Source organism: Dendropsophus ebraccatus, chromosome 6 (genome assembly GCF_027789765.1).
Source record: "Dendropsophus ebraccatus isolate aDenEbr1 chromosome 6, aDenEbr1.pat, whole genome shotgun sequence".
NCBI lineage: Eukaryota > Metazoa > Chordata > Amphibia > Anura > Hylidae > Dendropsophus > Dendropsophus ebraccatus.
The window spans coordinates 26,191,398-26,263,486 of NC_091459.1; the positions used below are offsets into that span (position 1 = coordinate 26,191,398).

Consider the following 72,089-nt stretch of genomic DNA (forward strand, 5'->3'; position numbering starts at 1 on the left):
ACGAAATTATAATGGAGCCCTATGGAACCTCGGGTAAATCGTTTTACCAGAAAATCTAAGCAACATAAGGTCCAAAAAAAACGTCAGGAAAGTCAAAACACTGTATACACTACGGCCATTGTTCTCTGCGGCTGTCTATTTTGTGTGGCCGCTATTCAGAGAACAGAGGCCGTACAAGATAGGCAGTACTCACAGTGTAAAGTACGGCTCCTGGCTGTACTTTACACTGTAGTCTATGGCAAATTGGAGCATGCGCAGACCAGAATGTGTCCGCATTCCAATTAAAATAAAGTGCTGTTCATCCGGCCAACACTGGTGATCTCAGACATCGGCCATTTGTTTGAGCTGGCTGGATCAAACATCGTCCGAAGTTCATAAATTGTGTGAACATGGCCCAGAAGTGTAATCAGTTGATCATTGTTATACCGCTTTAATCTTAGGAAAAAAAAAAAAAGAACTGTTTATATTAATTGGACCAGCATTATAACATGGAAAATTAGAAGACTACCTGTTAAACGTTTTATTTAAGTGCTAATATATTTACAGTGCAAATATTAACAAACTAATGTACAAAAACTTAGCTCACTTAAACACACAGCATAGCAAACAAGGTAAAGGAAGTTACCTCTATAACAAAGATACAGCAGTCCCTTAAAGGGGTACGATCTGAGCGGACTTGAAACGGATCCCGCCTCCTTCACGTCACGTCTCGGGCCTGCGTCAGACACCCGGAAGCGGCTGGGAACCGGGCACCGGAGCGCCGCGATGCAGGACCCATCGCTGGAACCGGGGAGGTGAGTGGACGTTTTTTCCCTCGGCCACCTCCTCCCCGGTCCCAGCAAAAAAGGGCCCCCCCCGCTGGAGTACCCCTTTAAGTTACAATGGCCTCAGGTTACAATATTCTCAACATACAATGTTCTTTCCTGAATTATCGTAACTTGAGACCAGACTCAGGGGCCATGTTTTTCTAACGCTGGATAACCCCTTTAACATACACTGGTCGTCCCTTTCTTGAAGCAATTAACATTGTAACTTAAATGACTGTATATTTTGGGTCGGTCAGTCCTAAGTATAATATTGATTACCTGGCACTCAATCTACAGAAGAAGATCCGATGTAATCAATATTATTATTACAGGTCAATCTGTATACTTATATATTTATTGTGCTGGTCTGTGTCAAGTGACTGGATAAAGATGGAAACCCACCCAAGGGACAAGGAGAAATGTAACTCAATTCAAGTTGTTGGTCACATCCACGCAGGCAAAGAGGACAGCTCCTTTTGCGGCTAAAATAAAGACCAGAAAATTATTTGTATGCATACATGTACCGCAATTTTTAATATGAAATGAAGACCTTGCATAGCATTATCATTTCCCATCAAATCCTAACCTTAGCATTAAAAGGGTACGTCAGTAAAAAAAAAAAAAAAAAAAAAAAAAAAAAACAACACACTTTCAAATCAATTGGTGCCAGGAAGTGCCAGAGATTTGTAATTTACTTTTTTTTTTTTAGAAATTAAACAGTCAGGAAGACAGTAGTCAAGCCATAACTTTTAAAAAATCTCAAATCTTCCAGTACTTATCAGCTGCTGTTTGTTTTTCAGTAAGTGGTGAGTTTCCAGTCTGACACAGTGCTCTCTGCTGCCACCTCTGTCCCTGACAAGAACTGTCCAGAGCAGGAGAGGTTTTCTGGTTCAATGTTTTTATTAGGGTTTGGTTTTTTTTAAGAACAAATTACTAAAGAGAAAATCTATAAGCACTGACTTTAGTGCCAACAGTAGGGATTTGCTACTGCTCTGGACAGTTCCTGACATGGACAGAGGTGGCAGCAGAAAGCACTGTGTCACACTGGAAAGAATACACCACTTCCTGTAGGACATACAGCAGCTGGTAAGTACTGGAAGACTTGAGATTTTTTTAATAGAAGTAAACTACAAATCTCTGGCACCAGCTGAATAAAAAGAAAAAAAAAAAAAGAATTTGACTATAATTACTGTAGGTAACTAAACTATGGTTGCTAAAGGTAACCATATAGATTTTACACTCCCGGTACGTTAATCAATAAAATGACTACATTTCATCCTGAGCAGCAGAACTAGGCTATATTCATTCTATGATTACGGTGTACAATCATTGTATACACCAGGAAATTATCTTTTGGCATGTGTCTGTACAGTTTTTTCTCCCTGTAATAAAAAGTGACTATGCTTTTAGAACAAATGCATCTTACATCTTACAATGGACAATATATACATAAAATACATTGCTTACATTTGTATATGTTGGGGCTATAATATAAGCTTGCTTTATACTTGTACCTTATTTTTTAATATGCTGCTAATGAAAAGTTTAAAAAAAAAAAAATGCCTCGAAAACTTAAAAGCAATTGTACTTGTTCTCTGCATACAATATTTGTGAACAAAAGGACATATTATATCAAAAGGTGTCACTTCAATGTGCTTTAGGGATTGAGTACAGTGACTTCTTAATACTGACTAGAATACTGGCTGTGTCCCATGACCTTTATTCCTTTCCCACTCCCCAAGAGATTATATACAAAAAAACTCTTGTTTTCAAAAGAAAGTAACAATTTGTAACAAAAAAGGTTCTATATATTGCTTTAAAAGGAGGAGTCCGGACTTTTTTTTAAATCCAGCAGCCAGCAGGGGCAGGTGGGTATTTGATAATGAGTAGCGGTGAGCGGTGGGACCGGCCTTGGGACCACCGCCAGCATCCTGCCCAGTCACTGACTGGCTGAGCACCTGGTCCATCACCCAGGTCGTGACTTTTGCAGCGTTGAGATCCCGGAGCCCAGCGGGGGTCCCGAAACCGGTCCCACCGCTCGCCGCAGACACGGAGAGAGGTTAGGGCCCTATTCCACCGGACGATTATCGTTCGCATAATCGTTAACGATTAACGATCCCAAACGACCACTATTGCGAAAGACCTGAAAACGTTCACTCATTTCCATGGAACGATAATAGTTACTTATGATCGTATTTGCGATCGTTTTTTTCTTTGCTATTTCTTCGCTATAGCGTTCGTATCTACTACGAACGACGTCTTATTCAATGCGAACGATTTGCGAACGAGCAACGATAAAAATAGGTCCAGGTCTTATAAAGCGATCAACGATTTCTCGTTCGGTCGTTAATCGTTAACTGCTATTCAAACGAACGATTATCGTTTAGATTTAACGATAATCTGAACTATAATCGTCCGGTGGAATAGGGCCCTAAGTTCCTACTCCAGATCAGGTTACTTTCTGCACCAGGACGTACAATAAGTGACCGGCTCCTGGTGCTCACTATTCACATAAAGAGTGACTGTGAGCCGCAGCTTAACTGTCAGCTGATAGCCGACCGTTTAGTGCAACTGGTCCTGGAACCCCAATAGGGATCCAGCACAGACGATCGCCGGCATCCGTGGATCGATAACGTGCAACTGCAGCATCTAGCAGGATTACAGATGGAGAAATCTCCCTCTCTCCTCCAGCAGTGCTGATGGTAGCAAGAGCAACTAGGGATTTCCTGGCTACAGAAGTCGATCAGTACTGCATAGTCAGCACCCAGGATTGACTTACTATTACACTCTATTGTTTACAGCACTTGGCACTTTTCATCTATACTGTTGGTTATTTATGTATTGTATTATTATGGTCATTTACTTATTATTTTGCCTTTTGTTGCATGTCATTGGTAGAGGAAGTTTTGTTTCTAGGGCCTATTCTCAGCCCCTCCTAGTGTTTACATGCTACCCCAATTATTGTGGGGATCTATGCTTTGGTACGGAGACTGCGGTGGTCTCATTTTATATGTTTTTAACTTTGTTGTGATGTTTGTGCATTAATGAAGATAAAAAGATTTGATTGTATTTTGGAGTGTGCATTCTCTCTTATAGCATAGTCGCTTTTCTTCTTGTGGTCACTGTGATTGTTGCTGTTTGCACCCCATCTTTATTACAATTAGCTGTGCCCACCACCACCCTTTTGCTACTATTCTAATGACAGTGTGAACATAGCCTTAACGTGTCACTGCCGTTCAAATTTTTCTTTGCAGAAATCAATAGTACAGGCGATTTTAAGAAACTTTGTAATTGTGTTTATTAGCCGAAAAATGCATTTTTATCATGAAAAAGCAGTTTGAAGCTCTCCCCCCTTGTCTTCATTGTTCCCTATGAAGAGGGGAGGGGTGGAGGGCACCAAAACAGAACAAATAGTTAATTTTAAAACTACATCACCAGGCTCTCTCCTCTGAAGTCAGCACTGACCTCTCTGACCTCTGAATAGCAGCTTTCACACAGGTCCCGCTGTGAAATCCTTTTTTCTCTGCTGGTGACTAATATCCCTCCTCCCCCCTCCCCAGGTTAAACAGGACTCGACTGATGTAAAAGAGTCAATATTTCCTGATAATAAGCAGTGAAGGGAAGAGAGGAGGGAGGGAAAGTCTTTTTGAATGCAGATAATGGCATATTTGTCTAATAAACCCAAATACAAAGTTTCTTAAAATCGCCTGGACTAATCATTTCTGAAAAAAATAAATAAATAAATAAAACAAGACAGTGACGCTTTAACATCACTAAGTTATCCAAATATGTTTATGACATCTTGTATATAATATAAGAAGTCATAAGAGCGGAAATAGAAAAATTCACTATACCTTTCCAAGCTCAGGGAATATCTCAAGCAGAACAATATCTAACAGAACATAAGACAGCTGAAACGACAGGACAGACTTTTTGTTAATGTAAAGTTAATAGGTAGAATAGATGAATTTCATCCAAATTACAGCAAGTTACCTAACACTTAAAGGGATTGTCCAGCGGAAAAAAATTTCTTTCAAATCAACTGGTGTCAGAAAGTTATATAGATTTGTAATATACTTCTATTTAAAAATCTCAACTCTTCCCATACTAATTAACTACGTCCTGCAGGAAGTGGTGTTTTACTCTGGCCGAGACAGGAACTGTCCAGAGCAGCATCAAATCCCCATAGAAAACAGCTCCTGCTCAGGACAGTTCCTGTCTCGGCCAGAGATGTCAGCAGAGAGCACTGTGTATGAATGTATTACAAATCTATATAACTTTCTGACACCAGTTGACTTGAAAAAAATTTTTTCCCGCTGGACAACCCCTTTAAGGCTATGTTCACACTACGAAAAAGTACGGCAACATCGGCCGAACTTTTGGAACGGTGGAACAATGCCTTAGTTTCAATGGGATTTCGGCCGGAGCGTATACACATCGTACACGCTCCGGCCGGGATCCCATACGGGGCCGCAAATAACTGACATGTCAGTTCACACAGTGAAGCGAGCAGCTCCGGCACTGTGCGCTATGGGAAGCTCTGATGCGGGCGCGCGCTGACGCGCCCACATCAGAGCTCTGCGGCCAGAAAGATCATCCGGCTGGTACTTAAGTACCGGCCGAGATGATCCGGCCAGAGACCGGCCGTTCCATGACCAACCGGGTCACGGAACGGCCGGTCTCTTACGTAGTGTGAACATAGCCTAAATATGGTGAACAGAAAAAATGGTTTTGTTCACAGCAATCAAAACCAAAAATGTTTAGGTCTGCAAGACCTTCTTCAGACACCAAATACAGAAGAGGTTAAAGGGGTTATCCAGTGCTACAAAAACATGGCCACTTTTCCCCTCTCTTATCTCCAGATTGGGTGGGGTTTGAAACTCAGTTCCATTGAAGTAAATGAAGCTTAATTGCAAACTGCACCTGACCTGGAGACAAAAGTGGGGCAAATGTGGCCATGTTTTTGTAGCGCTGGATAACCCCTTTAAAGGAGGTCGAAGAAGCAGACTGTCAGATAAAGCAGCACTCTTCTGACACGCTTCTTACAACTATGCAATCAGTGTCTGAAGAAGGTCTTGTAGCCCGAAACATCATGTTGACTGCTTTCAATAAAATCCACTTCATCTTTTCACCTCTATTTATTAAAGGGGTTATCCAGCACTACAAAAACATGGCCACTTTCTTTCAGAGACAGCACCACTCTTGTCTCCAGTTTGGGTGCAGGTTTTATAACCAAGTTACATTGAAGTGATTGGAGCTTAATTGCAAACCGCACCTGAATTGGAGACAAGAGTCTGGCTGTCTCTGGAAGAAAGTGGCCAGGTTTTTGGATAACCCCTGGATAACCCCTTTAAAAAAACAATTAAAAGGGGTTATCCAGCGCTACAATAACATGGCCACTTCCCCCCTACTGTTGTCTCCAGTTTGGGTGCAGGTTTTAAAACTCAGTTCCATTGAAGTAAATTGAGCTTAATTGCAAACTGCACCTGAACTGGAGACAACAGTAGGGGGAAAGTGGCCATGTTTTTGTAGCGCTGGATAACCCCTTTAAAGATAGAGGAAGAACACACAGAGATACTACCTTACATAGGGACCAGTCCTATTAATTTTATTAGACCCTTCTAATAGAGTGTTATGATCAAATTACAATTACCTGCTTATTGAGCACCGGCTGCTGCAGACCATCGAATAATAACCGTATTCCTTCATACTTCGCGTCATCCCCGATACATTTTCCTATTAAATCTAAAGAAACAGAATAAAGAATAAGATGTTGACAGGTGACAAAATACAATGACATTAACAACAAAAATTAAGCTTCAAATTTGTGACAGGTATAACCAGTTTACATCTACTCCTTCGGAGGGAGATTTATCAAACTGGTGTAAAGTGAAACTGGCTCAGTTGCCCCTAGGAACCAATCAGATTCCACCTTTCATTTTCCAAAGAGTCTGTGAGGAATGAAAGGTGGAATCTGATTGGTTGCTAGGAGCACCGTATAATCAATCAGCTTTAATACAGCGCTTCAGTAACTTTTTAGCCCTCTCTTCGGTTCCCGAACACCTCGGAGTTCGAACAATTCAGTTTTCGAACTAAATTTCAGCTGACAGTTAGGTGTTCACGAACAGTGAGAGGCAGGAGCGGGTGGCTATTTAAACTTGCCGCCGTGCTCCTGCTCCTCTCAGCTGCAGGGGACACCCTGTAAAGAAGCGGGGATTCCCCTCATTATGATGGGATTCCCCACTTCTTTACAGGGTGTCCCCGGCAGCTGAGAGGAGCAGGAGCGTGGCGGCAAGTTTAAATAGCCGCCCGCTCCTGCCTCTCACTGCGGGGAACACTCCTGCCTCGCACTGCTCAGTTCCCTCTGACCTGCTCTCCGCATCCCCCCGCCGGCCCGGAGCGCTTCCTTCTTCAGGACGCCGTACGTCTGTACTGTTCCGCCCGCGGCCCCGCTCATCAGCTCATTAGCTGCTTGCTCCCACTGCTCCCCGCCGCCTCTGAAGACTCTCCTTCACCCTTCAGAGGCGGCGGGGAGCAGTGGGAGCAAGCAGCTAAGGAGCTGATGAGCGGGGCCGCGGGCGGAACAGTACAGACGTACGGCGTCCTGAAGAAGGAAGCGCTCCGGGCCGGCGGGGGGATGCGGAGAGCAGGTCAGAGGGGACTGAGCAGTGCGAGGCAGGAGTGTTCCCCGCAGTGAGAGGCAGGAGAGGGCGGCTTCTTAAACTTGCCGCCGCGCTCCTGCTCCTCTCAGCTGCCGGGGACACCCTGTAAAGAAGTAGGAAATCCCATCATAATGAGGGGAATCCCTGCTTCTTTACAGGGTGTCCCCGGCAGCTGAGAAGAGAAGGAGCGCGGTGGCAAGTTTAAATAGCCGCCCGCTCCTGCCTCTCACTGCGGGGAACGTGGAGCGTTTTTACGCTCTGTGGGCTGGGTGCTCTGCACCTGACCCACGGAGTGTAAGAACCAATTAATCAGTTTAACATTGTCCCCTATGGGAACTGACAGCTCGGTTCTCGAACTGCTCGGTTCTGGAACAGCCTTTCAGAACCGATTATGTTCGAGAACCGAGGTACCACTGTATTTCCCATTTTTCCTTGATTGTACAAGATTTACTAATTAAATGGGTATTCCCAACATCAAAATCCATAGGACAGGGCACAACAAGCAGGAGTCATACTTTCGTAACCTCCACAGAACTCAAGATTGGAGGAAAATCGTTCGCCAAATGAATGGAGTGCAGCGCATGTGCATGGCCAGCACTCCAATAATTTTTTTATGGGCTTCTGAAAATAACTGAGCCCCACACATAAGGAATGGTATGCAGGGCCCTTTGATGTGAGGAATACCTTTTTAAGGAATAGCCTATTTGGGCCCTTAAAGGGATATACCCATCTCATCTAACATAGTAAAACTTGAAGGACTTTTCAAGTTAAATATGTTTGCAAATACCCTCATTTCGCAAGCTTGCCTCATATTTCATGATATGCTGCTCTTTAGCTTCCATTGTTGACAGCGTATTGTTCAGGTTACTGAGCACTGCTCTACTCTAAAAGCAGCTGTAAGATTTATAGATCTATATCTATATACACACACACACATACATACACATATATATATATATATATATATATATATATATATATATATATATACACATATATATATATATATATATATATATATATATATATAATATATATATATAAATTTGGTGTAAAAAAAAAAAGAAAAAAAAAAGCTGCAATTGTTACAGCACTGGTTACACCTCATGTCTGTAGTCAGGTAGGCATGACTAATACACCTAGTGTAGCTATACAAATCCCCAATATACACTTATTACGGGAAATGCTTATAGAGTGCTTTTTTTTTCTGCACTTCCTGGATAAACATGGTGATGTCACTTCCTGGACAACATGGTGATGTCACTTCCTGGATAACATGGTGATGTCACTTACCGGATAACATGGTGATGTCACTTCCTGGATAAAATGGTGATGTCACGACCAGAGCTGTGCGGGCTGTGGCTGCTGGACAGGATGATGGAAGGCGGACACTGAGCATCCCTCTGCCATCATCCTCTCCAGCAGCCACAGCCCGCACAGCTCTGGGAGTCGGGTCATGACATTACCATTTTATCCAGGAATTGACATCACCATCTTATCCAGGAAGTGACATCATCATGTTATCCGGGAAGTGACATCATCAGGTAATCCGGGAAGTGACAGCACCATGTTATGCAGGAAGTGAAGCCTTGATGCAGTAGTAAGTGCAGAAAAAAAGCACTTTATAAGCATTTCCTGTAATAAGTGTCTATTGGGGATTTGTATAACTTTTGGGGGGAAACACAAATAAATAAAAATTTTCAACGGACTTCTTCTTCATGCTAATGATCAACAAGTGCAAAGTGACACAAGTCTCTTAAAAGAGTAGAACCATTCTGCCAGCTCCACATACTTGTATTTAGCTATGACAGCCTATTGATGTGAAAGCGCTTTATGGTCTTGTCGTTGTACATTTTTAAACATAACATTTTAACTATTTTGTTGCTGCTGGGTATGGGAGGCTGTAGAGGCTGTTTTCATGGTAGATCACAGAACTGAGGGGTTGGGAGACAGGGTGCAATGCTCCAAAGTATAGAAAAATAATAAAGCAGAAGATAAAGATACCGTTAATACAAGTGTTAAGCTATGTCCTTAGTTGTTAATGGCAAGTGTTACAAACCTGGAATGTAAGTCATCATTTCTTCAAACGTCTGTTTTGCCCGTTTCTGCTTGGCCGCTGCAGATCGTGGTTCACTGGTTTCACAAAACACGGCATCTACAAAAGAAAAGAAGTCATATTCTATGGATGTAGATTATGATTAGGAATATTGAAATCCACTATAGAAGAAGTGCATAAAGAATTACAGAACACAGCTGTATACTGCACTCACAGACGAACCAAGAATGTACTGTTGGAATCAAGTTAAAGTTTGTATGTGTGAATTTAACAATGGTATATATAAGTAATACCAATATTAAATTGAGAGGATACATTTATTGGGGGAAAACTGTACAAGGAAAGGAGGCTCTAGTACGCAGATAGTTTTCGTTCTTAAAGAGGTATTCCAGAAAAAAATACATTTTTTTCACTATCCGCTGATCTCGGTGTCGGGCCCCGGCTTCTTTGTAATGAATATCTTTGCAATGAGAATATTTTCTGGACAACCTCCTAAAAAAACAACTTTTAAACTTGAAGCCCCATGCCCAACGGGAGTATCTGTGCCCTAATTTTGCACACCCTCTCTGTCCCTCCTCCCATTAGGAATGCTCCAGACAGATTGCCTCCTATTCCCCACCTGTGTCAGGCCGGCACATGGGCAGGATCGTTAAGGACTTGTGCAATGTTCAGCATGGAGAAAATGTTTCTGTGGCATTTCTAATAATGAAGAGGGTGGGGAGGAGGGTGGTGCTGAGTTAGGGCACAGATACTCCCGTTCTTAGGACAATAACTGTATCACCTGCCGAACGGACCCCAGGACAGATCTTGGATTGAAAGCAGCTATCCGAAGGTACAAGCAGTTTGGGGGGTCAGAGTGTGGGTACAGAGTCACTTTAAGGATCCTGTGCAGTGTTCAAACACAAGTGATGAATGCTCAGGGCATTACTAATGATGAGGAGGGTGGGGAGGAGGGGAGGAGGGACGGAGGGGTGGTACATGGTTAGGGCAGAGACACTCTAGGCTACGGCAGTTTGACACAGAGCGGAAAGTTTTAAAGCTGTTTTTTAGGACAATAACTGCATCACCTGCCGAAGGGACCCCCGGACAGATCTTGGATTAAAAGCAGCTATCCAAAGGTACAAGTGGTTTGGGGAGGGCAGATTGTGGGTGCAGATTCGCTTTAACCACTCAAAACATTTAACCCACATGCACATCTCAATGTGGGCTTCACAGTAAAGCCTGATGCTGGCTGTGTATTTTGTTTTTTTAAATGGTAGTAAGAGTTGAAAGCCAGTTTCTCACAAGCATAATATGGCACATTTATGTATCTCTATTATGGCTGCAAGTCCTGGCTCTGACTAATTTAACTGAAAGCATCATAGGGATTTATAATGCTATCAGTTTGGGATTAGACAAGCTGTCAGGATGGGGCCTTAGGCCAAAATACAGACTCTAGAAAGCACTCACATTCTTCTCATGTGAACCTGGCCTAACTTGTATAGCTAAATGTAGTGATCCACCTATATGGACCACTGCAGTTTGCTGACTGGTCAGAAGATGAGAGTAAGCCAACAGAATCTTAACCTTTTTATTAGCCCCTTAAACCCCAATGATAGTAACAGTTCCTCCACTACCTTAGAACATCAGAGTTTAATTCATATAATTATTTTTTTCCTGTTTGTAAAATTATAGTTTGAAAAATATACTATAAATGTGGTGCCCCCCTTAATCATACTGACCTGAAGAATAAAATGTAGGTGCCATTTATGCTACAGAGTGAGCTTTGCAAATGCAAACCACAAGAATTCAATAGTGAACTTATTTTTTAATTTCTAGATTATATGATACATTTAATGGTGCCAGACAAAAACTCACTCATCCTGCAAAAAACAAGTCCTCATATAGCGATGTTCAAAGAAAAAAAAAAAAAAAAAGTTATGGCTCTTAGAGGGCTGGGAGGAGAAAAAAACACTGCCACCAAAAATCACCATGGCAGAAAGGAGTTCAAGCTGTTCCTAAACCTGGCTAAATACATTTTTTTGGAGTAAATAATAAAATATTATAACAACTATAAAAGTATTACATTACACTGAGTTTTACAATGTAGTGTTTAAGATATCATATTTAAAAATGATTAGCAATTACATAAGGAGAAAAGAGATTTGAGGATACCTACCTCTAAGAAGGGTAATAAGTGAAACCAGTCTATGCTCTTGACTAAGTTGTTCAAGCTTACATTGCAGATAGTAGTCTGTGTAAGTCTCGAGGGTGTTTTTTAAAAGGATGCGACCACCCATTAAAAGATGATGTAACCAATCCGAGATGTGGAAAACAACACGTCCTGTTGGTAATATTAGTAAACATGAAAGATTAATAACCCAAACTAACATTTCAGGGACAGATGACACCAGACCAATGTTTATAATTACATTCATGCCAGTGATTATTATGGAATCACAACCTGTTAAAAAAAAAATTTTTTATTCAAGTATTGTATTGTCCCCCAAAAGTTATACAAATCCCCAATATACACTTATTACGGGAAATGATTATAAAGTGTTTTTTTTTCCCTGCACTTACTACTGCATCAAGCCCTCACTTTCTGGATAACATGGTGATGTCACTTCCTGGTTAACATGGTGATGTCACTTCCTGGATAACTTGGTGATGTCACTTCCTGGATAACTTGGTGATGTCACTTCCTGGATAACTTGGTGATGTCACGACCCGACTCCCAGAGCTGTGCGGGCTGTGGCTGCTGAAGAGGATGATGGCAGGGGGACTGAAGGACACTGAGCATCCCTCTGCCATCATTCTCTCCAGCAGCCACAGCCCGCACAGCTCTGGGAGTCGGGTCATGACATGACCATTTTATCCAGGAAGTGACCTCACCATGTTAACCAGGAAGTGACATCATCATGTTATCCAGGAAGTGAAGCCTTGATGCAGTAGTAAGTGCAGGAAAAAAAAGCACTTTATAAGCATTTCCCGTAATAAGTGTATATTGGGGATTTGTATAACTTTTGGGGGGCAATACAATACGTTAATAAAAAAAATTTTGCCAGACTTCTCCCTTAACCCTTAAAAGGACGGGGCCCAATTTCTTTTTTGCGTTTTCGTTTTTTCCTCCTTGTGTTTAAAAGGCCATAGCACTTGCATTTTTCCACCTAGAAACCCACATGAGCCCTTATTTTTTGCGTCACTAATTGTACTTTGCAATGACAGGCTAAATTTTTGCATTTGGTACACTACGAAACCATAAAAAAATTCAATGTGTGGTGAAATTGAAAAAAACGCATTTCTTTTATTTGGGGGAACTGTGTTTTTACGCCATTCACCCTGGGGTAAAACTGACTTGTTATGCATGTTCCTCAAGTCGATTAAAATGATATATAACATGTATAACTTATATTGTATCTGATGGCCTGTAAAAAATTCAAACCATTAACAAATATACGTTCCTTAAAATCGCTCCATTCCCAGGCTTATAACGCTTTTATTCTTGGGTCTATGGGGCTGTGTCAGGTATCATTTTTTGCGCCATGATGTGTTCTTTCTATCGGTACCTTGATTGCGCATATACGACTTTTTGATCGCTTTTTATTACATTTTTTCTGGATTTAATGCGACCAAAAATGCACAATTTTTTTGCACTGACGCCGTTTACCGGGCGAGATCAAGAATGTGATTAATAGTTCGGGCGATTACGCACGCGGCGATAGCAAACATGTTTATTTATTTATTTATTTGTTTACTTTATTTAAAACCTGGGAAAAGGGGGGTGATTCAGACTTTTATTAGGGGAGGGGGCTTTTTACTATAAACAACACGTTTTTTTTTTGTTTTTTTTTTACACATATACTAGAAGCCCCCCTGGGGTTAGGGTTATTTCCCCCCCTGGGGTTAGGGTTATTCCCCCTAGGGGACTTCTAGTATATATACACTTTGATCTCTCATTGATATCTTTGCTGTATAGTTATACAGCAAAGATCAATGAGATCGGCACTCGTTTGCTTTCGGCTGCTGCAGCCGGAAACAAACGAGTGCCGAGCCAGGGACGGCGCCATCTTGGATGAGTCCCCGGCCGGCATCAGACAGGGAGATCGCTCCTCCGGGACAACGTCCCGGAAGAGCGATCTCCCCCACTAGATCCCAGGGAAACGTTGCCTCCGGTAATCGGAGGCAGCTGTCAACTTTGACAGCTGCCTCCGATTAGCTAATTAGCGGGCACGGCGATCAGACCGCGCCCGCTAATAGCGGCGGTCCCGGGCTACACGCGGCACCCGGGACCGCGGCGCTTTAAACGGGGTCGCCGCGCGGCCCCGCTTTGAAGTGCTAATGAGGACATATGACTTACGGGTACGTCATATGTCCTTAAGAGGTTAAATGACCAAGGACATACCAGTACGCCCTAGAAGTCTGTCGTCCTGAGCTATGAAGCGCGCTCCGGAGCAGAGCACGCTTCATAGCAGGTGGGGGCTGGCTGCAGTGAGCATCCGGCACCTCACCGTTAATGACAGGCTGCAGCGTGTCATTAACTCCTTAAACGTTGCGGCGTTTAAGTGTAAGTGACAGGGGGAGTCACACTGCGGGGGTCCCGATCGTTAAAACGGACCACCGGAGGTCTCTCACCTGCCTCCATGCGGTCCGATCAGCGATCTGCTCACTGAGCCTGCACAGGCAGGCTCAATGAGCAGATCGCCTATCGCACTGATCAATGCTATGCCTATGGCATAGGAGTGATCAGTGTAAATAATCACACAACTGTAGGTAAAAGTCCCCCAAAGGGACTTCAAATGCGTAAAAAAAAAAAAAGTAAAAAACATTACACTACCCCAAAGCCCCTCCCCCAATAAAAGTTTAAATCACCCCCCTTTCGCATTATAAAAATAAAACAACATATAATATACCGTAGGGAAAAAAAGTGTGTGGATTAACGATTTTATATTACATTATATATAAAATAAAAATTAATAAAAAGTGATCAAAACGTCCCATCTTCAAAAATATGGTATTAATAAAAACTAGAGATCATGAAGGAAAAAATTACATATCATACAGCCCCGTAGGTAAAAAAAATAAAACCGTTATAAGCGTCACAATAGGCCCATTTTATTAATAATTATTTGCCAAAAAAAAAGGATTTCAATATAAAAACACATATATAACATTAGAGAATCTGTCCAAACCTGCATATGGTTGTGTTCGTACTGACCTATAGAATAATTGTATCATGTCGCTGTTACCATATAGTGCATTACGTAGACACAGGAACCCCCCAAACGTTACCATATTGCATTCTTTTTTACGATTTCACCTATTTATATCTTCATAAATAATATATTTGGGATTCCGTCATACATGTTATGGTAAAATGAAAGACGCCATTACACAGTACAACTATTCCTGTAACAAATAAGCCCTTACATGGCCCTGTAGATAGAAAACTGAAAGTGCTAGAGCTCTTAGAAGGGGAGGAGGGAAAAACGAAAGCGCAAAGATCAAAATTTGTGCGGTCCACTGGGTCATTTTGGGCCTGGTCCTCAAAGGGTTAAGCTGCATTTGCACATGCATGTGTCTGAATCTATGGCCCTATTTGCTCACCAATAGTCATCACATCTTAGTTTGTGTCTGTTATTGCAATTCAGCTCTATTCACTTCACTTTTTAGGCCTGGATGCAAATTTTTAAATATACACTACGTCAGGAGAACTGCACAATGTCCATGCTAGATATTGTTCAACAGATGTCCGATGTTACCGATGTCACAGCGACATTGCGTACGCAATGCTTTCTAGGTGGACCAGCCCCCACCCCCTCATCTCAGAAGGACCGTTCTGTGATATCCAAAAGGGAGGAAGTGGAGTGTCGGAGAGCAAGACAGGTAAGAGCTTTTCTGCTCTTCGGAAAACCACTTTAACATAAAAACTGGTTTTAAACAATAGGAAAATGCTCGCTCTAATGCTAGCATTATGCTCGCTCATCTGATGATCACTGGCTTTAATACATAAAGAGAAGTCTGCCTGATTTGGCAGATAAACTCTGTGTAAGAGATATCACCCCAGAGCATTATGTGGGGGAGATTTATCAAACATGGTGTAAAGTGAAACTGGCTCAGTTGCCCCTAGCAACCAATCAGATTCCACCTTTTATTCCTCACAGACTCTTTTGAAAATGAAAGATTGAATCTGATTGGTTGCTAGGGGCAACTGAGCCAGTTTCACTTTACACCATGTCTGATAAATCTCCCCCTGTGAGTGTTCAACCTGCTCACCACAGCTTTGCCATGGCTTCTATGCTGCAGCATTTTAGGCTGTGCGCAAAGACAGTGCAGGCTTCCCTCCTCTGTGTGTGCAAACACCATCGATGCTAGGCTTCACACTAGCTCTAGGAGCACTGAAAATGACAGATTTAGCTTGCTGAGCAGAAATCTGCGGAAAAATAAGGCCAAGATAAAAGTGCACACACACAGGACAGCTTATCCTGAAAATTCACCTATAACATGTACACTTTAAATGTATTGGCCACCATGCAGCTTCTATACATGGGTTACAATCACCACCATTTTTTTTTTATTATTATTACTTTTTTTAACTTATAAGTTATATTACAAAGTGATATAACTTTATAAAAGAATTGTAAAAAAAAAAGAAAAAAAGGGGGAAAAATAAATAAATAAATAAATCGCTGAAATACTTCAGTAAGTAAATTTGTTATCACAGTAATTTCACTTACAGATAGATATCACCTCAATGCACTGCGTAAAAACAAAACCTAAAGACTGCAAAATTTGTGGGGGAATTTTAAAATTTAACTCCAAAAATAAGGCTAAGTTCACACTAAGTTTTTTTCATCCCTTTTTTTTGCAAAAAAAACGGATGAAAAACGCACGGAAAAAAACAGATGCATGTGTGTGCATCCGTTTTTCCATTGAATTTCATTATTTAAAAAAAAAAAAAAAACGAATCAAAAAAAGATCAGTTTTTTCTTTAACATACACAATAGTCAACGACATGTTTGTGTCCATTAAAAAACGGATGGGTTTTAAACCTTTTTTTATCATGGAATTCAATGGAAATACGGATCCAAACGGATGCACGCACCCATCCGTTTTTTTTTGTAAAGAATGGATGAAAAAAAACTATTGCAAAAATGCTGAGTGAACCCAGCCTGATTTTATTTGCTTGACCAAACATTTTATGGTAAAATAAAAGGTGGTAATGCAAAAGGTGGTAATGCAAAGTGCAATTTGTCCTGGTATTGGAGTCTAAACAATATCATTCTCTTTACTTACCTACATACATAAGATAGTCATAGACACCTTCAACAGTCATAACCTCCACAAAACAGTTCCGGTTTTGTCTCCTCTCGATATTTTCCGAGCGGTTGGCATTGTTTTTGTACAAATCATTGAAAAGCTACAAACAAGTAATAGACATGGAATGAGTACGGTGACAACAAAACGCGTTAGCCTACACTTTATTCGTGCAAACCTTTTTGTCATTTTCTGACGTAGGACTAAGTATGGTTAGTTCAGGTCTGCTTGGTTTGGGTTTCGGAGATTCACAAGAGTTGATGAAGTTCATGATAAAGGGTTCTAGATGTTGCCCTTTCTGTAAAAAACAAGACAAAAAAAAAAAAAAAAAAACTGGTTACAACTTTAGAATGCCGGAGATAAAGCTCAGATGTCTACAAGATCATTATAACTATACCTCTTTAATCAATTTGCTTGGCACAGACTTTATCATTTTGCCTGAAAGTTGCAACAAAAAGACAGGAAACATTAAATGTTAAATAAATGTGTATATTATATATATATATATATATATATATATATATATATATATATATATATATATATCACATACATATATATGTGTTTTATAGTTACATGAACAAAAACGTGTATCCAAAGTGGCTCAATCCTAAATATCATCTTCCTTGCTGTTAAAGGGGAAACCCAGCTAAGACAGATTTAACCCTGTTCAATCCCCACCCACAATCTAAGCTTGTTTGTAATAGGTTTCTATTACATGAATTGGTCCATTTGTATGCAGCCTCAACTTGTCTTGCCATCCCCTCTCTTCTGAGATAGAGGTCACGTGATCTGTTTCTTCTGTTGGCAAACAAGCTGTAACACCTCATCTGTAACTCCGCCCACCACTGACATCACACAGTAATCACCTGGCCAAGGGTGGGGGAAACAACAGCCTTCCCTGAGTAGTATAGGGGAAAGGAGACACTGTTGTTTCATCTCTCTCTTCTTCTCTAATCTATTTATTTAGAGGGAGGGATGGATAGACAGATACTGTTTTTACTGTGCAAATCAGAAGCAGATCGAGCCAGTGGTGGACAGATGCTACATGACAGAGGTGGGTAACCGGTTTTGAGGTGCAATCCATGTTAGGAGGAGATGTGGTTTCCTGGCTGGGTGCCAAGATGTAAAACTGGGGTCATTTCTGAAAGTTTGAGGGTACAAACACACACAGCGTATAAGCAGCAGATACGCAGCAGATTTTATGCTGTGTTCAGTTACTTAGATCTAATCAGCTGCGTATCTGCTGCGTATTCGCTGCGTATCGCAGCAGTAAATACGCATCGTATATGCCGTGTGTGTTTGTACCCTGAATCTGGTGCTAGGAGCAGCACAGACAAGAGGGAAAGGTGTCAATCAGTGGGGGTCAGTGAGAGCACCTGTACGCTTTTTGTGCATTTTTTAGGGGAAATCGCTGGAATTCCTTTTTAACCTTAATGTTTTTTGGCAGCTCCCCATCAGAGACTATTCTATTGAGAGGAGAAACCTATAGAAGTTTGTGTGTTAATAAAAATCATATTCAATAATTTGTGATTAATGGTTTTAACTCCTTGAGAGTAGCTGTGCATATTTTTATGATGGTCTGACTGCAAGCACTGGAAAAGACTCTGATCCCAGCAGGTTGACCCCTTACAATCTACTTGGCCTGAACTGACTTGGTCACTAAGGGGTTACAGTAGTTTCCCCCAAGCATCTTTTAAACTGATGCCTAAGACAATGTTATATGTAAGGTAAGTGTGGAAAAGCGGCATCATACAGTGTGATCTGAGGATTATGACTATGACTATGTGCATCACATACCAAGGTTGACATCTGGAAGGATTTTGTCATGAAACTGGGTTTCCAAGCTGTTAGGTGACAAGAAATCAGCTAACAATTGGCTATTACTCAGCTCTGGATGCTGCAGCAGTTTCTATAACAAGAGAAAAACAAAATCAAATACATATAAAATGAATACTTCTTGTATCACTTAAAGAAGCATTCCGGAATTTTTTTTTATTTGTCCCCCTACTGCACGCTGGCGGGTATACTCACCAGCGACGATCAGTGTCCCGTAGTGCTGCTTCATTCCAGTCCTGCGCGTTCAGGTTACCGCTCTTCTGTCTCAATGTTTATTGGAGGCCGGAAGTCACGTTCTTCATGCATTCGACATGAAGACAGAAGAGAGTTTAGAAGAGCGGTGACATGAATGCATGAGGGTGTTGAACAACGCCACGGGACACTGATCATCAGCACAGCAGGGGGGCTGATAAAAAACAAAAAATCCGGAAAGCTTCTTTAAAGCAAGGATGGGGAACCTTTGGCCCACCAGCTGTTGCAAAATTACAATTCCCATCATGCATGGACAGCTAAAGCGAAGAACGGCCGGCGTCAGTGAAGTTTATCCTGGCCGATACTGGGTGTATACTATGGGGGACATTTATTAAGTCTGGCGTTTTTACGCCGGGCTTACAAATGTCCCCAAAGCTCCAGAGCTCAGAGGATTTATGTAGAGGCGCATTGCCTCTACATAGAGCCCGTCCGTGCGAATAAATTGAAACCTGCACCAGCTCAGAGCTGGCGTAGGAGGCGCAGATCCGCCCGATGCAAATAAAATATTCGCAAATAGACCATTTGAAAATATTTTTACGCCGATCGGGCCCATCTGCGCCTAAAAAAGGCATTTTAACCTTGTAATAAATGTCCCCCTATGTGTATACACTCAGTCTGGGATCCCATTCATTCAAATACAACGTATCTTTTGCATTAATCACGGCCGTTGTTGAAAACTGCAACAACGGGCATGATTTATGTAAAAGATACGTTGTGTGAACATAGCCTAAAAATGTATGGACTGTTTTGGCATACTTAAAGGGGTTGGCCACTTTATAGTAAAATTGGTCAGTGTACAGTATTAGTAACTGTACTCACTGTATATACTGACAGCAGCTCCCTGTGTACCTCATAGAGCTAATATCAGACTCCTCTCCTCCAGGCTGGGCTGCCCTGCTCTGTGGTGTTTTGGTCCATAAGATTGCTTACATGGAGGAGCATGTGACCAGGCCCCGCCCCCCAGTGTCCACCACTGAGCCTATATATGTCTATGGAGAACACAGTGGACAGGGCCTGGTCACATGCTCCTCCATGTCAGCCATTTTATGGACAGAAACAAAACAGAGCAGCACAGCACAGCCTGGAGGGTGTGTGTCTGATATTAGCTCTATGAGGTACAGAGGGAGCTGCTGTCAGTATATACATTGAGCACACTTACTAATACTGTACACTGACCTATTTTACTATAAAGTGGCCAACCCTTTTAACAATATGCACATCTATTGTCTTCCCTTATTTTTTCACACGTTCGTATTTCAGCAAAATTACAAAAATAGCTTAAAAAAGATAATCTATAAATATGGAACTAAAAGCCCAATAAACAGTAATCACATGGGCCATATTACACATTGTTGTTTGTTCTGTATTTTTTTGCCAACTATGTGAGACAACCCCTTTAGTAAACATCAAAAAATAAAATAAAAAGTTTCAAAATATTGGATTATTTTTTTTTCCTGTGTTGCAACATTTCAGTTAAATAAAATATACCTGTAAATATTCCTGAAATTCTTCTCTTTTGGATTTAAGAAATTCATAGTTTTTGGGCCCAATAATCCTTTTTGATGGAAGCTGGGTATCCGGAAAAGTACCTACATTTAACAACCACAAATATTTCTGTCTTTTAGTAAAAAGTATGATTATATAGTTATAAAGCAATCACATATCGCTAGGATACAACATAAGTAGCATACCCCTTTAAACCCATACATCTCCCTACATCCCAAAAGATAGATAGATAAATAGATGATAGATAGACAGATATATAGATATATAGATAGATAGATAGATGATAGACAGATAGATAGATAGATAGACATACAGACAGACAGAAAAAACTCTGTGCACTCCAAGGGTATGTTCACACTGAGTAAAACAAGCGGAAAGTTCCGCCGCGGAATCCCGCCTGTCTCAGTGTCCCATAGCCTGTCTATGGGAGAGCATGCGCTCCTCCGCAGCTGCCGCTCCACGCTCAAAGAGGTGACATGTCATGGATTCCACAGCAGAACTTTCTGCCTGTTTTACTCAGTGTGAACATACCCCAAGAGATGAAAAGAAAGCTCAAAATGCGATGTGTCGTTCTAAAATCAAGACCACTTTTAAGCAGTGTGGTCTTAATGTTAGCGTGCATTTTTGGTGTAATAAACACAGAGACGAAGATTTATCAAACATGGTGTAAAGTGAAACTGGCTCAGTTGCCCCTAGCAACCAATCAGATTCCACCTTTCATTTTCCAAAGAGTCTGTGAGGAATGAAAAGTGGAATCTGATTGGTTGCTAGGGGCAACTGAGCCAGTTTCACTTTACACCATGTTTGATAAATCTCCTCCAGAGTTTCCTTTTTTATTTCACCTGTTGGAGTGCCGCAGTGTTTTTCTTGGATATATCACAGCACTTGTGGTCGCAGGAGTGCTTATCGCTGGAACACACACACACCATTGATTTTTTTTTTGAATGCTGCAACAATTTTTATGCAGATAGATCTAAAAAGAGATACCTTCCTCAACGACTACAGAATGTTAGTACAGGCAGCAATGTACAGTATTACAAACATTTAACATCATTTACTTGTTTGTCCAAACGTATATAAATATTTCTACAAAACAGGATACCAGTGTATTAATGACAAATGTAATAAAACTCCTGTACTCACACTTAATTATGCAAAATATCACTTGACACTATAAGTTTGGATAGTTTGCAATGTTCAGAATATATTGTTCATGAATTGCCCATAGTTCTTTTATTGTCATGATTAAGTACAAACTATGTTTTTTATGTGCAGAAAAAAGTCAGATGTGTATATTTAAATATCTACCTTTTACTCTTTAAGCAAATGTTTTATCAGGTACATCGCTGCTGTTTTTCTTTTTTCTTTTTACTTTAATCAATCAGCACCTGTGCAGAGATGTCGGTGGTTCGGTCCTTGTTTTTGCAAGGCTGCTCAGTTCCCGTGCTCGGCGCCGGTCTTTTCTCAAGCACCTGCCCGACCCCGAGCACTGGGGGAATGCCGGTTGCCACCCAGTGTGGGGGTATACCCTCTTCTCTCCGACGCGGCTCCTAATGGAGATGAGTCACAGAGGGGAGGGGGTTTTGTTACACTGGGGAGCGGTGGGCAAGCCCCCAGTGCTACGGGCTGGGCCGTTGCTTGGGAAAAGACCGGCACCAAGCACAGGAACTGAGCAGCGTTTCAAAGAAAGGACCACACCACTGCTGATCAATTAAGGTAAAAAAAAAAAAAAAAAAAGCAGCAATGTACCTGATGGTGCATTTGTTTTAAAAACAACTGAAGCATACTACTACTACTACTATCAAACATAAAAGACCGTTCATTTTGTAAGGGAGCAAGTAAGGACCTGAGCGACAGGCTCTAAATTGTGACAGCTAGATGACTGGTTCAGAGCATGGCAGGTCATGTGGGGTATTACCAATGCAATGCTTAGTAAGACACAACCAGTGACATGGTCTAGCCCCTATGGTCTGATCCCTGACCACCGCTTAAAGGGCATACATGGTCATATGAGCATCACAGATGGTGGCAGAACTGGAACATAGAGTAATAAAAAAAGATGGCCTAGTCTGATAAATCATGTTATATTTTACATCATATCGACCGCTGAGTGTGTATATGTATGTGTGTGTGTGTGTGTGTGTGTGTGTGTGTGTGTGTGTGTGTGTGTCTGAAATGTTACAGGCAAAACAGAAAAGTTAGCGTTAACTAAAGGCTATACCATACCATGGAATTCTGTGAGTTTCGACTCCAAAACATAAAATTCTATATATTTCCTGTACACAGACCAGTGTTCAGCTTCATGTCCAACTGTGGAAAAAGGACAGCTGTGATTACATAAAATCATGTTAAATCCACACACAATAAATGATGTACACGCTCGCAGTGCTCAATACCTGCTTTTCTGTCATTTCTCTCTACATCTATACAAAACACTGGAATTCTCTCTTTTCGATCTCGCTTTTCAAGGCACGAATCTTCAAAAAAATCTACAAATGGAATGCTGATCTTCCATGCAGACAGATTGCGAGGCGTATTTGGAGTGGTCGCGGTGAGAACCTCCACAGGAGAATCGTCTTCTAATACCATGATGCCTTCTTCAATCTGAGAGAAGTAAATATTCAGTGGCCTTCCAAAGTAGTTAGAGACAGACAAAAACAAGCATACATAGACAAAGAGGGGCGCTAATATAGTGTAGTATGTATATAGCAGTGGGTAGCTATAATAAGAGTATAGTCAAACTAACCTGGTAGTATTGTGCACACTTAGTATTAAGTTTAGTACTGGCGTAGGCCAACACTAGAATGCACATTGGTCAATAACAGTTGGGTCCACAGCCTGGCTCCTGGTTCTCAACTCTTAGCATCTGTCTCCATACCAAAAGCCAGAAAGTACAATGTAGACCCAACCTTAAAGTGTCACTGTTGTTTAAATTTTTTTGCAGAAATCAATAGTATGGGCGATTTTAAGAAACTTTGTATTTGGGGTTTATTAGCCAAAAAATGCATTTTTATCATGAAAAAGCAGTTTGAAGCTCTCCTCCCTGTCTTCATTGTTCTCTTATGGAGAGGGGAGGGGGGAGATGAGGCACCAAAACAGAACAAAGAGTTAATTCACAGCTACATCACCGTCCTTTCTCCTCTGAAGTCAGCACTGACCTCTCAGACCTCTGAATACTGGCTTTCACACAGGTCCCACTGTGTAATACTTTGTTCTGTGCTCTCTGACTCTCTCTGCTGGCGACTAATCTCCCTCCTCCATAGGTTACACAGGGTTGGACTGATGTTCGACGGGTTCCTGAAGTCTCAGTTACGAGTCTCAAAACACGGGAAAAAACAGATATACCTCCCTTTGAGACTTGTAACTGACTCCACAGACCCTGTTTTTGCAAATTCATTATACAAGGGAAAAATAATACCACCCCATCACGACAACTACCAATCATACTGTTACTGAATAAAACCCTATACTATTAATATCTTCCTATAGAGTGACCATATATTGGTGGAAGCCAGTTCTACACATGATGACTAGAGATGAGCGAACCGGGTTCGAGTCGATCCGAACCCGAACGTTCGGTATTTGATTAGTGGCGGCTGCTGAACTTGGATAAAGCTCTAAGGTTGTCTGGAAAACATGAATACAGCCAATGACTATATCCATGTTTTCCACATAGCCTTAGGGCTTTATCCAAGTTCAGCAGCCACCGCTAATCAAATGCCGAAAGTTCGGGTTCGGATGGACTCCAGCATGCTCCAGGTTCACTCATCTCTAATGATGATGCTATGATTGGGGGTGTGTATTAATACAAGCACTTATATATGTATGAGTATGCTGGATAAAGGCTGCATGAAACAGGCTCTGCGAAATAGACACTTTGCAGACCAAAATCTGCTTTGTACGTATAGTAGGAATGAGATAGACAAAAACCCCTTGATGACTTGTACCGGATACCCCAACAAGAGGTGCTGCTACTACTACTACTACTTTTTCTTCCCTCAATTAATAGTGAGCCCAGAGTAGTCTCCAAATGTATTACTGACATATTTAGTATATAATAATTGGCTAAAACTCTCATTGACAGGCATTGTTATCGGCCCGGCTCCCAGAGCTGTGCAGGCTGTGGCTGATGGAGAGGATGATGGCAGAGGGATGCTCAGTGTCCCTCCAGTGCCCTGTGTCCCTCAGTGTCCCCCTGCCATCATCCTCTCCAGCAGCCACAGCCGCACAGCTCTGGGAGTCGGGTCGTGACATCACCATGTTATCCAGGAAGTGACATCACCATGTTATCCAGGAAGTGAAGCCTTGATGCAGTAGTAAGTGCAGGGAAAAAAAGCATTTCATGTGCATCTCCCGTAATAAGTGTATATTGGTGATTTGTATACGTTTTGGGGGGGCAATACAATACTTTAATAAAAGTTTTCGCGAGATTTCTCCTTTAAATGTGATGTGTATAGTAAATCGCATAAACTATAGTCAGATAAGGATGTAATTTCAATGGGGAAACTAGATGGCATTGATGCATACCTACAATATAATAAAGACAAAGTAATGCTGGTGTACAAACAGACAGCATTTGCAGAGAAGAGTGAAAAAGTCTTTACGTACAGCATATTCATCTCCCTCTGCCATCCCATAATTAGGCAGCATCGCTCCTTCCATTGTTGTGCTCTTAAATACTCCTTTTAGCCTGCTGCCAATCTTCCCAATTCCTGATGGTTCACCTCCTCTTTTTTGTGTTGTCCTGTGAAAAAGAAACAATTATAATTATAAATATTCTTCAACAATGCAACTGATGTCTCCTGCATCAGTCCTTGCCAGCCGAGGGGCTAAAAATCAGAACCGAGGTGGATGGTGTTATGCTATAGCTGGCAAGGGCTAGCGATGATAACCAGACAATTACCAGAAATCTATTAACAATTCACGACTATGTGGAAGAGGACCCACAACATACCAGCATGCAGTGGAAGCCTGTCACCTAAAGGGGTACTCCCCCCCCCCCCCCCCAAATTTTTTTTGCAGTGTTAAATAGCCCACCCATAGCTTAAAGGGAACCTGTCACCCCCGTGCTGGGGTTACAGGCTCCCGACCCCCCATACCTACCTGTTCGCGCCGGGTCCCGCTTCTTGATACGGTCCAGTGATGGAGATTTCAGTGCCCGAAGCCCGGCACACGCGCTCCTGAGATGAGTCTGACGCTCATAGAGAATGAATGGAGAGTCCGACGCTGAGGAGAGCGCGCACCGGGCGCTGAAATCTCCGTCAACGGACCGTATCAAGAAGCGAGACCTGGCGCGATCAGGTAAGTATAGGGGGCTCTAGCGGGGGTTGAGAGCCTGTCACCCCGGCACAGGGGGTGACAGGTCCTCTTTAATATATTACTCAAAGCAAGTAATTACCTGTTTTGAGTCGTTTTAGAGCTATTTCTGCCTATTCACCCCCTCAGTATTCACAAAATGAGTGAAATGTAGTCCAGGCCGACGCTCCTTCCTCCTGGCCCCCACCTTTGGAGTCGGGATCACATGTCCTCCTCTCTCTCCAATGGGATGACAGGCCGCTTCCTCTGCTGGCTGTGTTCAGCAGCCGGTAGCCTACTGAACTGTGTGTCATCAATCAATCTGTGTGTGTGTCAGCTGCGGAGTTCGGCAGTGCTTCCTGGGCAGTGTGGTGACCTGTGACCTCTGCCCAGCCATGTGCCGCCTCCTCAGCCTCCACTTGCTCCAGGATCCTCTACCCCTGCTGTAAGAATGCTGATTCTTCTCTCTTCCCAGGGCATACATATACAATCCCCCTCCCCCCTGCAGCTAATCACCTCACTATCCATCCACATCAGAGGCTCTGTAACCACATATCTTGTGATGTGGATGCATAGCAGCTTGCTGGTACCAGTAGTTCTACACAATATATCAAGTCACAGAACTTCTGTAGAACTACAGGTCCCAGCAAGCTGCTATCTGTCCACATCACAATATATAAAGGTCACACAGTTTCTGATTTGGACTGATAGCAGCTTGCTGGGACCTGTAGTTCTACAGAAGTTCTGTGACCGGATACATTGTGGAGAACTACACAACCCAGAACGCATATATTTATCCACATCACAATATATCAGGTCACAGAGCTTCTGCAGAACTACAGGTCCCAGCAAGCAGCAGGAAGCATTGCATGATGGGAAATGTAGTTTCCTGGCCAGCACCATCTTGCATGTATATATTGGCTTTCAGAAAAACTTTTTCTCAGGAAAGGCTGCAGCTAGAAAGACGGGAGACGGCTCAAAATACTCAAAATACTTGGTGAGTAAGACCAGCTAGGTTTGGGAGCATTTCATTTTTTTAGCTCTTGTGGGGAATACCCCTTTAAGGACTCGAGATGTACTGGTATGTATGCCATGGAAGCCTGTCACTTAAGGACCCATGATGTCGTCACCATTAATGACGGGTCACCGTGATTGTGCGGACGACCACCATTAACCCCAGTTCTTCATTTAACCATCAGCGACAGGAGCTTAACGCCTGTCAATGTACGATTGGGAACCCCACAGATTCCTGACTGCAGGAGGTCTCTTACTCACCTTCATACAGTCAGCGCTGCGATCCCCTAATAGAGTCTGCCACAGGCAGTTTCTATGTGAAGATGGCTGATAACACTGATCAATGCTATGAAATGGCATAGCATTGACCATGTATGCAATCTAGTGATTGCATGTAATAGTCCCCAAGAAAATAAGAAAATTAAAAAAGTTTTTTAAAAATGACACAGCCCTTACCCCAATAAAAGTTTAAACAACCCCCCTTTCCCACTTTACATCTAAAAACAAAACTGCAAAAATAAAAACTGGCCTGGTCCTTAAAGCAACTCTGTACCCACAATCTGACCAGTCCCCTGCCCCCAAACTGCTTGTACCTTCAGATAGCTGCTTCTACTCCAAGATCTGTCCTGGGGTCCGTTCGGGAGGTGATGCAGTTATTGTCCTAAAAAACAACTTGGCGTGGCTTAGAAGGTGTGTGTCCAAGCCTTGCATCGCCTCTTCGTCCCTCCTCCCCACCCTCCTCATCATTAGGAATGCTCTGGGCAGGATTTTTCCTATTCATCACCTGTCTGAACACTGCACAGGTGCTGGATCATTAAGGCCCATGTGCAGTGTTAACACAAATGATGAATAGGATACTGCCCAGGGAATTCTGAATAATGATGAGGGTGGGGAGGAGGGACGGAGAGGCGGTGCAAGGCTTGGGCATACACACTCTAGGCCACGCCAATTTGACACAGGGCTGCAAGTTTAAAAGTTGTTTTTTTAGGACATATCTGTCCTGGGGTCTGTTCAGCAGGTGATGCAGTATCACCTGCCGAACAGACCCCAGGACAGATCTTGGAGTAAAAGCAGCTATCTGACGGTTCAAGTGGTTTGGGGGGGTCAGATTGTGGGTACAGAGTCGCTTTAAGGCCAAAATCCACTGTGTCCTTGTTAAAAGCTGCAGCTGGGTTTTCTGCTCCATCTCTGTACACCAAATACAATTACTGTTAAAGGGGTTATACAGCACTACAAAAACATGGTCACTTTTCCACCTCTCTTGTCTCCAGATTGAGTGGGGTTTCAAACTCAGTTCCATTGAAGTAAATGGAGCTTAAATTGCAAACCGCACCTGAACTAGAGACAAGAGAGGGGGGGAAATGGCCATGTTTTTGTAACGCTGGATAACCCCTTTAACTAAAATGACATCTATGGCCTTTTTTCTTTTAGGCTAGCATTGCACACATGTTTCACATACACGGATACATTACCTAGGATCATGGACAAGAGCAGTGAAAAAGAATAAACTAAAAAAGCACTGTGAAAGCCAGAGGCCAGCAGTTAGTATGAAAAAGTGCACAGCAAAAGAACACAATCTATTAATACAGCCATTGTGATACAAATAAATGCAAATAATCTGGACCATGTGTATACAGCTACGTTATAGGGTAACTGGGTCATCCAGGCAGCCATGTTAAGAAAGAAAGATGCATTACAAGCATGACATCCATTTATAGGACATGCACTGAGTGTAATACTGCAAGAGCCAGACATACTGCCTTCACAACAGAGTGACATATTTAAAGTGCCCCTATCACTTAAAAAAAAAAAAGGCACGTCAAAAATTTTGATTGGCCAGGGTCTGGGTGTTCGCACTCCCACTGATCATTAGAGAGAGCTGGTGCCGGTCACCTTTTAAGCTGCTGATGCATGGTTCCTGCAATAGGCTCTGATATATATATATTATACACACACACACAAATAAAGTCATTTAGTGCACTGGAGGCGGCGCAGCACCCGCCTCCAATGCACCAAACAACTTCATTTGCATATATACATAAAACAGAGTGTGAAAACCAAGTGGCAGTTAAAAAATGACCGGCACCATCAGAATCTGCATGGCAGGACCGACCAGGTCGTATAAAAATACATACTTGTTAATGGTAATGGTACATTTGCTTTAAAGTGACCCTGTCACCCCCTATTTGCATTTTGACTGATCTCCACAGGTGTAAAGGGTAAATGTTACAGCTTTCATTACTTATTTTATATCACACCTCATGGTGCTTGGTATATGTGGGTGGAGCCTCGCAGTCTTTGTGCCACATCGTTCCGCCCCTAGCGCCCCTTAGTCCCGCCCCATCCTTGACATCATCGCCGTATAGGCCCCGCCATCTCAGCAGCCATTGGAAGGGCCAGCCTAAAGCTTTACGCCCCACCCCCTAGATTGTCCCACAACAGTGGCCGCTGAGCGGGGCCTATGCGTCGCCCACATATACCAATCCACAGGTGATAAAAACGACTTTTTACCAGAACAAGCACCATGAGGTGTGATATAAAATAAGCAATGAAAGCTTTAACATTTACCCTTTACACCTGTGGAGAGCAGTCAAAATGCAAATAGGGGGTGACAGTGTCACTTTAAGAGCCTCATGCACTTTACACTAAAAGTTACCAAACCTGCGGCTGACTGTGGATCCAGCTGATAGTATAAGGCATATGGGGGGGGGGGAGGGAGTCTCGTGAGTCTTCAACAACTGATGATGCTGTTGGAGAGAGGGGTCAGGTGTGATGGATTTTTACAGCCTGACCCTTTTGTTATTAGAGGAATTAGCCAGGGTCAGAGCAGTTGAACTGTGTCCTTCACCATAGGGACCGCATGAATGTTCTGCTATTCATGTGTATGGGGAGGCCGGCAGAGATTTATTTGGAAGAAGGTGTATAGGCACCTGTACAATAAAGACCCCCTCCTGAAGAAAGACAGAAAAACAGCTAGTCAGATAGTGGGGCGCTTAGCCTTGTGCTACTCCAGGTTATATGTAGAGATCCATGGAGGTGTGAACACTCAGACCTGACCTGTGACAGTGCCCTTTTAACCTCATTTTTTTTATACTTTTTTTTTTACACATAAAACATTGGTACAGTGAAAAACGTCTCTTCATTATGAGCTGTTCTACGTAAAGGCAGTATACCGCTGCTTAAAGGGAAGCTGTATCCTATTTTTACCTATGCCAACGTAACAGGTATGCTGTCAAACAGGAAAATGTTTAATGTCTTGAGTGAGAAGATTTTCATCTGCCTCCGTTTATGAGCATACAGTTCCTTATGTATCTCTTCTAGGTTTTCTCCCCACTAAGAGCTGTGTCCTTTAGATAAAGCTTGGTTCAGACTCACTACATGCACTTGGTAAAGATAACATTATTAAAAGGGACGTGTCTTAAGAAAAGAACCGATTATTTAAAGTGACTCTGTACCCACAATCTGAGCCCCCCCCCCTTGTACGGTCAGATACCTGCTTTTAATCCAAGATCTGTCCTGGGGTCCGTTCGGCAGGTGATGCAGTTATTGTCCTAAAAAACAACTTTTAAATCTGCAGCCCTGTGCCCAAAGGCTGTGGCCTAGAGTATCTAACCTTGCACCACCCCTCCATCCCTCCTCCCCACCCTCTTCATCATTAGGAATGCTCCAGGCAGGATATTTCCTTTTCCTCTGCAGGGAACACGGCACATGCAACTTAATGATCCAGCCCATGTGCCGTGCTTACACAGCTGATGAATAGGAAAATACCTGCCTGGGGCATTCCTAATGATGAGGAGGGCGGTGAGGAGGGACGGAGGGCTGGTGCAAGTCTAATGCACAGACACTCTAGGCCACGCCAGTTTGACACAGGGCTGCAAGTTCAAAAGTTGTTTTTAGGACAATAACTGCATCACCTGCCGAACGGACCCCAGGACAGATCTTGGGTTAAAAGCAGCTATCCGAAGGTACAAGTGGTTTGGGGGGGGGGGGTGCGGATTGTGGGTACAGAGTCACTTTAATGTGTGTCTGTTGCTTTAATACACTTTTTTTTTTTTTTTTTTTTTTTTTAAATAACAGTACCCATTTGAATCATGTTACACTTTTTTTTTAAAGAATTTTGTTATTTCTCCACTTTACTATTGACATCATAAGTAATCCTACTTTTACCTTTTACCTTTGTTCTCTGCTCTCTACTGGTGACTAATCTCCCTCCTCCCTTCTCCCCCCTACATAGATTAGACAGGGCACAACTAATGTAAACTAGTCGAGATTTCCTGATAATGAGCAGTGAATGAGAGAGAGAGAAGGGGGGGGGGGGGGGGGGCGGGGGAAGTCTTATTGAATGCAGATAATGGCATATTTGCCTAATAAACCCAATTACAAATTTTCTTAAAATTGCCTGGACTATTGATTTCTGCCAAAAAATAAATAAAAAATGAAATTACAGTGACACTTTAATATTAAGCTGACGCTTCCTGTCCTGTAGAGAAGACTCTTCTGTCATCTCCTCCTTTTCACAGACAGGATTACTGTGAACGCAACCCCTAATAATAAATAACCCAGAATCGCATCATTTACAACAGGAGATGGCTAGAATTCACCACTTCCCCTGCCTGTTATACAACCTTAGAACAGGTCACAAAACGTGCCAAAAAAACTTTCCCATCCAAGTCTATAAGGTTTGTTATTAATGTCTATGGGGCTAGCTGTAAGTCATCTCTAAATACTGTTAAAAGCATCTTAGGTAAGATGGTTGCCACAAAATCAATCTACTAACAATGAAGAATGAAACTAAATCAGAAAATAGAAACAGGTTAAAAATATAACAAAACATGAATCTGGCTCCAATTGGTTAAAAAAAAAAAAATCTAGATCATATGTTCCCATTAAAAGAAGTGCTTCCATTCTATCATCATGTTAGGATACTCCATAACATTATAGTTGGACTCTGGAGCCCACCACTCCCTAGTGCCACTGAATGACTCTGGCTAACTTGTACTATTCATTTTTTATGTTATTTGTGTAAGGAATGAACTTAAAAAAAAAAAAAAAAAAAAAAAAAAAAAAAAAGGTAGAAAATAGGACACAATTCCCATTGAAGACAAAAGGATTCAACACAAAAGTTATAGCACAAAAAAAATGCAATCACATAACTACACAGTGAAGCAATTCCAACATGCTATGTGGAAACTCACCGTATATCATCCAAACTGAGGCTATTTCTGCAATAAGTATACATAATTCACCATCAAAATGTTAGAAACACAGCATCCTGAGGTGGGAAAAACACAAGCACCCAAAACTTCTTTAAATGGGTTGTCCAGCGAAAATCTTTTTCTTTCAAATCAACTGGTGCCAGAAAGTTATATAGATTTGCAATTTACTTCTATTAAAAAATCTCAAGTCTTCCCATACTTATTAGCTGCTGTATGTCCTGCAGGAAATGTTGTTTTATTTTCAGTCTGACACAGTGCTCTCTGCTGACATCTCTGGCCGAGACAGGAACTCTGTCTCGGTTTTCTATGAATCCCCATAGAAAACCTCTCCTGCTCTGGACAGAGCACTGTGTCAGACTGAAAATAAAACAACATTTCCTGCATGACATACAGCAGCTGATATGTATGGGAAGACTTGAGATTTTTTTTTTATAGAAGTAAATTACAAATCTATATAACTTTTTGACACCAGTTGATTTGAAAGAAAAAGATTTTCGCTGGACAACCCCTTTAATACACTGTAGTTATCAATAAACTAACGCACAGAAAGTAATATGGACATATTCTTAATGAATGTTCTATACTGTATCAATTAATGCCTAATATGCAGTTACTGTACTGGTTAGTATTCTTGCATTATGAAGCTGCCCACCCCCGCAGATCCCGTATTCTTGTGTGTGATGGAAGAGCGCCCCCATCCATGCATGCAAATATTCTATGTCATCCTGCCTCTGTGCCTGTACTTGTTCCCAGAATGCATGCCACTTGTCCCTCCATAAGGAGCTACATTCTGCTGTGCACTAGGACGAGGGATCGGCAGGGGAACGGAGGTTCAAGTAACATTAGTAACCAGGGCAGTAACTGTATCAGTCAGGTACTGATACGGCATTTTTCTAAAGAAAAACAACAGAAAGGTGGCCATACCCGTTTGATCTTCTATGTTTCTATCTAAAACATACCTGTTAAATTTGGAACTGCGTGTAGGGGACTCTGCACCTTCAAGCAGCTGCCCAAAATACTAGAGAAAAAATTTAAAAGGATTACTAATAAAAAAAAAAAAAAACACACACACACACGACAAAGCAGGTTATGAAACTTAAAGCTTCAGAGACTTTGCCACCAAGTTGGCTGTGCTCTCTTTGTCAGGCCCATAGAACTGGCAGGAACATAAGCACGCATTGAGACCAGCTCCAGGAATTTGCCGACCCTCGGGAGACAGAGCATCAGCGCGTCCCTCATCTATCCACTATGCACCCATCATACACCACTAACATACATGAACACACATTATTGACATACAATCACTTACCAAAACACATACTGTACACTTACTTACGGACTGACACACACACACACACAAACTACTGACTGACTGACTGACACACAAACAGCACTTCAACATATTACTGGCTGACAGACACACACATTATTGACTGACTGACACACACACAAACACTTACAGCTGAGTCATCTCCCTCTTACTCTCTGTTGGGCTAATCTCCACAATGTAAGGTAGAGGAATTGCGGGACATGTGATCAGGTCCTCCACCCCTCTTTCTGTGTGCAGGACGCTCACAGGTCCTGCTCCTTCTTCTGATGTTCAGCCAGCTCACCCTGCACTACAGTGAGCGGGCTGAACATTAGAGGACCGGGCCCCTCTCCCTCTCTGGGCCCCGGCACTTGCCCAGGTAAGCTGGGTGCGGATGCCGGGTGCTGGCGCTCATGTCCAATCAGCAATCTATTCAGACAGGGTACAAGGGGCACCTCTGTAAATAATAACTTTATGAGGCTGGTCCCGAACCTGGGTTTAAGCATCAACCAAAAGAAGAAAACCTCCACCGAATTCAGCTTCAGAGCTTTCGTGCCTTATTGTTAAACTATGTTTATGAACAGCTGGATATTATCCTTTTTGATATGATCACTCATCCTTTCTAAAAAAGAGCGAAACTCAAGCAAGCTCAAGTCCGAGCGTTCGGCATTTGATTACTGGTGGCTGAAGAAGTTGGATGCAGCCCTAAGGCTGCCTGGAAAACATGGATACAGCCTATGTTTTCCCCAGACTCCCTAGGGCTGAATCCAACTTCTTCAGCCACCAGTATTCAAATGCTAAACAATCAGATTTGAGCTTGCTTGAATTGCACTCATCTCTAATCCTTTCCCAAACCGATGCCCCCTTAGGGTACGATTACACGGAACGATAATCGGCCCTATCTGGCCAATTATCTTTTTGTGTAATAAACACAACAATCAGCCGATGACAGCGATCATCGGCTGATCGTTGATATATGTCTGGACCTATAACTGTCGGGGATTGACCGTGCATCGCTACGTGTAATTGAGGTGCGCGGCGGGCGACTGACGATTCCACAAGCACCATGCTTTACCTAAACATGTTTCAGGTTTTCTTCTGTGCTCCTTCTGCCTCCCGGTCCCGCGCGCAGCAGCAGCTTCGGAGCGGCTTGTCTGAGCTGAAAGACAGCTCAGCCAATCACTGGCCAGGACCACCGCGGCCAGTGATTGGCTGAGCAGTCTGTCAGCTCAGACAGGCCACTCCAAAGCTGCTGCTGCGCGCTGGACCGGGAGGCAGAAGGAGCCCAGGAGAAGACCTGCAACAGGTTTAGGTAAAGTATTGCATTTAAACAAGGGCTGCAAGGACATCGGTAACAATGTCCCTGCAGCCCTCGCTAAACAATTATCGGGCCGTGTAATAGGCAGTAAATGAGCACTGATCTAGCAGATCGATGCTTGTTTACATTATTGATTGGGCCCCCATCGGCCCGTGGAGTAGGACCCTTGCTGTTGGTAGCAAGAGAACCTCAGTAAACTCTAGATGTTATAACTGGATCCAAGTATTGATTGTTTCCCCTATGAAAACTTCAGCTAGGTTTTAGCTGTTAAGAACAAATTTCTTCAACTGCTCGAAGTAAGTGAGATTCTTACTATCCAGCTGGAGCACCGACCACTGATTGAGCACCATCTCAGTGATATTACTGCCACTAAATTGCTATAAGAAGCAGTTATCGGCCTACTGATCATCACTCAGACTATTGTTACTTATGCATTTGCATCCTGTAGGTACAGAACAAATACAGTGGTACCTCGGTTCTCGAACTTAATTGGTTCCGGAAGGCAGTTTGAGAACCGAGCAGTGTCTTTCCATAGGAAATAATGTAATTGTGTTTAATTGGTTCCAGCACCCACCAATAATTACCCATAGTACCTATATATTACATTGATAAGTGCCCAGTATAATCTCTACAGTACATTACAGAACAGCACTATATACTGTTGAGTACATTATATAGAAACATTCAACACTACCAGCAATTATAGTACAGTAGTCACTAACTCCTCTCTCATCCTTTACTGTATAGAGTCTCCCCCATCCCAGCACTGCAAAGTATAGGAGATGGTGGTGCACTGCCTGTACTACTACTACTGTACTGTACGTGAAGCCTCACCAGTGCTAAACTCACCAGGTACAACCCACAATCCACGTTCGCAAAAACGTTCAGATACCGAGTACTACAAGAATGGGGGCCCGAAAAGTGTTTGGGAGCCGAGCAAGAGTTTGAGAACCAAAGCAAACTTTCCTTGAAGATACCCAGTTTGAATTCCAAGCAGTTTGAGAACCGAGGTACCAATGTTCTTGTGATCAGAGGCCAATACTTACCTCATCGCTGTGACAGAACATAGGAGTGAAAACATTCTCAAGGAGGGATAGGACATGTTCATAGGCTTCAAATAGGCATCTCATAGTTTGAAGCTTTACCACTTCTTTGTAGGGGCCTTCTGCAACTAAAACATGATGTTAAAGGTTACCAACCCGTGTAAGGAAAGTAAAAAATTAAGAAACTGAAGCATGCAAAACCTCCACGTAAATGTGTTGGAGCACTGCGGCATCAATAATCTAGAAAAAGCCACAATACTGACATCTAGTGGCCAAAATGAAGTATGTATATTGCATAACAGTAATCTGCTGTGTGTCACATTTATGTCTACTACATAGATGTTTGCTGCAAATTAAAAAGGACCTGTCATTGCTCCTGGCTGGTCTGTTTCAGTACATGCAATGCCCATGAAATAATTCTGCATCACCTATTTTTATAGCCCTGTGATGTGCTGCTCCGGTTATCCTAACTAGAAATGTATGCTGTGTGGTGTGGTGGGACAGGCCAAAGTGCGGTACGAACGCATCACCACTCCCCCTCTTTGACAGTTGTGAAGAAAGATTGGGGAGGAAGCCCAGCTACAGCACTGAGAAGTACAAGTGCCACAATCCAATGCCAATCTCCGGCCACACTCAAAGGTTATGAATGAAGCATGTAATATGAGTGGAGATCCACAAGTAGCAAGGGTTCAGGTGTATTGGCGCTGGTACAACAAACTGTAGTAGTACTGGTGCAGAGCAAATGCTAGGAGTAGTAGTAAGGTAGTTTAAAACAACGTTTAATATGGACAACACGTGTCTAGGTTAAACCTCATTGTCAAGTCCTAATACATGAAAATACACGGGTTAAATATATAGTACACAAATGCTAGAAAAAAAATTCCAAAAAAGCCCAGCAATCACTAAAGCCAATCAGTGACCTGGCACCTGTCTGCATATTAAACGTGTAAAGTACCTACTACTTCTACTCCTATCATTTGCTCTGCACCAGTACTACTACCGCTTGCTGTACCAGCGCCTATGCACCCGAATCCTTGCTACTTGTGGATGTCCACTGGTATTACCTGCTTCATTCACAGCCTGCTCTGGGGGACCAGAGAGTCAGGAAGGCAGCGGACAGCCAAATCTACTTGCTCTCAGCGGTGCCGTGCTCGTAGCACGACCGCATCAGGTGAGTATGCGATTCTCTCATCACCTGTACCTCCTCTTTGTCAGTTTGCAGATTACACTATGTGCTCCCCGAGGTGACTTTCCTTCTTCTCTTTGTAACACTCAAAGGTTACCTATTCTGGCGAGGTCCTGCTAGGCGCTTGTGTTTTTAGTTGCTTTGGTCAAAGACCTTCCAGTTAGAAGGCCACAAAGCTATCACAGTATAGTTGAAGGTTTTGATGGAACATGTATAACTTACTTCTTTGGATTTCCTCCACAATAAAAGGGTCAAATCTAATTTTATCAATGCTTTCTTCCAAGCAATATGTAAGAAAGATCTTCTTTACTTCTTCATGTAGAGCCAGCATTTCATCATCGGACAGCTCTGGCCTTAATATCTTGTCATTGAATTCCTCTATAGAGAAAAGAAATTGCCGATAAGGTTTCTGGTAAAATTCAAAAGACAATAATTAAGAGCAACACTAAAATATGCAGAAAAAAGGAGGAAGGCCTTTTATAAGACTAAACAAGATCTTCAACTGAAACATCTTAATCCCAATGAATAAATGACTTACCCACTGTCAAGCAAAACTGTAGAACATGTACAGCTCCCTCTTGTTTCAGGAAATTCATGAAGCGGAAAAGAAGGTCCTGCTCTGCCCTGATCTCCTTCAGTTCCAGTTTCAGTACCTTGAAAAAAAAATTCACTAAAACATTGGAAAGTCTGAAATGGCTATAACGATAACACGCAAGCACAACAATACATGGATTTTATTAATGACAAAAATCTGTGACGTATTTCGAACTACTTCAAAAACTAAACAAAAACTTTGCTTTAAAGGGGTACTCCAGCAAATAGAAAAAACAATCTTTCACATTAACTAGTTGCAGAAAGTGCCAGAGATTTGTAATTTACTTGTATTAAAAAAAAAAAATCGCAAGTTTTTCAATACTTATCAGCTGCTGTGTGTCCTGTAGGAACTGCTGTATTCCTTCCAGTCTGGAGAGCATGAGGTTTTCTATGGGGATTTGCTACTGCTTTGGACAGTTCCTGACATGGACAGAGGTGGCAGTAGAGAGCACGGAGCCAGATTATTCCCACTATAGAATATGGGCGGAAATTTCAAGCAGAACTTCAAACTCCGCTTGAAGTTCTGCCTGTCCTATAGACTCAATGATATTCTCAAGCTCAATTCGACATCTGCCCAAAGAATTGACATGTCCACCGCAAGGCCTTAGCTTGAAATTTCCGCACATATTCCGTAGTGAGAACATACCCTTAGAGAGAATACACCACTTCCTGCAGGACATACAGCAGCTGTAAGTACTGGAAGACTGGAGATTTTTTTAATAGAAGTTACAAATCTCTGGCACTTTCTGACACCAGTTGATTTGTAAGACATTTTTTCCCACTGGAGTACCCCTTTAACTAGCAAAATTATGTACTTTTCAATAATTTTAAGTATGGCAAGTACCGAAGGATTCTTGTTTATAGGCTCTGCAAATTTTTGAAGAAATGGTACCAAAGTGGAGGTCGGCTCCGTTGCTTGTTCAGGCTAAAACAAAAAAATGAACATGTTAAAACAATAAATTAAAAATATTAATAAGTATAAAAAAACGAGCATGACAAAATGACTACTCACAGGTCTATCATCAATGAAAATGAGAAGTAACCGATTAACATTATCCTAGTGGGGAAAAAGCAAATATTTAGAGATTTTACACCATTCATGAAACCGAAGCACAGTGCGCACTGGTACATCCAGCTATTTTACAGCGTTCAGGACCTCAGTTCAGGGGCTTATAAGTGGGAGAAACGCCTGGCCCGGTGTTTCCACTCTTTTGGGGACTTTGTCAACAAAAAAAAAAAATCTTAGGAAGAACAATAATCCTCTAAAAGAAGAAACCATCAAGCGGGTCCAAGGGATGTGGAAACTCTGTTGTTCAGTTGATCAGTTTACTGTTTCCAACAAGTTTAATAGCTGTTCCTTGTTTAAATTAAAGGGGTACTCCAGAGAAGGGCCCGCTCCAGGTTTTTTGTGGGCCCTTGGGCGACAGAGCCTGAGAGGGCCCCTCGTCCACCTATCCACTATGCACAATAACTTGAGACACCACTAACATACACAAACACATAGTACTGACTGACACACACACACACACACACTACTGACTTAGACACACACACATTACTGAATGACACACACACAGCACTTACAGCTCAGTCTTCTCCCTCTTCCTCTCTGCCCTGCCATTTCCACACTGTAGTATTGAGGACCTGCGGGTCATGTGATCAGGTCCTTCATCCCGCTCTCTCTGTAGGACACTGACAGGTCCTGCTCTTTCTCCTGTGTTTTCTGATGTTCAGGCTACTCACCCTGCACTACAATTAGCTGGCTGAACATCAGAACGAGCCCCTCTCCCTCTCTGAGCCCCTGGAGGTACTGGGGACCCAGCACTTGCCCGGGTAAGCCCTGTGCTGACGCCAGCTTAGCTCCAGAGACTCAAAAACGAAACCATATTTTTTCTAATAAATTGCCTTAATAAAGTCATATTACTTTTTAGTATAACACTATTAAAATAAAATGTATACTTACTTCTACCTACCATTCAACTTCAGTTGAGTGGTAGCAGAAAGGGACGACATAGGACCCCACTGCTGTCAGCAACACTAGTGTCGGAAACTGCAGGGCTGTCTAAGCCCTGCAGTTGTCGATCCTCTGCTCTGAACTAGCACAGGATTGTACAGGGCAGGGTCCTGTTCCCCCTATATACTATATATTCTTCTATACAGTACCTGGGGGGAGGCTGCCCGATACTATCACTGTGTGCGGCAGCTAGGTCCTTCAGTAGGTGGCAAACCTGTAAGCCAATGTCCTACCTGTTAAACACGGTCTGATCTATTTTAACGTGTGATAAATATAGTCATCAAAAGTAGAGTGCAAACAAACATATACATGAAAGACATTCATAGAAACCTACTGGATCAGCCAGAAAGTCCATTGATGGGAGGAACACTGAACCAGAGAGAATCTCTCTCAAAAGCAACGTTAGAGGCCTGGAAGTAAAAAAAAATAAAATAAAAAAGAGTTTTTGGCAGCAGACACTTGTTCTGCACATAATGACAAAAAAATATTCTTCAATATTACAAAAATGTTATTAGAGAAGTTTAAATAAGTTGTCCCATTCAGACACAGAAACATCCAGTACACACAGTCCGACGCGTTACTGGACGGCTGGCCCTAAATCATAGATGATCTATCTTGGATAATTTTTCTGCTATTTTATGGAACCTCAATAAATGGATTTCATACAAAGAAAGTTCTGACTTTTACAGTTTGTTTGCATTTAAAGTGTTTTATTTTTTTGAGAAGTCAGTAATATAAGCGATTTTAAGAAACTCTATAATAGGTTTTATTAGGCAAAAAAGGCTCTTTCTGTACTCAAAAAGCAATTTCCCAGCCTCCCCCCTTACTTCTTATCTTGCCATTATCAGGCAAATCAGTCTTCATTACAGAGAAGGAAGTTAAGACGGGTTCTGCTGTGTCCATTATATCCTATGGAGGGGGGGAGTGGCCGAGGGAGATGAGTGAGCAGGGAGAAAATACATGAAGGTCAGCTGTTTGTAGACTGTCTGGGCATCTGGATTCAGAGGTCAGAAAGGTCAGTGCTTATCTAGGAACTTGCTGAGAGAAGATTGCAGGGTGTTGTGCTGTGCAGGACTGCTCAGTGCTCACTAACTCCTCTCAGCCCCTCCCCTCTCCATAGAGCATAATGGACACAGAAATCCAAACACCAACCATTTGACCCTGAAATTTAGCACATAGGTACATTTGGGGGGACACTTATCAAGACTGGCGTACTCGTATGCCAGTCTTAAAGCCATGCCCCCTTTTCACTTTACACCATATATGAGAGAGAGAGAGAGAGAGAGAGAGAGAGAGAGCAATAAAAGTCACCTGCTATCTGTTGCTTTTGGTGGTAGAATGAATGGAAATAAAAGTTCAGTAAGTTTTCGGAGGTAGCAAAGTTCATCTCTGCGACTTCTCAATGCAACATGAAGGTCTGGTCCATATTCCTCTAGTGCAGCTTGCTGCAGATACTCAGAGTTTTTTACTAATTGGAGAAATAAATAAAAAGTGTAAAAGAAAAGGCTTTTAAAAAGTGTCACTGTCGTTTATTTTTTTGCAGAAATCAATAGTCCAGGCGATTTTAAGAAACTTTGTAATTGGGTTTATTAGGCAAATCTGCCATTATCTGCATTCAAAAAGACTTTCCCCAGGTCCCCCCCCCCCCCCTCCTCTCTCTCATTCACTGCTCATTATCAGGAAATCTCGACTCCTTTACATCAGTCGAGTCCTGTCTGTTCTATAGAGAGGGGAGGGGGGAGGAGGGAGATTAGTCGCAGCAGAGAGCAGAGAACAAAGGATTACACAGCGGGATCTGTGTGAAAGCCATATTCAGAGGTCAAAAAGGTCAGTGCAGACTGTCAGAGGAGATAGCCTGGTCAGGTAGCTGGAAATTAAGTCTTTGTTGTCCTGTTTGGTGCCTCATCTCCCCTCTCCATAGAAAATCATGAAGACAGGGGGGAGAGCTTTAAACTGCTTTTTCATGATAAAAATGCATTTTTAGGCTAATAAAGCCAATTACAAAGTTTCTTAAAATCGCCTGGACTATTGATTTCTGCAAAAAAAAATTAAATGACAGTGACGCTTTGAGCAATATCTGTTTTCCGGTCTTAATGCAATCTATCCATTTAATTGTGTGCCATAGTGCCCCCAGAGTAGCAATCATTTTCCACACTGAAGTGCTTGGCTAATTCTCACTATATACAGGTATTACCACTAATAATAATGGTGGGAATAAGTAATAGACTTGCTGGCCTAGACCATTAATTTAAAGGGTTATCCAAGGTTACAAAGACCATAGCTGCCCATCTGCTTTCCTCCTGAAACATCACCAGCCTTGTCCTCATTTTGTGTATGATATAGCAGCTCCGTTCCATTGATTTGAATAGCACACTATTGTAATATCAAACACAAGCGGGGGACAGGTGCGCTTCAGTTTTGGCAAGAAAGCCGCTTTGTTTTTCTAAACCTGGATAATCCCTTTAAAAAAGCAGACCGCTCCAGTAGGTATGCAACGCTTGTCTAAAGCGAGCGATTGACGGAACCGGAAGCGCTGTAGACTGCCTTGTAAGTGTATTGCAATGCAGCAGTTCCGATGACCGCTTGCTTTAGAAGAAGACGGCGTCCCTGACAAGGTTTTGACAAAGTATCCTGACATGCGAGTAGAATGGTAAGTACCCTTTGCACTAGGCGGAGGCCACTAGGAGGAACATAAGGAAAACATTCTTATACGAAAAACTAAAAACCAGTGGGTGTCACTTTACCTTTCTGTCTGGCTTTGGAAATAATTTCAATATGCTTCATAGCCGCTTTCAACAATTTTCTTGTTATAACCGATGGGATATCCACCTATAAATAAAAAAAAACATTACTTGTCTAGGCAGGTGAGTACAAACGTTTTATACAATAGAAGGGAGATAGCAATCCGGCACAGCTTCTATCACCTGTCGATAAGGTGTGTAGAGGAGCCTGTTGCCAACTCAATGGGATCAAACGTCGGCCCACCGGTGTAGTGCTCTGCTGCAGTTAGATTTGGATATAACGGTGCACTTATAGGTAAAGACAGCGGCACTCACCTCTATGCAATACGGTCGTTTATTGTATACAATCAACGACAAACAATAGTGGGAGACAAAACAATGGTAGCAGGGGTGTTCCTAAGGCGCTTCTACTGAGTGCCTGATGTAAAAGGCCGTAGCCTGTGGAACGCCCCTGCTACTATTGTTTTGTCTCCCACCAATGTTTGTCGGTTATGGTATAAATAAACGACCGTATTGCATGAAGAGGTGAGTGCCGCTGTCTTTACCTACATGAGTACAAACGTTTGCATCTCTGAAAGGCGTAAGGAAAGGGACTTCTGGGCCACATAGCCGTATTAGCGTAGGCCCCGCTCAGCCAATCAGTGCATGGCCCCGCTGCAGTAACTGATTGGCTGGACGGGACCTACAGGGACCAAACAGCCTCAGATGCAGCGGGAGCGTGGTTCAGCTAAAGTATGCTCCGGGCAGCGGGGGGTTAAGGGGGCCGGCATTTACATAATGGTTGTCATCCCGCTGAGAGTATGTAATCCCAATAAAGTGACAGGGAAGGTATCCGCAGGGGATTTTGCTTCTAACTCACAGCGTGAAATCCGCTGCGGATACAGTACGTATGAACCTACCCTTACAGTCTAGTACAGTTGTAGCAATAACCATCGGGTACAATATTTTTTCCTACAATTATTATTCAAGATAAGAAACTTTTTTGGATCACAACATTTGTCCTTTTATTGTTTCCATAACACTTTACAATACTTGTGTATACACTGTCAGTCTGTAAGTCCTTACTGATACTGTACATGGCAGACCTTGTGCCTCAGGCCCATGGTGTTGATGGGATGACAGAGGAAGCTCCTCCATCTGTGTATCGAATCTATTTTTTTCTATTGACAATTGCCTCTCAGTGGGTTAAGAGCCAGATTAGAGTTCTCTGTTCCTGATCCTTTTGGTGGGAAGTCAGCACACTAGCTGACTACTAGCTGATGATGGTGCAGGCATAGCTGTTAGGCCTTGTTCACACGTTCCGTAATTTACGGATCCGTATTTCCGTATCCGAGTTAGTGCACATTGAAGTCTATTGGGCTATTCACACGATCAGTAGCAGAAATGGATGAAAATCAATCCGTAAAAAAAAAAAAGGACAAGTCCTAGTGTGGACCCAGATTTTTTCACGGATGCCCTCATTGACATCAATTGTCTACGGATTGTTTGCGGATTGCAACATGTTTGGCATCCGTATTTCCGTAGAAAAATATGGATAACTCATGCTCCTATTTGCACAGCAGTATATAGAAGTGCTGGGATCTATAGTTCTCCGGATCTCTGTATGCTGCACACCGTATGCCGATTGTAGCAGAATCCTATCGTGTGCCGATTATAGCAGAATCAGTAGACGAATGTATTGAGGCAGTGTTGGTGATGGTATATCAGAGAGCTGGGATCTGTAGTACTCCACAAGGTGAAGACCATACAGAAGGGTGCCTGCTCGGAACATTGCATACTTTATATTGTGCCGAATTTAGCTGACAGGCCATTCATTCACTGCTCACAGTCTCTTAATTGATTCATTGTTTCTTTCCTAACCACATAGTAAACACCAATTTATTGTGCTAATTGGTAATGATGATTGGCAGCTGGGCTACAAAGGTACAAGTACCAATTACCTCAATAAATTGGGGTGTTTACAATGTAGTTAGGAAAGTATCAATGAATCAATTAAGAGCACTGAAGGCAGAACGGCACAGGAGGATCGCATAGGAGATCGCATCATTACCGCAGGAGGGGGTCTGATGCCGCAGAGGGGGTCTGAAGCCGCTGCAGGAGGGGTCTGATTCCGTCCGAGCACCGAAGCGTCCCCGGTTGCCATGGTGATCGCAGGAGGGGTCTGATGATGCCTGTAAAGACCAAGCACAGAAGTGTCCTCCTGCGATCACCATGGCAACTGGGGACGCTTCCGTGCTCGGGTTGGGATTGCAGGCATCATCAGACTTCCGTGCTTCCGGATGCAATACGGAAGCAATACGGATGTCCAACCTGTAATTTTTAGCGGGTGGTTTCCGGACCCGAAAAAATTACGGAACGTGTGCATAAGGCCTAATTATATAAATATAATATATATCAGCAAAAAAATTATTTATATATATATATATATATATATATATATATATATATATATATATATATATATATATATATATATATTTTTTTTTTTTTTTTAAATCCCCTGGCGCCAGAAAGTGCCAGAGATTTGCAATTTACTTCTATTAAAAATACTCCAGTCTTCCAGTACTTATCAGCTGCTGTATGTCCTGCAGGAAGTGGTGTACTCTTTTCAGTCTGAGAGTATGTGAAAACTGAGTAATTTTGATGGAAACTTCATCGTGGAATCCTCAGCTCGCGCTCGCGGACTGCGGCCGGCGCGCGCATCTCCGCCTGTGTCATAGACTCTATTCTACGCACAGGCAGATTCTTTCATCCGTCCAAACAATGAACTTGATCAGAATGGAGTCTATGACACAGGCAGAGACGCACGTGCGGGCGGGCGCGAGCTGAGAATTCCGCAATGGGATTTCCGTCAAAATTACTCAGCGACAGTGACATACCCTGACATAGTGCTCTCTGCTGCCACCTCTGTCCATGTAAGGAACTGTCTAGTTCACTAGCAAATCCCCATAGAAAACCTCTCCTGCTCTCCAGACTGGAAAGAATACACCACTTCCTACAGGACATACAGCAGCACTTAAGTACTGGAAGACTTAAGATTTGTTTTTAATAGAAGTAAAAGACAAATCTCTGGCACCAGTTGATTTGAAAGGGAAAAAATGGTGAACTACCCCTTTATGGCATAAAAGAAAAATATATATCATGTGATCACCTTTTGTATTCTTCGCACAAGAACCGATGCAAAGAATCTCAATGTCAACCTCAGTTCATCCACAGAAGATTCATCTTCGGTTATGTCACTGCCAGGGGTTGGAGGAGATAAACACAACATTAGGAAATTACAAGAAAATCTTTCATCCTAAATCATTATCATGCAATAATGCGAAAAAAAAATTCTTTCAAATCAACTGGTGTCAGAAAGTTATATAGATTTGTAATTTACTTCTATTAAACAATCTCAAGTCTTCCCATACTTATCAGCTACTATATGTCATGCAGGATGTTGTTTTATTTTCAGTTTGACTCAGTGCTCTCTGCTGACATCTCTGGCCGAGACAGGAACTGTCCAGAGTAGGAGAGGTTTTCTATGGGGATTCATAGAAAACTGAGACAGAGTTCCTGTCTCAGCCAGAGGTGTCAGCAGAGAGCACTGTGTAAGACTGAAAATAAAACATTTCCTGCATGACATACAGCAGCTGATAAGTGAGATTTTTTTTTATTGAAGTAAATTACAAATGTATATAACTTTCTGATATCAGTCGATTTGAAAGAAAAAGATTTTTGCTGTACAACCCCTTTAAGGAATCCGCAGAAGTATTTTTCATTTACATTATGGTGCCCAGCTCTGTATATTGTTTACATTTTTCTGTGGTCAGGATTACTAGCATAAAGGACTACAGTTGCCATTATTATTTCCCCTTTCTTAGGCATTACCACTATTTCAGTTGCCTGCATGCTCCTACAAGGTATAAGGGTCTGTTCACACTGAGCAAAAGTGGGGGAATTCTGCTCAGAATCCCGCCTGCCTCAGTGTGTCAATGTGATGCCTCCGCTCTCTGCTCAAAGAATTGGACATGTCAATTCTTTGAGCGGAGGCGCGCGAGGCATCACATTAACACACTGAGGCAGGTGGGATTCTGAGCAGAGTCCACTACGAGGGGCTCAGCGCAGAATTCCGCCTAGTTTACTCAGTGTGAACAGGCCCTTAGGTAGTGCAGTAACTACTTCACATGCAGCACATCCATCAACTGGGTCTTGACATGGAACAGGGAGAGTGTCGGCGGATGGCCCTGGAGCGAGACGCGGTTAAGTGTGGCCACAGGAAGCAGTAAATATAAAGTTCTTTATTACGTCCGGAAGAAAACACATGTCCTCACTCATTTATGATATGGAGTTATATGGAGTCAGGTAATGGACCAGAGGAGAATGAGTACCTTAGCAGTCAATGCACGGGCATAAACAGAAATTTGTGAAACGTTTGTAGTTCTATTGATAGATAATAGGATGAATAAAGTGACCCTGTTACCCCCTATTCACATTTTGACTGCCATCCACAGGTGTAAAGGGTAAATGTTACAGTTGTCATTACTTATTTTATATCACACCTCATGGTGCTTGTTCTGGTAAAAAGTCGTTTTTATCACCTGTGGATTGGTATATGTGGGCGGGGCCTCTCAGCCTATGTGCCACATTGCTCCGCCCTTAGCACCACTTAGTCCCGCCCCATCCGTGACGTCATCACTGCTTTAGGCCCCCACCCCCTCAGCGGCCATTGGTGTGGGGCAATCTAGGGGGGGTGGGGCCTAGAGCTTTAGGCTGGCCCTTACAATGGCAGCTGAGGGGGCGGGGACTATGTGTTGATGACGTCATTGATGGGGGCGGGGGCTAAGTGGCGCTATTGCACATAGGCCGCGAGGCTCCGCCCACATACACTAATCCACAGGTGATAAAAACGACTTTTTACCAGAACAAGCATCAAGAGGTATAATATAAAATAAGTAATGAATGCTGTAACATTTACCCTTTACACCTGTGGAGAGCAGTCAAAATGCAAAAAGGGGGTGACAGTGTCACTTTAAGTCATTTCTTAAAGGGAATCTGTCAGTTCCCAACCAGGTACTGATACATTCAGGTGTGCCACTTCAGCTTCCAAGGAAAAAACTCCATTTTATAACTTTGCAAATGGCCATCAGCCAGGACAAAGGCATCATCTGTTTTATCTCCGAATCACCTATCTGCCTCCGTCTGCAGCTCAGCACCTGGTACGGACCTGACAAATTCCCTTAAAAAATTAACAGTTAAGGGGAAGATTTATCAAACTGGTGTAAAGTAGCATTGACTTAGTTGCTCCTAGCAACCAATCAGATTCCACCTTTCATTCCTCACAGACTATGAAAAATGAAAGGTGGAATCTGATTGGTTGCTAGGGGCAACTAAGTCAATGCTACCTTACACCAGTTTGATAAATCTCCCTCTTAGTGTTAGTTAGTGTTGGTTGTGCCACAATGTGATGCACACCTTATCACTAAGGCTGTGTTTCCACATATGCATTAGGAACGCTTTATGACCGCGGTCGGAATCACACCCATGTTTCTTAACCAATAGTCGTGCAATGTTGCTGATAATCCTGGCAATATTGTACTGTTATTTGGGAGGAAAATGGGGCATGGTTTCAACCTCGTTGAGCTTTAAAGGGGTTATCCAGTGCTACAAAAACATGGCCACTTTCCCCCTACTGTTGTCACCAGTTTGGGTGCAGGTTTTGAAACTCAATTCCATTGAAGTAAATGGAGCTTAATTGCAAACTGCACCTGAACTGGAGACAACTCTAGGGGGAAAAGTGGCCATGATTTTGTAGCGCTGTAGGCCAATAATCATCCAACCATAGTTTTGCATTATAAAATAATCAATCAAAAGAAACCCAAGAAACACAAATAAGTGCAAATTTGTAATAATTGTATGTATACATACCGATACCAGGGGTAAACAAAGTTTTCCAGTACAAGTTCAAATACCTATAATGAAAATAATGGATGATAAAACTATAAACCACATACCACACCCCACCCCACAAGCATCGTATTAGCATAACACAATGGGGGGGGGGGATTTATCAAACATGGTGTAAAGTGAAACTGGCTCATTTGCCCCTAGCAACCAATCAGATTCCACCTTTCATTCCTCACAGACTCTTTGGAAAAATGACAGGTGGAATCTGATTCAGTTTCACTTTACACCAGTTTGATAAATTTCCTCCAATGTGTAATTTTTTACCTGTACATCACAAAAAAAACATTTGAAAAGTCAAAAGTTTTGGTTGGTCCAGGCCTGTGGGTTCCGCTCCTTGCTCTGTGTCAGTGAATAGAGTTAAACTCCACAGACTGACATTAGGAGCAAAAAAAAAAACTTTTGACATGTCTCTGACTTTTCCAAAGCTTTTATGATGCCAGGTACACTTTAAAGGGGTAGTGCGGCGGTAAAGAATTATTCACAGAATAACACACATTACAAAGTTATACAACTTTGTAATGTATGTTATGTCTGTGAATGGCCCCCTTCCCTGTGTCCCACCACCCCCACCCGTGTACCCGGAAGTGTTGGTGCATTATACATTACCTGATCCGTGTCGCACATGTCCTCCATCTTGTGCCAAACGTCATCTTCGGCCGGCCGGCTCGATGCCGCCATCCCCCCTCCACCGCGTCATCAGCTGCTCAGTCACGATTGGCTGAGCACAGTTATGCTCAGCCAATCACGGCTGAGCATCGGATGACGCTGCAGAGGGCGGCCGGCCGGCATTCGGAACAGTCGGAGCTGTTCGCCGGCCGGCCGAAGACGTCACTGACTGAAGATCGGAGACGGGTGTCGGCACGTGACAGGTAATGTATAGTGCACCACACTTCCGGGTACACGGGTGGGGGTGGTTGGACACGGAGAAGGGGGCCATTCACAGACATAACATACATTACAAAGTTGTATAACTTTGTAATGTGTGTTAGTCTGTGAATAATTCTTTACCGCCGCACTACCCCTTTAAACAAAGGGAAAATATTTCAAAATGGAGATACCTCAGAAAGTGATGTGTCAACTTTGGAAGGAATCTTCAAGTCCAGCCACGGCTGATAGTTTTCTAGCTGCAGCGTTGGTCTGAAATCATTGCAACAGCTTATTGTAGACTGAAACAGAAAACTGTGGCTAAACTTTATGTCATGTCACTTTTCTACTTACCTATGTCTTTTGCATTTAACCTTGCCACACACTGCGCAGCTATGGCCTTGTGGGAAAAGCTCTTGCAATTCTGTCTGCTAGAGAGAAAAAATTGACATGCCTTATTATGGGCAGATTTCCTATAAGAGCAGGGATGGGGAACCTTCGGCTCTGCAGCTGTTGCAAAACTACAATTCCCATCATGCCTGGACAGCCAAAGCGAAGCTGAACATGGGCTTTGTAAAAATGTAGAAAGAGAATAGTGCTAACACAGCAAACTGTAGAGGCTGTAAAAAAAGATTTTTTTCAATTAAAAAAACTATATTATATATATATATATATATATATTTATTTATTTTTTTCCCCACAATAAATAAAAAAATAAAAAGAAAAAAAATATGTATGATAATAGCTGTTAAGGAGTTTTCAAATGAAATATTATTGATGGGCTATCAATAGTACAACACCCAAAACCCCTGTCGATCAGATGTTTGGTGCCCTCACTACACAAAGCACAGAGCTGGAAACTCCATGTAGTGGCGAAGCAGACTTACTGCAGCCTCAACTCTTACAGATGTGAATAGGAGCTGAGGCTGCAGTAATGCTATGCCACCACTACATGAAGTCACAGAGCCAACTGCTTCTAGCCCTGTACTCTCTGCAATGCAGTTGCAAACAGCCTGTCATTACCCCACTGATCAACTATTGATTGCCTGTCAATAGTTAAAGGGGTTATCCAGCGTTAGAAAAACTACTACTTTCTTCCAGAGACAACACAACTTTTGTCTCTAGACTGGGTGTAAGTTTTGCATCTCAGTTCTATTGAAGTGAATGGAGCTTAACTGCAAACCCCACCTGAACTGGAGACAAGAGGTGTGTTGTCTCTGGAAGAAAGTGGCCATGTTTTAAATATGACACTTGAGAAAGGAGTCAGTTCGACTTCGAAACGCATTGTGGCTGATAAATTTATTATTTTATTATAATACTTTTACATTATTTTTGGACCTGCGCCCGTTGCGCCTGTATCAAAGTGGAGGTATTTTAGTCCATAAAGCAGTCCAAACATACTCACAATCAGACAACATAACCCTATGAACGCAGCCCGCTATACACAAGATTCTGGACACAAACATTTCTGATCATCACCAAGGTGCATAATAATGTAATTAAAAATACCTTAGGTTTATATTTTATATTGAAAAGAATATTAGGAAGCAGAGATTCAGGTTCCAGGGTGCAGTATAATGTAACAACTCCAGCAAGGAAAGACCAGAAGATCATAAGAATATGAAGGTACCTGCAAAAGATAAGAACAATAAGATCGAATGAAAGGAAGTGTAAAAGAAAGTAGCACCGAATTTTTTTGCATAAAATATAATACGAAACCAGAAAAAAATTCAAAGTGTGGTGAAATTGAAAAAAAAAAACGCATTTGTTTTATTTGGGGGAAATGTGTTTTTACGCCATTCGCCCTGGGGTAAAACTGTTATGCATGTTCCTCAAGTCGTTACGATTAAAACGATATATAATATGTATAACTTATATTGTATCTGATGGCCTGTAAAAAATTCAAACCAATGTTAACAAATATATGTTCCTTAAAATCGCTCTATTCCCAGGCTTATAGCGCTTTTATACTTTGGTCTATGGGGCTGTGTGAGGTGTCATTTTTTGCGCCATGATGTGTTCTTTCTATTGGTACCTTGATTGCGCATATATGACTTTTTGATCGCTTTTTATTACATTTTTTTGCGACCAAAAATGCGCAATTTTGCACTTTGGGATTTATTTGCGCTTACGCCGTTTACCGTGCGAGATCAGGATTGTGATTAATAAATAATGTGATTAATTAATAGTTAAACGTCCCGGAGGAGCGATCTCTGCCACTAGACACCAGGGAAGTGCTGCAGCCGGCAATCGGATGCAGCTGTCATGTTTGACAGCTGCATCTGATTACTGTATTACCGGCAGTCCCGGGCTACAAGCGACACCCGGGACCGCCGCGGTTCAGAGCGGGGTCGCCGCGCGGCCCTGCTCTGAACGCCCGCACCCGCGCGAGGACGTACAGTTACGTCCTCGTGCGGGAAAGGTTGTTGATGGATCATACTCTGAACGGATCACAGTTACCATTGTGGTATATGGTCCTGGCAGAGGGACACAGGGCACTGGAGGGACACTGAGCATCCATCTGCCATCATCCTCTCCAGCAGCCACAGCCCGTACAGCTCTGGGAGTCGGATGGTGACATCACCATTTTATCCAGGAAGTGACATCACCATGTTATCCAGAAAGTGAAGCTTTGATGCAGTAGTAAGTGCTGGGGGGGGGGAAAGTACTTTATGTGCATTTTCCATAATAAGTGTATAGTTGTGATTTGTATAACTTTGGGGGCCACTGTTTTGAAATAACTGGCATTATTTGGCGTTAAATGACGGCCATCCGCTCAATTTCAACAGTGTGTGAACATAGCCTGTGTTTTCAATCCACTCCTGGTTTTGGTAGCAAAATACTGCGTGGGAATATAGCCTAAGGCTGGGTTCACACTACGTATATTTCAGTCAGTATTGTGGTCCTCATATTGCAACCAAAACCAGGAGTGGATTGAAAACACAGAAAGGATCTGTTCACACAATGATGAAATTGAGTGGATGGCCGCCATTTAATGGCAAATATTTGCTGTTATTTTAGAACAACGGCTTTTATATTGAAATAATGGCCGTTATTTACTGTTATATGGCGGCCATCCACTCAATTTCACCATCGTGTGAACAGATCCTTTCTGTGTTTTTAATCCACTCCTGGTTTTGGTTGCAATATGAGGACCACAATACTGACTGAAATACACGTAGTGTGAACCCAGCCTAAGGCTGGGTTCACACTATGTATATTTGAGGCTGTGTTTGGTCCTCATGTCAGGTCCTCATAGCAACCAGGAGTGGATTGAAAACACAGAAAGGATCTGTTCGCACAATGTTGTAATTGAGTGGATGGCCGCCATATAACAGTAAATAACTTCCATTATTTCAATATAACAGCCGTTGTTTTAAAATAACAGCAAATATTTGCCATTAAATGACGGCCATCCACTCAATTACAACATTATGTGAATAGAGCCTTTCTGTGTTTTCAATCCACTCCTTGTTTTGGTTGCTATACAGCCTCGAACATACAGCCTCAAATATACGTAGTGTGAACATAGCCTAAAGGTGCATGCCATACATGTCATGATGGGAAAAGCACATGACATGATTTTGTTAGGCTGCGTCCGCACTGCGGCATCCTTAGCACACACACGTCACAACCTGTCAGTATGGACATGCACAGACAGGCACGAGCCCCTCTCACAGCCCAGCCAGCAACTTATGTTCAAGTTATTTCCCACATGTATACGTGTTTGCACTTGGACTGAAAAGCATGATGTACAAACATGTATACAAGAAGTTACCTAAAGTCATTGGCTATGTCTGGGTGATTAAAGGGGTACTCCAGTGAAAATCAACTGGTTTCAGAAAGTTATATACAGTGGTACCTTGGTTTAAGAGCTCACAGTTTTTCAAAATTGTGACTTGGTTTAAGAGAATTGCTTTGGTTTAAGAGCTCCCTGTACTGGGTGGGAGCACGAGTGGAGGAGGGGCATAGTCTGCATAGCGGGGTCTACAGCACTGTACTCTGACCCAGGAAGTCTCCCTCACCTTCCAAATCATAGCAGATCTACTTCAGGCTGGGGCTTACATCAGGGGACAGGACTGTGGAGGTAATCTCTGCATATCTGTAACCCCTCTCTCCCCGGACAGAGAGTGTTGCTATAAAGTGCTCACATCTGCCCTGCTCATTCCTTTATGCTCCCTGCAGTCTCTGTCAGCCCTTGTGTTTCCCATCCTCTCCATTACTGTACAGTAACTTATAATATCACATATTCTGCTGTTTCGGAATGTTTGTTTCATCTGTTTTAAATGTTATTCAGAATAATAAATCATTATTTTGGGGTGTGGAACCAATTGTCTGCATTTCTATGATTTATCGGAAAATTTGCTTTGGTTTAAGAGTGGATTTGGATTACAAGCGCAGTCCCGGAACGAATTATGCTCGTAATCCAAGGCACCACTGTAGATTTTTACTTCTATTTGAAAATCTCAAGTCTTCCCATACTTATCAGCTGCTGTATGTCCTGCAGGAAGTGGTGTATTCTTTCCAGTCTGACACAGTGCTCTCTGCTGCCACCTCTGTCCATGCCAGGAGCTGTCCAGAGCAGTAGCAAGTCCCCATAGAAAACCTCTCCTGCTCTGGACAGTTCCTGACATGGACAGAGATGTTACTGTGTCAGACCCCTTTAAAACTAATAAAGTCTTGCTTGTCCATGACCAATAACATTGACACACAATTTTTTACAGCTTCCGGAAGTATATGGGCTCCGGGGTTGGGGGGGGGGGCACAATCAAGGTATAAGATCGGCGAGTGTGGGTAATTTATGGGCAGCTTATTACCTCTACAGGTGACTTTTTTTCTTTCTTAAAGCCCAGAAAACCTTAAAGGGGTAGTGCATCAAAAAAAAAAATTCTTTCAAATCAACTGCTGCCATGAAGTGCCAGAGATTTGTAATTGACTTCTATTAAAAATATCTCAAGCCTTCCAGTACGTATCAGCTGCTGTGTGTCCAGCAGGAAGTAGTGTTTTCTTTCCTGTCTGACACAGTGCTCTCTGTTGCCTCCTCTGTCCATGTCAGGAACTGTCCAGAGAAAGAGCAACTCCCCATAGAAAACCTCTCCTGCTCTCCAGACTGGAAATAATACCACTTCCTGCTGGGCATACAGCAGTTGATAAGTACTGGAAGGCTTGAGATTTTTTTAAATAGAAGTAAATTACAAATCTCTGGCACTTCATGGCAGCAGTTGATTTGAAAGAAAAAAAATTTTGGTGCACTACTCCTTTAAGGTTACTATTACACGGAACAATAATCGTCCCTATCCGGTCGCTTATCGTTCTGTGTAATAAAGACAACGATCAGCCGATGATCGTTGATATAGGTTCTGACCTATAATTGTCGGGCGCCGACCGCGCATCGCTAGGTTTAATAGCGGTGCGCGGCTGACGGTTAGAAGAATAGATTACCTATCCAGGCTGCGGGGCTCCTCTTGCGCTCTGCTTCTCCCCGAGTCCGCGCGCTGCAGCTTCAGAGAGGCCTGTCTCAGCTGACAGGCCGCTCAGCCAATCACAGGCCGGGACCGCCGCAGCCAGTGATTGGCTGATCGGCCTGTCAGCCGAGACAGGCCGCTCTGAACCTGGAGCGTGCGGGACTTGGGGAGAAGCAGAGCGTAAGAGGAGCCCTGCAGCCTGGACAGATAATGTATAAAGTTTAAACAAGGGCTGCAAGGACATCGATAACGATGACCCTGCAGCCCTTGTTAAACGATTATCGGGCCGTGTAATAGGTATCGGGCCCCCATCAGCCCGTGTAATAACACCCTTACTGTTCATTAGTACGGAGACACACAAGGGGTGATATTTGTATCAAAGCTCCTTTGACAAGGAACGTTGGCCCTCCAGCTGTTGCAAAACTATAACTCCCATCATGCATGTCCAGGCATGATGGGAGTTGTAGTTTTGCAACAGCTGGAGAGCCAACATTCCCTATGCCTGGTACAGAGAAACACCAACAGAGAGATCCCATTGACTTCTAGTCATCACATAAGGTTTATTAAGACTAAACCAGACTGTATGAGACCCCAGCATACACTGTACTATATGGATACAGCTATGGGTACACGCTGTACTCTATGGATACAGCTATGGGTACACACTGTACTATATGGATACACACTGTACTCTATGGATACAGCTATGGGTACACACTGTACTCTATGGATACAGCTATGGGTACACACTGTACTCTATGGATACAGCTATGGATACACACTGTACTATATGGATACAGCTATGTGTACACACTGTACTATATGGATACAGCTATGGGTACACACTGTACTATATGGATACAGCTATGGGTACACACTGTACTATATGGATACAGCTATGGGTACACACTGTACTATATGGATACAGCTATGGGTACACACTGTACTATATGGATACAGCTATGGGTACACAGTGTACTCTATGGATACAGCTATGGATACACACTGTACTATATGGATACAGCTATGGGTACACAGTGTACTCTATGGATACAGCTATGGATACACACTGTACTCTATGGATACACGCTGTACTATATGGGTACACACTGTACTCTATGGATACACACTGTACTCTATGGATACAGCTATGGATACACACTGTACTATATGGATACACACTGTACTCTATGGATACAGCTATGGATACACACTGTACTCTATGGATACAGCTACGGACACCATGTCACAGTGGTCCCGTCCTGCAGCACGTTACCTGAGGAGCAGGACGGTGGACAGAGAGAGGCCGAGCAGGATGAAGCAGAGCACGGGATACTGGCGGCACACCTCCCGCAGCCGCTGCCGCACACACAGCCACATCCTCCAGGCCGCGGACATGACGGCGGCCACGGCTCCTCTTCTGCTTCTTCTTCCTGGAATGTGACCAGCTACGTCACTGCACGAGGCCCCGCCCCTCTGAGCCGGACTGTCTGCTGCGGAGTGCGGCATCTCCATCCATGTCACAGTCCACATGCTGCTGTCACACGCAGTCTAATACGGAGATGAAGTGCTGCATTTCCATAATACACCTTTACACCTGGTCCCTTGTAGGTAGTCACACTGCCCCCCACCTCCCAGCCACTCAGGGTGGATTGACCCTTTAAGTGCATAAAGTAATCAGCACTTGCTGTCAATTATGCTTGAGTGACAGGGAGGAGGGCAGGTACAAAGGGGGGAGATTTATCAAACATGGTGTAAAGTGAAACTGGCTCAGTTGCCCCTAGCAACCAATCAGATTTCACCTTTCATTCCTCACAGACTCTTTGGAAAATGAAAGGTGGAATCTGATTGGTTGCTAGGGGCAACTGAGCCAGTTTCACTTTACACCATGTTTGATAAATCTCCCCCAAGGTGCGCTGAATAGTTACTTATAAAAATGTGGCATGGAAGATGATTAAAGCCACTATTACACGGGGCGATCAGAGCTGTTGGGTCAGCGCTCGCTTGCTCACCGTTCCCCGCTTACTGCTGGCACACGCCGACAGTGAGCAGGTAAGAAGGGCAGCAGGGCAGTAGGAGTAGCAGGGCAGTTTCTAGGTAATTTTGACTACAGGGCAAATCTTGTTAAAGGCCCCCCCCCCCCCCCCCACACACACACTATGCCCCCGACCCCCCCTCCTCCACACACTATCCGGCCTAACCCCCCCCCCCTTCACACACTATCCCCCGTAACCCCACCCCCCTCCGCCACACACTATCCCCCCTGACCCCCCTCCTCCACACACTATCCCCCCTGACCCCCCTCCTCCACACACAATCCCCCCTTCTCCACAAACTATCCCCCCTAACCCCCCCTTTCTCCACACACTATCCCCCCTAACCCCCCCCTTTCTTCACACACTATCCCCCCTAACCCCTTTTCTCCACACACTATTCCCCCTGACCCCCCCCCCCCCCCCTCAAACACACACTTCCCCACTTCATCTTACATAGATGGCTGCCTTCTCACCTCTCAGATGAGTGCTGCAGCGGTAGTAGCACGCATTGCCCAACATATTGACGTGTTCTTCCATTCAGCGCAGAGCCAGAGTGTGAAGCCGCTGCGGCCGGCCTTGGTGCACGCAGCCAATCAACGAGTGTGCCGCGGCCGGGGGCAGCGGCCCCACGCTCCCGCTCTGCACTGATTGGAGGAGTGCGGGCAGTAAGTGAGGCGCAGGGGCGTCTTGAGCGCTCACATGAGCGCGTTCGCAGCAGCTGCGGGCTGGATTGTCGCCCAGATGAGCAACAATCCCACTCATTTCACAGACTCGGGGGGGGGGGGCAGTTGGTTACGGGCGGCCGGGTGACGGTCTGGGTTTGGGGGCGCGTGGTGCGCTATCCAACCCAGGCTGTGTGAGGTCCCGGGGGAGCCACCAGCGCCCTGTGCCGTCGCCCGGCCTGCCCGGTGCAAGAAACAGCCCTGACGAGGATAGCGGCCCATAGGACATAGCGGTGCTCTGCTGCAGCCACTCCTATTACACGGAGCAATGGTAGCAGGTCGTTGCTATCGTTGTCTTTTCTCTTTCAATATGTTGAAAGACATTAAAAGATAATGATCAGCCGATATCGCGCATGTCAGCTGATCATTGCCTTTTATTAACTAAACGATTATCGGCTCTAACGGGCGATAATCAGCCAAATGCGGCCGATAATGGCCCTAATGGTCCCATCAGACAAATAGATTCTTACCAATTAATGATTAACAATTGCAACAGAGATTGATTAGAGAGATGGTGCGTTTACACAGAACGATTATTGTTCGAATTTTCGCACTAATGATTTGAGCATTTAAATCATAATCGGCTCGTGTAAACAGTGAACGATCAAGCGACGAGCAAGAATTGGTTCATTGTGATCTTTCAACATGTTCTCAAATCGTCGTTGGTCGTTCACTAAAAATTTGCGGATCGCTTCATGTAAACAGTCTTTCAAAGATTCACCCTAGGTGTGAGATGGCCTTAACCAATCTTAAAAACGATCGTAATAACGATTTTTCTAACAATTTATTTGTCTAAACGCTGATCGTTATAAAAACAAAACCGTTGCTTCAAAATCGTTAAGTGATCGATTGGGCGAATTATCGATTCGTGAAAAACGGACCTTTAACCTGAAATTGCTTACCATATTACACAGACCGATAGTCATAATGGTGCATTTACACAGAGAGATTTATCTGACAGATTTTTGAAGCCAAAGCCAGGAACAGACTATAAACAGGGTACAGGTCATAAAGGAAAGACCGAGATTTCTCCTCTTCAATCCATTCCTGGATTTCGTTATTATTGTTATTACTGCGATCGTTTACTCCATCTGATGCCAGCAAAAGAGGGAACGATGTGCAAAAATGGTGCATTTACACGGAGCGATTAGCGTTCGAATTTTCGTGATAACGATCGCATTTGAGAGATAATCGGCTTGTGTAAACTAAGCAAACGATCAAGCCACGAGCAGAATATCGTTCATCTTGGTCTTTCAACAGGTTCTCAAACTGTAGTTGGTCGTTCGCTGAAAATTCGCAGATCGCTTTGTCTAAACGGCCTTTCACGGATTCACCCTATGTGTGAGATAGGCTTAAAACGATCGCAAAAACTATTATTTCTAGCGATTTTGCTCTTCCTCTAAACGCCGGTCTCATACGACGTGTGAACATAGCCTAAGATTAATGATTTTAGCACAAAGTTTGCTCGTGTATACTTCACTGATAACTAAATTTCTGTAAATGAGTCCCCGATAGGGACAAGTGAATTTACAGTACTAGCGGAGCTGGTCAATCGGATGCCTTTGAATTCCGTGCCGATCCACTCCGAGTGCCTGGAAAAGTTGGATCCAATCCTGGGAAACTGGTAGAAGTTTCCCAGGTCTGGTTCAAGCTTTTTAATACACCTGGAGATGCATGGAGTTCAAGGGCTGCTGGCTGACAGGTGAGCCTAGCGAAGCGTTTCACTAGTGCTTTAAGTTCCCTCATCCCTAGTCACCGATACATTTTGACGTGTTCTTCTCCAATAGAAAAAAAGGGAAAATTTGGCAGCACATCAGGTCACGACCCGACTCCCAGAGCTGTGCGGGCTGTGGCTGCTGGAGAGGATGATGGACACAGGGCACTGGAGGGACACTGAGCATCCCTCTGCCATCATCCTCTCCAGCAGCCACAGCCCGCACAGCTCTGGGAGTCGGGTCGTGACATCACCATTTTATCCAGGAAGTAAAGCCTTTATGCAGTAGTAAGTGCAGGGAAAAAAAAACTTTATGTGCATTTCCCGTAATGAGTGTATATTGGTAACTTGTATAACTTTTTTTTTGGGGGGGGGGGGGGGCAATAAAATAGTTTAATAAAAATTTTCTCCGGACTTCTCCTTTAAGTACAGACAAAAAAAAAAAAAAAAACACAAAAAGTGCAGCAGCAACCTACAGGTGCAAGGGCTTACCGTATATATTCCTCCCAGCGTACACACGATAAACACCTGCTCTGTAGATATTAAAAAGTGAGGATCTTAGCAAACTATTTGATCAAACAGAGTGTACCATGTCACCAAACGTTAAGGTGTCCTCAGACACATGGTCCCTACTGTAGCATTTTCACACTAGCAATCGCCTCTCCTGGGCTTTAATAAGCCTACAACTGGGCAGATAGGAGCCAAATGATCTCTATTATAGCACCCTTGGGACATGGGTGGAGTGCAGGCCAACAGGAGGTTGCCACACCCCCACATTCAACAACAACAAAAAAAAAGAAAAAAAAGGGAAAATTTGGGAGCACATCTATGACTCTGTTCACACTGCAGGTTGCACGCTGCTAGTGGCTTAAGTACAGACAAAACAACAACAACCTATGCTGGGAGGAGTATATACGGTAAGCCCTTGCACCTGCAGGTTGCTGCTGCACTTTTTGTTTTTTTGTGTGTGCTTCTCCAATGTCAAAAGCATGGTGCAAAAAATGATACACTAAAATTGCCTATCTGAGTAAAATTGCAATTTTCTCTTTCCACCATCTGAGAATGAGGCTGGAAACACAGAGGGCAGTTTTTTGGAAAACCACCACTGCAGTTTTTGAGCCAAACAGTGGATCCAACAGAAAAGAGAAGTACAAGTTCCCCTATTATACTTTTCATCCCATTTAAATCCACTTCTGGTTTTGGCACAAAAACTACCACGGCAGTTTTCCAAAAAAACTGTTGTGTGTGTTTCCAGCCTTAGGGTAGGTTCACACGTAAAATATCCGAAGCACTGCGAGTTTGCAGCAAAACCCACTGCGGATCACTTCACTGTCAATTCCACTGCAAGTATGTAATCATTTTGAAAATGTCATCCTACTGTATGTAAAAGGCTTTCCGCACTCTGGCTTGTTTTGGGGGCTCCCAGCGTCTGGTCTTCCTGCTCAGCCAATCAGTGTGCTACCCTGCCGCAGTCACTGATTGGCTTAGTAAGACGTCCAAGTTTTCAAAATAGGACTATTTATGAGTGTTCCCAGCGTAAAACCCTCTCAAATCCACTTAAAAAATCAATTGATCCCTAAAGATTTGAAATTTGGAAAGTTTCGGCCACTACATTTTGGAATCATCTACAAAAATTTGCTGTTTTTTCAATATTTCAAATTCTCTCCTTGTAAGAAAGATAGTCATGCAACATAGTTAATAATTCATATTTACGGTAATTTTTTTCAGGATGCAAATTTTTACATTTTCATGAAAATTTCTATGTTGCATGACTATCTTTCTTACAAAGAGAGAATTTGAAATATTGAAAAAACAACAATAATCTCATGGCTTAATATGACCAAAAGACAATACACTGGTAGGGTGGGTTCATACTAAGGAATTCTCGCGGATAATGTCACTTCTTTCGGCGGATAGTGGAATACACCGGCCCATAGAATGGTGTCTATGGACCCGGCGGAAAGGCGCGCGGCCATGCGCGCAGACAGACAGCCGAATTTCACGGTCATTATCCGCGAGAATTCCTCAATACGAACCCACCCGTAGACAGAAAAATGGATAGAGGAAAACGGGTCTAAGAACATTAGAGGGGTTATCCAGCGCTACAAAAACATGGCCTCTTTCTTTCAGAGACAGCCCCACTCTTGTCTCCAGCTTGGGCGGGGTTTTGCTGTTCAGTTCTATTGAAGTAAATGGAACGTAATTGCAAACTGCACCTGAAATGGAGAGTCGTGTTGTCTCTGAAAGAAAGTGGCCATTTTTTTGTAGCACAGGATAACCCATTTAAAGCAATTGTAACGGGCAGTGTATGAGGACCCACTGTGCTATTAAACCGTTTACCATTTATCCCACTTCAGCCAGCAAAAGCTGAACTTCTGTGGCTGGAGTACACCAGGTCACTCCACAAGTGTAGTCGTAATGATGGTAGTGGCTGGTTCCAAGAACCAGACAGTGCTGATGCAAGGCACCAGTAAAGAGGCAATGGCATATTAAATTAGGTGCAGTATCAGGGCAGGTGGCTTCCGATGGGGGCCTGACAGTCCAAGTCAAAAACGGGAGAGGCTAACAGTTCAGAAGGGGTCAAGGTAATTGAAGAAACAGGCATGAGGCTGTACAGAATATCAGACACAAGAACGCAAGAAACAAAAAATGCTAAGGCAAGGAAGAACTGGGGGAGGAGCTTTAAGTAGGTGCAGGAGAAACAGGACAGGTGGACAAGAAGAAGAAGAAGAGGAGGAAGCACCAAGGAAGACCAGGAGAGCAGAGGAGTGAGCAGGACTGAGACGCCGCCTAGCAGTTTTGCAGCAATAATGCTGTGAAACATAACTAAACTCTTGGTGACATAGAAAACTAAGCTGTATAACAGAATTCACAGTATGGATAGGTTTACACTAAGGAACCCGTGCGGATAAGTTTTGACGGATTCCATGGCTCGTACCAGTTTGCGGTGCCGCGCATATCCGCCGGCTCCATAGACACCATTCTATGGCCGGGCATATTTCGCCGAAAGAATAGACATGTCAGTTCTTTCGCCGGTACGCGGATTCGGCCCGGCTATAGAATGGTGTCTATAGAGCCACGGAATCAGCCGGGAACTTCTCCGTGCGGGTTCCGTAGTGTGAACCTAACCTATATCAGCAGTGACAGGTATAAAGACCTGCATCAAAAGAAGAAACACCCCTCTAAGGGGAAGAACCCAGGAGGTAAGAAAAAAAACAACTCATTCTTCCACTGTATGACCGAAGTCCACGTTGTGTTGTTCTCCAGATCCTTTATCAGCAACAAAGCATTGTCCGCTAATCTGGAAGGTTGACTGTGGATAGCCCAAAAGTCCCTAAAATTTTCGACAGCTCTCCCAACTGGTAAAGTACTGCTGATTTGCAATCTTTATGATTTCAGAGATGTAAAAGGATCCTCAAGGGTAGGTGATGCCAATGTCTCCTAAGACATCCAGCAGTGGTCTCAAGGATTGGTATAGCTGTAGATTGTATCCAGAAAGATCTGGAAGAAAGATTGCCAAAGAACTTAAAAAAATCAATGGTGCAGTGTTCACGAGCCACCAGCAAGATAAACTCCTTCAGCTTTCAAAAAAAAAAAAAAAATGTAGATCATGCAGACCATAAAGCACTCAATATTTTGTGGTGGCTTACTTATTAAGACCATCATTCTATGGCACCTTCTGCCGGGAGCAGTTGGGCAAATAGGGCTTGTTAAGGGTCAGTGACGTCCAGGCCACGAAGGTGCATGTTGCAGTTTTATCATTTGCTTGCCGAACTAGAATCACAAAACACAGCAAGCGCTGAGCTCAGGGAAACCAGCGACAAATGGAGTATTCATTCAAGAGTCTCCACTGATAGATATGCAAAAAAGGGGTCCGTGGAGCCTCAGTTCTGAGTCTTAAAACACGGGAATAGCCAGATATTCCTCCAGAGAAGTAAAGCCTATTGCCAAGGGGGTGACTCCTAGTGGGAAGATCACCAAACCCCGATACAGAGCTCTTATGTCCCACTTGGTTGCGGGTATTGGAACATAAATAGGGAAATACCAGGGTGGCTCCTTTTACGTCAACGTCTAACTCTGTGGCGAGTATTGCGACATGACAAGGGTTTACCAAAGCCAGGCAGGCATCCATCCACAGACAGCTGTTTCGGGGTATTTGCCCCTCGTCAGTGTGGAGCAGGATTTTGGCAATGAAAAATAGACCAACAGATAACAATAATCACTGAGCTCAAGGAGACACTAGATTAATTTCTATTTTTGTGGACTGGTATTAAATAACTGACCAGTGCATGGATAGTTGAGAGCAAAGGTCATCACGCACCTTGCGAATATCATCCAACCAACCACCGTTATCTCGCTTTAGCACGCTTAGCTCTTTTCTTATACGTAGATTCAATGTGACTCACAAATTATTCAGTCCTTGCTTGTCAGTAGCAATTTTAATGTACCTTGCCAAGTCTCAGGCTCCATGAAGACCTCCCAGCTATCTCCATCATGGAGAGAGGAGGGTGACAGGGCCCTCAGTTTCTCTAGTGAGGGCAGCCAAGAGCTTGTGAGGTACCTGTTGCCATCTTGGATCCAGAGCTGGTGGCATATTGTGAAGAGGAAAAAACAAACAAACGCTGAATGCATAGTCTTACACATAGTCTTTCTGGGTCCACAACTACCTGAACCTTTATAAGTGTTTCTTCCCATCACTAGATAGCGGCATGTGTAAAATGTTGTGGCTTGGGAAAGGACGAGATAGAAGACTCAGCTTTTAAGGGTGCCTTCAGACGGAAAGAGTTACTTGACAGATTTTTGAAGCAAAAACCAGGAATGGATTTGAGAAGAGGAGAAATCTCAGTCTTCTCTTTATGACTTGGTCCCTGTTTATAGTCTGTTCCTGGCTTTGGCTTTAAATATCTGTGTAAAGGCACTCTTAGGTGAACTTTGCTCAAGTGATCAGACTAACTTTATTTTAAATAATCAAGGATGCATTATCATGACTTACTGCTTGCATTTTAATAACCTTGGAGCGCCAGAACCATATTTTCCACTGTTTCTTCTGTGAATCAACGGCTGGCCACCGCAGGATCCATGCACCCTCTTGAATGCACTGTGACTACAGGAATTTAAAGGGGTTATCCAGTGCTACAAAAACATGGCCACTTTACCCCCTCTCGTCTCAAGTTCAGGTGTGGTTTGCAATTAAGCTCCATTTACTTTAATGGAACAGAGTTTCAAACCCCACCTAATCTGGAGACAAGAGTGGTGCAAAATTGGCCATGTTTTTGTAGGACTGGATTACCCCTTTTACCCCTTAAAGGGGTTATCCAGTGCTACAAAAACATGGCCACTTTTCCAGTTCAGGTGCAACAAACCCCACACAAGCTAGAGAAAAGAGGGGGGGGTGGGTGTTATCCAGCATGTTTTAAAGGGGTACTCCGGGAAAATTACATAATTTAACACTGCACTTACAAAGGAAAGTTATATAACATTGCCATTTACACTCATTAGGACAGCTGTAAAGTTACCCCTTTTTCAAAGAATCAAAGTCCCACAGGAAGTTCTGTAGTTCAGGAAGAAGGAAACACATCACGTCTCAATGCTGTTCCACAGGTGCCATATTGAGACGTGATGTATTTCCTGTCACAGGGAAACCCGCCCCTTAACACATCCTCTGCCCGCCCCACTTCTCTGCCCACCCCTCAACACATCCTCTGCCCGCCCAGTTTTACAATACATTCTATATTATCTGTTTGGCTCCCTCCTCTGCAGAATCTCAGTCTCCTCTGCTTCTCAGTCATTCTTGAGAAGATCGGCAGCTGCTTGCAGCATCAGATGTCACAGATCTAATAGGAGGCATTTGGCACCCTTTCAATGCCAGATGCCTGCTAGGAGATGACTGGTGTCTGATGCTACAGGATTCTCCTCCAGAATGACTGAGAAGCAGAGGAGACCTCGGACACCAGAATCAGCTATAACACATAGATAGATTATATATAATACATATATGGACTATCTTTTATCTATTTTCTATCTATCTATCTATCGCTTGCATAAGCACAACCATCATCATCAAGTATTAGCATGGCATGATGGTGGGGGTTGTATGTGTGCAAGCTGGAGTTGCACAGCTTTCAGAACTACTTCCACCATCATTGTCTCTTGGACAAGATGCTGGTAGTAATTTTTCAAGCTGTGCAACTCCAGGTTGCACCACAACCCTCAGCATCATGCCATATTAAAAGTAGACAATGGTGACTGCAGTTTTTATTCACTGGACACCTAAATAAGGGGGCTGGGTTGTCAGTATTTACCATTACTGCTTGTGTAGGGGACTAAGCTGTGCAGTGGGAAGGGAATAGATGGAGGGAGGCAGGGAATAGAGGAGCTAGGGATGGGGGACGGGGTTGTGGGCATGTTTGTGGGTGGGAGGAGGAGGTGGGAGGTTTACAGAGGCAGGCCAGGGAAACAAGGCATTGTGGGGACTGTAGGAATATGCAGCACACCGGCATTGGTCCAAACAGGAAACTGGAGATGTAATCAGCAGCAACAAAGAACAGTGCAGGGGGCAGCGAGAGCAGCCAGAGTGGGAAGAAATGTTACAGAGAGGAAGCCAGTAACCATCCCCCAGTGTGTGAGGAGTTTAGATTTTACAAGGGGTGCCTGGAGTACTCCTTTAAATTTCACTCCACCAGTCGTCGATATCTAGATATTTATCAATAAAGATAAATAATAGTCTGCAGCTACTGACACTATTCTGACACCTGTAGGGTGCTGATAGTTCATATAATACTCAGACTGAGGTAGTGTGTTTTATTAATAAACACAACAAAGATTTTTATCTTAAGCCATTAAAAGTTAGGTTTTAGGCAGGTGTGTTATTGGGCCTTTGGCCCTATCCTGGTGTTATGTGGAAGAAGTGTGGGCACATTTGTTTGGGAATATACTGGAAAGAATACATCACTTCCTCCAGGACATACAGCAGCTGAGAACTACTGTAAGGGTACAAACCCACACACCGTATACACAGCAGATACGCAACAAATATGCAGATTTGTTGGTACAGATTTGATGCTGTGTTCAGTTATTTAGATATAATCTGCTGCGTTTTTGCTGCGTATTGCAGCAGTAAATACGCTACTTATACGGTGTGTGGGTTTATACCCTAAGACTCAATTTTTTTTTAAATAGAAGTAAATTACAAAGCTCTGGCACCAATCAATATGAAAATAAAAAAAAGTGAACAACCCCTTAAATGGCATATTTACTATACTTACATTTTTAGACATGACAGTAAGAAAAGAAACAAACATCCAAAAAGACAAAAACACAGCTATTCCAGTGTGGCCTTACGGAATTCTCTATACAGTATAAGGCTATGTTCCCACACAGTATTTTTGGTCATTATTTTGAAACCAAAACCAGGAGTGGATTGAAAACACCGAAAGACTATGGTCACACAACGTTGAAATTTAGTTGATGGGCGTTAAATGACAGCATACAAACAGTGCCGGGAATTACAGCGGATTTTCGCAGTGTGAAATCTGCTGCGATTCCAGTACGTGTTAACCAACCCTTATGGTGTTTTGTTTCTTCATTAGAAACAAAATATAAGACAGCACTCTATAGCGTTATTCAGACAGGGCTGAAATGGTGAAAGTAAGCACATAGAACTTTCACCTGAGAAGCTTGTGCTGGTGTAAGGCACAACTCTTACTGATAGCACGTGAATGAACCGCAGCCACTCCCGACTAATCCCCACAGGGATTAAAGACAGTCGAGTCGATCCGAACCCGAATGATCGGCATTTGATCAGCTGGGGCTGCTGAACTTGGATAAAGCTCTAAGGTTGTCTGGAAAACATGGATACAGCCAATGAAGGAATTTTTTTCCACAAAAAAAAAAAAAAAAAATGCAGGGAGGGCCCAGGGGCTGTGGTGGTGCCGATATCCTAGGACCCTGGTGGTAGGTGGATTTCTGTAACTATACATCCAAGCATTGGAGATTATTTCTAAAATTGTAGCATTTATGGGATGAGCTCATCATATACTGAAAAAAGTGGTTTTGCAATGTGTTGTTAAAGGGGTACTCCACTTTATAAAATGTAAGCCTGTTCAATCCCCACCTATAATGTTTGCTATTTTGTAATAGGTTTCTATTACAAGAATTGGTTTGTCTGCAGCACATCTTAATTTATATCCTGAAGCTGCTGAAAATCCTGCCTGGTCCACATGGTCTAAGCTTCTCTGTCTTCTCCTCTCGAGGCCAAAATCACATGAACTCTGACTCTTCTGTTGCAAGGCAAGCTGTAACACCTCATCTATAACCACGTCCACCACTGACATCCGACCAGTCAGTGAGCACCTGGCCAAGGGGCAGGGAAACAGAAGAACAGTGACAGCCTCCAGAGCAGCATAAGGTAAATGAAACAGTTTCATCTCGCTTTCTAATCTGTCTGTGTAGGTGGTTATGTGGAGCAGGGTAAGCTTGTCTGTCACTGTCAAGAGTTAAATAGTCCCCTCTGTCTGGCAGAGAATCCCATAAGTGCCAGCACACAACAATGCTAGCTGCCCAGCAGTGAGAGTGTTAACAGCAGGTAAAATGAAGCACACCTGTGTATATGAGGTAGTGACAGGGAAAGACAGATAAATGTGAAAACAGCAGCCAGAGATCACAGCACAGGAGCTGGATTTGCCCCAAGGGATGAGAATTCAGCCCAGTGGGAATCAGATGGATTACAGGAAAGGACTGGTGAAACTAGGGTACCTGTACGCTTATATCCCCCCTGTGAGAAGCAGCCAGACTGTGTGGGTGCTAGGAAGCATTTCATCATTGACACCACTTAATGTTTCTTTCTGTTGGAGTTAACTGTATATACCTGAATAAATCCTAATAAACTTCAATGGAGCCCCACTTAACCTCATGAGGTATGCTATAAAGAGGATACGTTTAAGGGACCTGACCTAAGGCGGCAACCCCCCCTCATTCCTCCCAGAACCTCAAAGAACTTACAATATCCCACAATGCCATACCCTAAGAGTGGCTGTGGATAAAAGATAATTATTTTGCTTACCGTGCGAAACAGAAGCAGACTGAACCAGCAATGGACAAATACTTGGCAGTTGGCTCTGAGGTGCAATGCATGCTGGGAAATGTAGTTTCCTGGCCTACACCATCTTTGATGTCTTTTAGAAAAAAAAAGAAACTGTAGCTCAGCTAAAAAGATGGACCATGTCTCAAATTACTCAGGGGGACTTTGTGAGTAAGACTAGTTAGGTGTGGGACCATTTCTTTTTTTTTTTTTGGCTCTTTAGTGGAATAGCCCTTTAGATATTATGTCTACGGTGGTTTAGGGGTCTGATCTCCAAAACTACTGATGACTTTTGTATAGTGGTATTAGCCAAGCTTCTGATGACTGAATGCAATTGGATAGACCTTGACCACTTATTAAATGTGAGGTTACATTGAGCACTAAAAATATATGACTATAAGAGTTAGACATGAGGGATATAGATAGGAAAGTAATCAAGTATTATGCCTCCTTTGGTGTAATAGCTTGGAAAATTTTCTACAATCTTATCAGATTGGTGCAGTGTCCACAGAGGAATATGGATGTTTTAAAAGTCTAAAGGCAGGCCATGATACTGTGCAAACATAGGAACATAGCCTTAGGGTATGTTCACACTGAGTAAAATAGGCGGAATCCCACCTGTCTCAGTGAGTCATAGCATCTCTATGGGAGAATGCTCGTAACTTCGAGCGGAGGCAGCGTAGGAGCGCACGCTCTCCAATAGAGATGCCATGACACACTGAGACAGGCGGAGTTCCACCTATTTTACTCAGTGTGAACATACCCTTACAGTCATGTATGGGGGGGGGGGGGTCCGTTGCAGATACAAATATGAAAACAGAAAATACAATCAACCATAGTAAACAACATCTTAATAGCATTTACAAAATCCAAATTTACCATTTACATGCTCTACTGTATAGGAACACATTAAACTGACATAATTACAATCCCCTATATAAGTACTCAGTTATTTGATTTGTGACTAGACTATTAAAAAAAGGGCAAATCAATATAATAGTATAATAAGTATAAAATAGTATAGTAAATAATCTGTATGATATATAATGGTTATTTACTGTAGAAGAAAATTACTGAAGATAACACTGCATTACATGACCTCAGCTAAGGCTAGGTTCACACTGCGTTTTCAGCATCCGTTTAACGCATCCGTTTTTTGCAAAAAAAAGCATGAAAAACGGATTGCAAAAAACGGATTCATTTGTGTGCATCCGTTTTTCCATTGACTTCCATTATAAAAAAAAACGGATCCGTTTTTTTTGACGGACCAAAACGGCCAAAAAAACGTTGCTGACCCTATTTTTCTGGACGTTAAAAAAAACGGATCCGTTAAACGGATGCTGAAAACGCAGTGTGAGCATCCGTTTATCGCATCCGTTTTTTGCAAAAAACGCATGAAAAACGGATTGCAAAAAACGGATTCATTTGTGTGCATCCGTTTTTCCATTGACTTCCATTATAAAAAAAAACGGATCCGTTTTTTTTGGCGGACCAAAAAATGTTGCTGACCCTATTTTTCTGGACGTTAAAAAAAACAGATCCGTTAAACGGATGCTGAAAACGCAGTGTGAACCTAGCCTAAGCAGTTAGTCACGTGTCTGATGTCAAACTTGTAGATCGTTTCCTGTGCCAATGAATTGCGAAGGCAGCTCTAGACTATAAAAGGTTGTAACGTTTAAGTGCAATATACATGATGCAATTTATTACCATGACTGCACAAGGTTTTCTGTTAATATATTTTGTATAAATAAAATACTGTATTCAAATAGCGCATGTACCCTTTAAAGGGGTATTCCACTTAAACATAACTTAATATGTTGCTGCCCATAGGAAGACTAACAATTGCTTTCATACTTATCTACTCAGTCTCCTTCCCTCAGTCTCCTTCCCCCAGTTTTAAACTGCTGCTTTCTGCTGAAACACAAAAATCTGTGTGAGCCTCTCTCTCTGTCTCCCCCTCCTTTCTCAGACAGATGATGTAATCAAGTGCCTGGTTGGCTTTATCTGTAACTTTGTAGCTTCTTTTTGGGCACAGTTCACACTGAGTAAAACTAGCGCAATTCCCGCCAGCCTTCGTGTCATAATGGGAATCTATGGGAGGCTCGCGCGCCTCCTCTCTCCGCGCTGAAGAATGAACATGCCCATTTTTCAGCGCGGAGAGATTAGGTGCACGATCCTCCCGTAGACTGTCATTGTGACACGAAGGCTGGTGGGAGTTTTACTTCGTGTGAATGGAGCCTAGTGCTAGGAGGGTTAGTCTGAGGTCACGTTGCTGATGAAGTCATTGGGGGAGATTTATCAAACTGGTGTAAAGTAGAGTTGGCTCAGTTGCCCCTAGCAACCAATCAGATTCCACCTTTCCTTCCTTACAGATTCATTGGAAAATGAAAGGTAGAATCTGATTGGTTGCTGGTGGCAACTGAGCCAACTCTACTTTACACCAGTTTGATAAATCTCCCCAATTGTGATTTTATCATTCCTGGTGTTTCAAAGAAGCTACAATGTTGCAGATACAGCCAGTCACAGACTTTACATCATCTTTCTCAACAGGGAGGGGGAGACAGAGAAAAGCTCAGACTTTTGTGTTTTCTCTTTCACCCCTCAGAATCGGGCTAAGGAGACTGAATAATTAACAAGTATGGAATGAATTGTTAGTCTCACCATGGGCAGCAACATATCAAACGTTATGTTTGGTTATTGAAGATATTATTTTCTATGCAAAATCAGCAATTTATGAAAAAAAAAAAATGTTCAAAGTACTCCTTTCAACATCTGAGCTTCGCAAACAATTTAAGGGACATATTCTTCAGCTTTAAAGTACGGGTATAGCTTTATTTAATAAACTGGTGGTACCCATTTCATAATGGCTCAAAATAAAAAATAAAAACAGAACAGATCTTGTTTTTGTAAATCACTTTATTTATATACATTTAAAAATATGTATGGAAAATTCAAAGCCAGTAAAATGCAAATCACTGGTGCAATCCCAAAACCAAATGAATGTTATAAAGTTGTACAACCCTACTGGCAAAAGGCAGCTAATAAAAATATTTCAAGGTTGGTATTTCTCATCAAGTTCTGCCAAACCACTGTATGTATATATATATTATAGTAGATAGAGGAGTTAAGGGTAACAACCCCACCACCTACTCCCTCCGCCCAAAAAAAGGGAGAAGTGAGCAATATCAATGGAAGATATTTTAGTCTTGAACTTTTTTTTTTTATTCCAGCAGATGTTCTATTATAAGTAAACCACAAGATCCAAACACCTGATTTATGTAGTGGTGGATATAGGAAAAAACCTTGAAACACCAACTTTAGTACCTAGTTGAGAGTTCCAGTTTCCCCAACTGTAGCATGATGTGGTTTGGTATAATGCACAGAAGTGAATAAGCTGGCAAGCACAAAAGGTAAACAAAAAAATGAATTTCACAAAGAAAAATAAACTTCAATGCAACAGGTTTTGCAGCACATGTAACTTTACAGGAAATGGGAATATTTGTTTCCTAAAAAAATTCAGAGTTGTATGATTAGGTTGGAGTAATTCTAGTTCTACATCTATTCCTTTTTCCAAAGTGTGAACAGTAAAAAAAAAAAAAAAAAAAAAAAATTATATTCTATATATATATATATATATATATATATATATATATATATATATATATATATATATATATATATATATATATTTTTTTTTTTAACTTTGGAAAATTCTTGGCAGTTTTTTGTTCTGATTGTTACTAAATTTAAAAATTTTCATGTAATACTATAGGTATTTGAAAAATACATTTCCATAATCCTGTCTGCGGCACAATAATCCTGGTCTTCTGCTTTTAATTATTTTGTAAAAAAACATCCTGTAAAATGAGCACAGTAGAAAGATGACCCAACATTGAAGGAGCTGTGGCAGTATTAAGACAGACATCAAACACATGCTTTGACATCAAATACATCACAAAACTAGTATAGGATATATGAAATAAAAAAATTAACAATTTTTTTTGGATCCCAAATTTTAGTACTTCATTATAATAAAAAAGGGTTTTTTTTGTCAATTGTAATTTATAGCATTATAAGGTGGAAGAGAAACACTTTCACACCATCCTTACAATG

At 42.7% G+C, this 72,089-nt stretch overlaps 1 protein-coding gene across 4 annotated transcripts; it reads right to left on the reverse strand.

Annotated features, from left to right (window-relative positions):
- Window positions 1–488: 488 nt before the first annotated feature.
- On the reverse strand, window positions 489–56,180 carry SNX14 (sorting nexin 14). Of its 4 annotated transcripts, none has more exons than XM_069974709.1 (29): window positions 55,702–56,180; window positions 50,470–50,590; window positions 49,315–49,388; window positions 49,155–49,233; window positions 48,058–48,101; window positions 45,299–45,386; window positions 42,151–42,235; window positions 40,718–40,874; window positions 39,741–39,816; window positions 38,405–38,449; window positions 38,237–38,317; window positions 37,337–37,451; window positions 37,021–37,176; window positions 35,616–35,740; window positions 32,902–32,960; window positions 31,922–31,948; window positions 25,026–25,161; window positions 22,814–23,021; window positions 22,644–22,727; window positions 20,400–20,500; window positions 18,621–18,732; window positions 17,218–17,258; window positions 16,999–17,118; window positions 16,800–16,923; window positions 11,683–11,847; window positions 9,528–9,623; window positions 6,460–6,551; window positions 4,661–4,717; window positions 489–1,288 (listed from the first exon to the last, which is right to left on the reverse strand). In XM_069974709.1, exons 1-29 carry the CDS (start codon window positions 55,956–55,958, stop codon window positions 1,250–1,252), a joined length of 2,964 nt encoding a protein of 987 aa, XP_069830810.1. In that variant the 5' UTR covers window positions 55,959–56,180; the 3' UTR covers window positions 489–1,249. The 4 variants fall into 4 exon arrangements, with proteins under 4 accessions (XP_069830810.1, XP_069830809.1, XP_069830812.1 ...); XM_069974708.1 differs by having other exon boundaries at window positions 49,315–49,391; XM_069974711.1 differs by lacking the exon at window positions 31,922–31,948 and having other exon boundaries at window positions 55,702–56,179.
- Window positions 56,181–72,089: the final 15,909 nt, after the last annotated feature.

What these genes read in the sequence shown, in the direction of transcription:
- SNX14 (XM_069974708.1), bottom strand. Translation starts at nt 55,958, where the DNA reads ATGTGGACTGTGACATGGATGGAGATGCCGCACTCCGCAGCAGACAGT. An exon ending in CAAGCAAATTGATTAAAGAG is followed by an intron (nt 17,119 to 17,217) that starts GTATAGTTATAA and finishes TGTTTTTTACAG; the next exon opens with AAAGGGCAACATCTAGAACC. An exon ending in AGCCGGTGCTCAATAAGCAG is followed by an intron (nt 4,718 to 6,459) that starts GTAATTGTAATT and finishes CTGTCGTTTCAG; the next exon opens with CTGTCTTATGTTCTGTTAGA.